This window comes from Typopeltis vanoorti, chromosome 1 (assembly GCF_054136105.1).
Source record: "Typopeltis vanoorti isolate ZY-2024b chromosome 1, IOZ_Tvanoo_1.0, whole genome shotgun sequence".
NCBI lineage: Eukaryota > Metazoa > Arthropoda > Arachnida > Uropygi > Thelyphonidae > Typopeltis > Typopeltis vanoorti.
The window spans coordinates 97,579,983-97,652,071 of NC_143549.1; the positions used below are offsets into that span (position 1 = coordinate 97,579,983).

At 35.8% G+C, this 72,089-nt stretch overlaps 1 pseudogene; it reads right to left on the reverse strand.

The window, feature by feature from the left end:
- Positions 1–11,266: 11,266 nt before the first annotated feature.
- LOC150110241 (zinc finger MYM-type protein 6-like) lies at positions 11,267–12,187 on the reverse strand (annotated as a pseudogene).
- Between the last annotated feature and the right edge of the window lie 59,902 nt (positions 12,188–72,089).

A 72,089-nucleotide genomic window follows, 5' to 3' on the forward strand; every position in this document is an offset into this window, starting at 1 on the left:
AATACGGAGATAGAAGACAATTTTTGGTTCTAACAGGAAAATATAATCGACGCATCACGGTAATTAAGCTTGCAAGTCGGCTCCATCGAAGCACAGTTACGGGTTAAAGAGTACATTAGCCCACTAGTATGGGCTAATGTACTCTTTACACATGAGATTCGTTTTAGTGTTTCCTTCGATTCTAGACGACACTTGATATAGCTTGAAATTGGTAACCGTTGCAAGCATATTCTGTAAGAAATAGATACAGTGGTGATGGGATTCATGGTTTGGGAAGGCACTATGCTTAGTGGGTGCACCAAGTTACAAATGCTGGGAAAAAAGGGAAGCGTTAGTCATTAAAGTTTGAACACAGTCCATTTAAAGTTTTATATATAACACTTTAAATACACTTATGTATTTAAACACACACACACACACACACACACACACACACACACACACACACACACACACACACACACACACACACACACACACACACACACACACACACACACACACACACACACACACACACACACACACACACACACACATATAGTGTTGCCAAGTTGCCAATTCTCCAAAAAAAAAAAAAAAAAAGCCAGATCTAGCTCTTTTGGAGCTAGATCTGGCACCAAACGAGCTATATTAGTTTAGCACCTAACTCCATATCTCGCTCCTTCAGAACTTGTTTCAGCTTTTTAATATGTATTTATAACCTACTCTTAAAGAAATTGTTTTAAAAGTTTTCCAGATGCTTGCATTTGATAAAGAATTGAATTGTACGTTTGGTGCAAGTATCATACACATTCCAAAAGCACGATAACATCAGTCAGTCAGTTACATGGCCAAACAGTCAACAATTTTGTCGCCTTGAATTTAGTAACACCGCTACAAGTTAGTCTGCTGCACAGTGTTCTGGTTGATAGTTGCGATAGCGAGTGGGTTTTCAGAAAAGTTTTCAAAGCCTGATCGCAATTCGTGGCAGTAAAGAGTTACTGCAATGTAATGCAAGTAAACAGTTACTTGTGTACCCTTCGTCAAAAATGAGCAAAGAGACAAATAAAGCTCACAGGGAAAAATTTAGAAAATAGTGTTTGAAAATGGGAATGTTTAGCAAATGACTGTGTGAAGTTCCTGGTGACGCTACAAATATTGTCAGCTTTGCAAAAATATAAACCCAAGACAGTCGAATTATACCAAAGGTAAAAATGAAACGACTCAAGTGCTCTGTAATTGTAAAGTATATTTTAAGTCAGCGTTTTGAAGAAGATCTAACTGCGGACATTGGAGATGAAAATTCGGAGTGCTGATAGATGAATCGAATGATTTCACAGTGAATAAGATTTTAGGAATTGTCATCATTTAATGCAGCAAGGAATTCAACAAAATTATGCGTGCATTTCTGAGCATGGTGGTTCTGGAAAAGTGTGATGCTTGTGGTATTGTGGTTACATTGAAAAAGGAGCCATTGTCCAAGAAACTACAATTGGTACAGACAATGCCAGTGTTATGGTTGGTGTCAATAATGGCGTTTATGAATAACTGAAGGGACATATTCCCTCCTTAATTTTCATTAGATGTGTATGCCATTCATTACAACTGGAAATGCACACTTGTGCAGAACCTCTCATAAGAAAATCTGTTGTACTTTTTTTTGACTCCTGTTCTAGTTCAAGTTCAGCAAGTTAACACAATTTTCGAAACTAACAGTGCGGATAAGACTAGTTTATTTGAAGTCCGATCTCGTTTGATTCACTCCTTTTGTCTTTTATCGTGTGGTGTGCTACTGTGTAAGCCCTTTGTGCGAGATTCGAAATACTGAATGCGTATCAACTTTCTACTTGAAATCTTCAGTTACACAAATTTCCTGAATTCGCAGCTGCAATCTTCGAGAAATTGTATTCTTCCTCAGGCATTGAAAATCGGCCATAATTCAAAACGTCATGAAATCATAATTTTTATGTTACTATGGGTTTTTATTATCTTTATCTGCTTTGTATAGTTATTTTGGTAGGTTAAATTGAGTATAGAATTTCTACTCTGTAGTATATCATGATCATAACATAAAAAACTGTTGCTCGCAAAAGTGATTGCAGAGGAGATTGACGAATGAGAAACATCGATCTCGAAACAGATTTACTCAGTTTATATTAGTCTTTCATTAATGCTCAGTATTTGAGAGAAATTCCCACAAACGGGAAAAATAAACGACTCACCCCTATAAACTATACTGCTTTATAAAAAGTGCTTCATATCAAAGAATGAAACATCGTCTTTATTTACATCTGGTAGCCGTTTTCTAATGAAGAATGGGAATCAATATTTTCACTTCTTCTGCAGAATGCACAACCTGAATAGTTATTAATTAATCTTGTTGGTTTCACGTACTCAAGACTTATAAAAGAGAAATATTCAGTGTCAGATACAGTGACTTAATGAAATGGAAGCTCCTCCCTGTTCCAAACTTCACAATTCTATGACGTCACAATGGTGCAATCTATTGCTGAAAGAGAAACTTTAAAACAATCGTATATCTAAGATCGACGTCAGTTCTTTTTGTTGCATTATCTATTGTTGATATTGATATAAATAGGTGGCAGAACTCATTAACTTTGAGCATAAAAAGGATTAGAGAATGAACATAGGATTGAATGATGGTGATCTGACAAGTGGATCGTTCAGCTATCTTTTTCTAGTTAGCATTCCGAATTCAGTTGTTGCTGCAAGTGATAGTCCTGAATGGATTTATTTAGCCAAATCGAAGTGATTCAATCCAAATAGGTTCATTCTTTAATGTTTTTATACTCGACGTTCGTAGTGATTATTTGCATCAAATGTAAGGGGCTCAAATGTGAGCGCCATTAATCAATCGATTAATGGAAAGGCGAGAGGAAGGGGTATATATCCCAGTCAGCGGTAGTTTCGCGGTAGAGGATTTCTTAGAAATAAGATTGTAAGGAAGGGTGGGTTATGGCGGGCGGAAGTCGAAATGTACAAAATTCCTAGAGGTGTGGATAACTTACTGCGGCATATTGTGGATCAAAGTGCGCATTAATGAAGCAGTACGTTTGGGTGGGTGTTGTGCACGGTGGTTAGAGTGGGTAGTTAAGGTGGAGGGGGGGAAATTAGGTCTAGAAAGAGCCTATTATTATGAAAGATTATTCATTCCAAGGAAGGAATAATCTTTCATAATAATAGAGTTATAATATAGTAGTTCCTGTCTGGGATCCGAACCATTGTGTTTGTATGTGGTGGGTGGGTAGAGGATCAAACGAACGTTTGATAGCGGTGGGAGGGTTTGGGCATAGTCACTAAGCAAAGTGGCTTTTTTTTGCAGACAAATCCGGAGACTTAGCAAAGAAATATCAAATGTTGCGAATGGTTCGGATCCCAGTGTATCCAAAGATATATTCTTGGATACACTTTTAAGAACAAAGTAGTAGTGATTACTTTATCTCTTCTATTTTATATCTTCTTCTGTTTCATATATTCTTTCTCGTGGTTATATAAATTTCTTTAATATCATTTTTGTCTCAATATTTTATTTCCTTTAAACTTACATCGCTTTTTGTAATGGCTTAGAAATAATCACTGCGATAATCATTCATAATATATGACTTTTTTTTCAAAGCAGTTTATTTTTTTCCCAGCTGGATTTCATTTATCAAAGGTAGGCAAAATGTACTTAATTGATATCTGATTAGGAATCAATTAAATACATTTTCCCTACATTTTTCAGATTGGGAAAGCCATAGAGTATGGCTTTCCAAGTCTGAAAAGGGTTATCTGTCATTTTAGTTAAAAGTAATAAAAATTGAAGGAAAAAGCCTTAACACACTTATGGATAACGTAATCTAAGTTTATATCTTTTTCGTAACAGTAACAGAGAAAACAATTCCAGTTATATCTTTCATTAGAAAAAGGAATTAATAAAAAGGAAGAAAAATATAGCAAAAAAAAAAAAACTAATTGTCTATTTTCCCAATACTTTTCTTTCTTTTCAAAGCTAGCGAAATACAATCTGGATAAAATTTTAAAAAAACTGGTGTACATTCGGAATCATTTAAACTAGCATTTTATTAAGAGTTTAGAAAAACTCTATCTTAATTATTGTATTGTGTTTTATAATTGTATATACCAGTGATATTTTTTTAAATTATGTAATTTTTTTTTTACATAGACATACACACCATACAGGCGTAGGGAAGAGAAGAACTGTAGAATTAAATAGATATTTGGTAAAAAGTAAAACGAATCCGATTTATATTCATTTTAATGTGTGCAATACATATTTGAAATTATATCATTCGATGTTGTACATCTGAAGCCTAAAAGGTTAAGCTGCCATTTCAGTTATTGAATGCAATCAATATTAACGACAACTAGTTTTTTTATATCGGTACAGAACTTCCTCAAATTAACACTTTTACATCTATTTCGAATAAAATAGTTTAAATAATTTTCCTCTATTTCAATATATAAACTGAGTAAAACATTTGTAGTTCTGTTAATACAGAAGTGATCGAAAATCTTCAGGACGTGTGTGTGTGTGTGTGTGTGTGAGAGAGAGAGAGAGACAGAGAGAGACTTTATATCTTATTCTGATGATAAAACGTAAAGAAAAGTGGAAGAGAATATCAATTTATGCTAAACGTTTCTCTTTATAGTTTGAGAGATTTCTTGAAATCGTCGTACGAACTACGAAAACAAGTGGTTGGTAGAAAGGCTCTCACCACATCCTATTAATGAGTAGATAAGGGTCATGATTTGTGCTGAATGGATTCGGAGAATATCTAGAGATCCTCTTGAGTACGTCTCAGACAGACAATGTTGGAGTTGTATGAAGTTCTTTTAACTTTCAAACGGCGGACGCACGCATGATAACGTGCTTTCACTGCAATGTATTATAAGCACGTGTTATCACTGCCGCATCATACAAGATTTTTTCTTTCTGCGAAATATTCTCTCTTTCGAGAAGATGACGCAACTATGATGTGTGTGTGTGTGTGTGTGTGTGTGTGTGTGTGTGTGTGTGTGTGTGTGTGTGTGTGTGTGTGTGTGTGTGTGTGTGTGTGTAAAGTGATAATGATTAATAAGAGTATTAACTGAATATTTAAAGATTAAATATTAAATAATTTTATAGCTTAATTTGATTATTAATTAAAACAACGAAATGGATATTATCTACGCCACTTTTGGGATTGCATATGGCGTATGTTTTGCCATATGCAATTCTAATTCTTGCCCCAACTGGTGGATGTGATACGCTGGATTTCGTTGTACGCCTTCGAAGGAATTCTCTCATCATAGAATACGCTACTAATCTTATTTAGCATGAGTTTTGATCTCCATTGGCATCATATTTGCGTAAAATTAAACGTCATTATTACCAGTGGATATAATTTTCATAAAAAAATCGCAGCACAAAAATATATGCAAGATTATGAACCTCGCTCATCAGGAAATCGAATTGTTTCATATAACGAAAGTAAATTTATGAATTAAACTACCTTTTTGTGGTTTTGCGCGAACAGATGTTTAACGGTTTTCTTAAGCATTGTCTTCAAATGTTTGTGAAGTCGATGTCGTGTTGAGTAGTTATTACTCAAAGAACCAGTCGTATTTTAACTTCCAATGATATATTCAGAGTGTATGCATCGTTAAATTTATGGATACCATTTACAATGCACTAAGAATGTTCTATTTTTCTAATCAATTTTGTATAATTTTTGTAGTTTTTATTTATTTTTACCTAGTCCAAAAACTCTGCTCTAAAGACCAAACATGGAACTCTTTCAAGCCACTTCTGGCCTCCAATAAGCGAGTAGGTGATCTGATGCCGGTCGACGAATTTCCTTCAAGACCGCAGTAACGCGGTAATTGTTTCCTTAAAATTAGATAAGACACGTAGTAAGTATCTGCTTCTTATTTTTCAACTTATCCATCTCTTAGGACGGATAAGTTGAAGAATAAGAAACATCCGCCGTTTGGCGGATGAAATATCCCCGTGTCCAGGAGAAAACCCTCTACCACCACATCACACCAGCTATGTCACCGCTTGATTGAATAAACCTGATAAAATTCCTCAAGTCACGACGGGATTCGAACCGCATCTATCCTACCAAAGAGCTCGTCTATACCAATTAGGCTACGGTGACATTGAAAGAGGTATAGGAAAATAAAAATCACACCTCAGTTATATATTGACTTTCCCTCTTTTTCTCTGTAGAGTAACGTTCCCGTATACGCTATCATAGCTAAAATATGGTTATTAGTCTCTTATCATCCATCATCACACTGCAAATCTCTTCGTCAACATGCATCCTAACCCTCACTAAAACATTTCTTTTTCCTTTCTTCGTTTCCAATCCGTCTAGATTTATTGTCTGTCTGTCTGGTGTGGCTGTGCAGATATTTGTAGCCTCGTACACCTCGTACAAAGCATGTCATAAATACCCCTGGGGGAAACATTGTTGTTGTGTGCTAAGAATTCGGAGCAAAGAGGAAAGAAATCTCATCTCTAGAGGGAACTGATCTGCGAATCATGTGATGATATAATTTACCAGGCACCTCCTATTCGTGTCTCTCTTTTTCATCTTAATAATGCCATTTGATTCGTTTCTCAGTCGTACTTAACTTATTTTGTCATTGAATATAATGATTTTGAGATTTATGAGATAAGTAGGAATACATTCACTAACTTATATTCTAATAACAGGGAATTTAGTGATTATATCTGAGCGTGATTATAACCTATTATTATTATTACCCAACACCCCATGGCGTCAAAGACTCATCTGGGACTTATCAAACCTATAATAAATATCAGTAACTCAATAACTATCAGACCTATAATAAATAACTTATCAAATGAACTGTTCTTTATATTTTTGAAACAATTATTTTCTTGGAGTCGGAACAGTGAGGTTTACCAGACTTCCCTTGTAACTCCTTTAACCTCTTTCATTTTTCTTAAACTTAGAAAAATTATCAATAATGATCAATAAATAATAAGATTAGTTCAATGCAATAGATTTATTATGCAATCACCTACATGTGTCATCTTAAATATTAAATGATAGGATAATGTTAAATAACACGGGACAGACCTAAATGTGTGCATAATTAAACACACACACACACACGCACACCAAAACCAGCACTCTGGAAAGATAAACCGAACGACTAAAATCATGATTAATGACAGTCGGAAACATTAGGGAAAGATAATTCTACATGGAGGAAGACGAAATATGTTACGAGCTTGGATGGTGTGTAGGACGATATTAACCACAAGGGATTTTCAGACTGGACAACCGGATGAAAAATCCCATGAATGAGAAGATTTATATCCTCTCTCTCTGTGTGTGTGTGTGTGTGCGTGCGCGCGCGCGTGTGTGTGTATGTGTTGTGTGTGTGTAGTATTTCTCAACATAAAGCTTGTATACCTATGGTGAATAGGGTCAATTATTGGCGCTGCATTTATCTGAAAAATATTATTTTTAATTTGTGAAAAATATTTCATCGATTTGAATAATTAGATGGCACTGCTAGAATTTATATATTGATTTAAAGAAGGTCGTCATCGATATTTCCCTTCAACTCATTTCTAAGTGCTAGTACACTCACCCACCTATCCACACACAGACACATGCACGTACACTTACCGAAGGTGTTGCAATCAGGTTATCAGATTCCTACTGTAAGCCTAAGGTAATCTGTAATCCGTAATCTAATCTATTGTAATCCAACATGTAATCCAATTAAAATACGTTTACAGGTGTTTAATCGGATGAAATAAGTAAGTCTGATAATATAAAACTGAGACCAACTAAAAGAACCAAAGCAAGCAAATTTCTTCCGATTACTGAAACAGTTATCAAAAATAGTTTATATATTTTATGAACGAAAGTAATATTTGCGTCGACCTTTTCGCCGATGGCGTGGGCGTAGTAATATAATACCTGCTTAACAGATACGTAATATAGTAGTGTATAATAAAGAAACATTGGGAGCTATTTTATTTGCCTTAGACCTTTACTAACAAGGGAGAAAATAATAAGGAGACTGAAATTATAGATAATGTCAATTTGATTATCCAGTATGGTTTGTGGAGTTATTAATGTATCCACTCTCCAACCAACAGGTTGTCAGTTCGAATCCTGCCGTAGGCATCGATGTGATGGCTTTTAGGCGGTAGATGAATTTCAGTACCCGGTGTAAGACCACCTTCCTACTTATTGGAGGGCTGAAAGCTTGAAAAAGTTACATGTTTTGTCTCTAGGGTAGGGTTTTGGGACTAAGTAAAAAATGAATTTAAAAATTACATGGTACTAACGTACTATAACTTTACAACCTTCACAACTTTCATTAAATTTCGACGATAGTCGGGCTTGTCCCTTGTTTGTGAGATTCAGTACCCACGGAATTAAGTTTTTTTTTCCTCTGATTCGGTGCAACATTAACACTAACTTCAAAATAAGATAATAATATGCACGCACGAAAAAGAAAGAAAAAACTATAAACGGAAAAAAAAAAAAGAGGCGGAAAGGAAAAAAAACATAGTTAAAAGCTTCTATTGCATGCAGGAAGCTTAAACACATGACAAAAATATCTAAAGAGTACTTACTTTCTTACACGATACTGGCAAGAAAAATACAGACTGAATGACGTAGCTTGGCACTTACTGTTGCATATTATCCCCACTGCAGATGCGCAAAACATAGATTCTTCATAAACAGTACAAATAATAAGTGTTTTGTATTGATATAAAAATTAAACAATATTGGGCTACAGATAGCGGGATCATGCTGTGTCATTACGTATCGTTTGATTTATCGGAAGTTGGTATTAGTAATTATATGCAAGTGTTCCTAGTATTTATAAATAATTATTGAATAGTAATTATTTAGAAATACTTTAATTTTAATTTAATGATTTAGCTTTTATTATTTCGTATATTTAATATGATGTTGTAAAATAATTAAAAGAAACACACGTATTAACCACAGTGAAAATTATTTAATCGTAAATATTTCATCCTAAGTATCTTAGGAGATCATCAGTACAATAGTTTAAAACAATAATAGGAATAGCATACAGTTAGGGTGCATGATTACAATAGAATCTCATTAAACGTACATAACGTGCTACAGTAGTAAAAAAAAAATTAATTACTTAACACAATTTTTTATGACAATTTCCCATACTATAGGAATAGTAAGAACGTCGTTGCGGTTTAAGTTTGGTCTGTATAGTAGGGCCTCAGAACTTTCTTTGTATAAACGTTCATGTTTATATAAAGACCTATGTAAAAGTTTCGACTTTTCCCAATGGATCCTATGGTTTAGATTTTCAATTCCGTGTTGAGAGAGGCCAGATTTCTGCGGTTTAAAAAGACGAATGTGGTCTTGATGTTCCGAGATGCATTTCTGAACAGACCTACCTGTCTGTCCAAAGTAAGACAATTTGCATGAGCATGGAATTTCATAAACGCCAGGCAACATCAAAGGTGAGAGTTTGTCCTTAGGAGAAGGTAACAAGTTGCAAATTTGGTTGATAGGTTTGTAAGTAGTAGTGGCAAAATTAAATAATTTTCACTGTGGTTAATACGCGTGTCCCTTTTAATTATGACACCACAGGTTCGTTATTTAAAACAAAAATTGTAAAATAAATCTGAAGCTATTCATGATCATTAAAATCCTTCATTTTAATCATAATTTTAGATATATGATTTAAATATTTTATTGAAATGTTAAAATAAATGAAAAACTTACATTACTTTTCATCAGTTGCACTGTAGGCAGTTTCCTATATTAAATAAATACGATACCTAAATGTATTACATAAATAAAACAATGAGCATCGTTAATGGGAAAACTTAAAACTTAATTTCCCACCCAGGATTCCATTTAAAATACATACAAAAAATCGGTATAGTTCGGTGCTGCGCCATCTTGGAATGACAACAGCACTCTTGATGGAAAGAGTACTATGGTATGCTAAATAGTCTCGCCTGAAATAACATCATAGGACACGTAACGACTTGCAAATATACGCATGCGCGCTGTTATATTATTAATGTTGTAACATCTTATGTTCTTTACCGTTTACGTTTGCTTCCAGTGGTTCCCAAACTTTTTCGGGCCACAGCCCCCTCGACTCCATAAACCCATCGTCAGTGCCCCGCCTCCCCTCACCCTACATTCAAAAAAGCGATTCACACAACCCACAAGGAACGGTAATAGCATTTTTAAAACAAATTATTAATTTACAATTTACATTTATTTTAAATCCAAAAAAAACATTTAACTTTAATAGCAACTTTGCATTAAAATATAATACAACATTGTTGTATAATGCTATTCAATAGCAGCTATTGACTTGAATGTTCAGAAAATCCTTAATGTGATGGATGAGCTTCATGGAGTTGATACCAGTTTTCCTATGTCTGGTTTAATATCACTTAGCAGGAGTCTTAAGTCTCCACGATGAGTTATCTGGAGTCTATATCTTTGTTTCGAAAGAAGATGCATGACCACACTAAAACCACATTCCACCAAATATGATGTTGGAAATGCAACAAGGAGCTTTTTAACCATTCCCATAGCGAAGGATAGCGAGCAGAGTTCTCTTTCTGCAACCAAAACTCTTGATAAGATCTCTTAAATTTTGGCTTCAGCTCAAAGTAGTTTTGTAGCTCAATTAGTTCTTCCTCCATGGCTCTCACTACCTCAGTATCGGAAAATGGATTTATTACCCAATCTGGAACTTCCAATGAAAGTAGATCCTTAAATCGCTCAGTCATATCTTCATGCAGCATATTCAAATAGTCACAGTAAACTTGCAGATCATCAGATTGCATCCTACGCTTTCCATCTAACTTGCACAGGCTGGGAAATTAGTAGATTTCCCAGAGCTCATGACGGCCTAGGTTTCACTTCAACAGATTTGACTTTGAAATAAATGTTGAGATAGAATATTTGGCCTTGATTAGATTGACATCACTACCCTGCAGCTACAAATTACTTTCATTAAATTTTGCAAATATATCTGATAAATAAGCAACCTCATGCCTGATAGCTGAGTTCATCACTGAGTAAAGCCTTTTTGTCTTCAAAAACTATACAACAGTATCAAAAAGATCATAAAACCGTCTCAAACAGTTGCCTCTTGACAGCCAACGAACTTCAGTATGGAGCAGCAAACGTTCAAATGTTCATCATTTTCATCACAGAGCTCTCGAAGAAGTCTATCATTGACAGCATGAGCTTTAATGTTATTCACTGCAGTAATGATAGTGTGTAGTGAGTTGTGTGCAAGCGATCGCTGAGGTTTTTTGTAACCAGATGTTGGCGGTGAATGACACAGTGAATGGTAAATATATTTGGTACTGCTTTTTTTTCAAGTAGGCGACAAACCCATTGTAGCGACCTGTCATTGATGGTGCGCCATCCCTTGCACGAGAAAGTATGTTAGAGTGGAATTTCTTTATCTTTAAAGAACTACTAAACAACACGAAATATTGACTCCTCTTTAGCCTACGTATCTAGTAGCTTTGCAAATAACAACTCTTGAACCAAACTTTCTTCCTTTACAAAGCGCATGTAAGCTAAAAGCAAAGATTCATTGCCTGGTAAAGTTGATTCGTCCAGTTGTAAGACAAAGTCTGTTGTCCTTAATGTGCAGCATAATGTTTCTTCAACATTAGCACCCACTTCATCTATTCGCCTTTGCACAGAATTGTTGCTTAGAGGAATCGTCTTAATTACGTCGTATGGTGACTTATGTAAAACTGTACTCAGAACCTCACTAACAGCTGGCAGGACGAGTTCCTCACCAATCGTACGTGGCTTTCCAGACTTTGCGATCAACAATGAAATGTTGTACGATGCACGTAGACCATCGGTATTTCGTTGTGAAGCATTGCAAAACATGCTTGAAACTGTTGGTTGCTTTTGAAATTTGTCTCGGAGAGATTGAAAGTTAAATAAGTTAAATTCTTATTTACCTTGTCAGGATGTACCTTCTTCAAATGTTCAATTATTCTATAAGGCTTCATGGCCTCATTAAAGAAGACCCTTTCACATAATAGGCACATTGGCAGCTGCTGGTTTGTTGGCGCTGGTATGCATCCATATTTTAGGTATTCAATGCTGTACTGCCTACATTTCTTCTTTGTCGTATCTGCATCTGACATCTCTATTCTGGAACATGCAGAAATAAGCGTATACATACATATTTGAAAACAATTTTTGTAAATAATAGTCTTTATCTTTATATCCTCACATTATAACATAACCTATAATTTGCGAAGCTGTGACACAACACTTACATAGCTGAACGCTTCACATTTTTGTTCAGTAAACGAGAATATTGGAAAATACATTATAACATCCTCAATACTATTAATGTGAAAAAGGACAACTTCGGAAATTACCAACAAAAAACTCGAAAATTGTCTTGGAAAACAACAACATGGAAAACAAAAAAATGTCTTGGAAACAATAATAATAATAATAATAATAATAATAATAAAAACAGGAACAATTAATTATTGTACATTTCGGCATTTTGCAGCACACCTTCAGCGCCCCCTTCTTCCCCTTTTCTCTTAGCGCACCCCTAGGTAATCCCATCGTCCACCAGGGGGGCGGTACCGCCCACTTTGGGAACCCCTAGTATAGACTATCTACCTTGAGGTTGTCAGTTTTGTGTTTTTTGTGCATTTTGGCTAAAATCGAAAAACACTGTCTAACGTTACATTGAAAGCTAATAAAATATTATTAGAAATTTAAACTACGAAGTATTACCGAAAACCTGGTTTTTCTTTTCTTACATTTAAAAAGATTTCCCCATCGGAAACAAATGTTGGCGGTTCCTCACTAGAGATATGATTGAGAAAAAATAGCCTAAACAAAAAAATCTTATCAAACAGTAATTGGGCTGAGAGCAAACTAACCGGCCAATTACAGAAAGACAAAAGAAGTACTAATAGATGAGATCTTTGAAAGCCTTTATGCCGAATTCATTCAAAATGCATATATTTCAATGCATCTGACAGTCTAGATTTCGGATAACGTTTTTCCCGTTATCCAAAATGGAGGATTCGACAATATCGGAATCTGAGCAAATTAATTTCGAGAAAATCTTCACAGAAAATTAGTTATAATATTAAACTAATCATGTTGTAATATTGTAGTATCTGCACACTTTCAACTAGTTTCGCAGGACTTGTGATCTGCTTCTTCAGAATTAGAATTACACAAGATACATTTAAAAGAGAAATATGTAGCGCATAATGTTCGTAATTCAAAAATGATTGAAGCATTTTAGGGTATATTACTTATTATTATAATATACTAATTTTGAAATAAAGAAAATCTTCAAACTTACTAAAATAATAAATGCCATTTTAAGTTTAGGAGTGGCCAGGCTTCGAAAGTGCACTTCGAAATTTCAGACAGCGAGTTCTATAAAAATATAATATGAAATAGACTTTCACATAACCCAATAAATGAGCAAGCTGTCGTGTGTTTTCTACACAAGTCTGAAGTTTTATGAAGACATAGCATAACAACGGATTCATAGTGGGGAAGTAGGAACAAACCCCTATTTGATAAACAGTAACGAAATAACATCATCACCCGATATTACTGTTATATTAAAGAAATTGCATTTCTTTTTGTATTCAATTTTTACAGAAAACAAAAATCCATCTCTAGGTAGTGGATAATAAACACATCATGAAAACTTGAATTATTAATTCATCCTTCACTGGAAAAGAAATCTCGCACTGATCTCAAGATAAAAGTAAACATTGCATAGAAACTTAACCCATCCAATTTAGCTAATTAAATATAGTAATATGCATCGTGTTGCAATACCTATAAAAGCAATCCGTCCATTTTCTTGTAAATTGAAACAAAGAGTTTCAACTATACATTTCCATACTTCTAGATCAGTGAACAACGCCGATTTAAATAAACTCGTGATTACAGTTTCATTGGAAATATAAAATTCTGGCTTGCATGAGACATTATCCACTCAGTTCCGTAGCAACCTTTTAAAATTTATTGCAAAGAATCGCTTGCAAATGAACGAAAGAACTTTCTTTTGCTTTTCGTCGGCTCCTTCCTAATAAAGAAACAGTTTAGACTGGCTGTGGCGTCTAGTCTACGACGATATCGCAAGCGACGGCACTCCACCAGGTCTCATTTTGCATTGTAAATGGTCTGTCGTGTCCGATTTGATGACTGTGCATGCTTGCAGATTTGCATTGCAAATGAACTTCACTCTCTCTCACACACACACACACACACACACACACACACACACACACACACACACACACACACACACACACACACACACACACACACACACACACACACACACACACACACACACACACACACACACTGTTTTGCGCTAAGAATTCCCCCAGCCGACAGGAAGTCATATTTTCAGAAAGAGCTATGGTCATACATCACGGCGGCCAACATATCTCATCTATCCACCCAATATTTATAGTTCTAATCTCAGAACATTCGACTGACTTAACAGTCAAATTACCTCATTATTTTGTAATTTGTATTCAGCTAATCTCCTTTGGTAATAAAACGCTTTCTTAAGTTTGTAGGATAAGGTCACGAATATAGACCGCTTTTAGCTACTTGAATTATGTAGCACTTGGAATTTTCCGAATACGCGAAAGCCGAAAAATAAAGTGCTGGTAATATTATCGAAGCTGGATTAAACATGCCTATAGAAAGAGAGAGAGAGAGAGAGAGAGAGAGAGAGAGAGAGAGACTATGAGCATGGTAGTGATAACTGTTTTTGGAAGGTGCATCAGTTGTTGGATCGAGATCAGTTATAATGCTGTCTAGTAATAGACACTGCAGGAACTCCAAATGCTGGCTAGATTCGTTTTTGTTTCGTTCCTGTTCACATTAATAAAACCGTGAAGCTAAGATTTTGTGCTCTTAATTGTATGCGTTCTTTACTAGATTTTAAGAATAAACATTCAAATTTCTCAAAAGTAGAAACCTGCCAACACCGTACGAAATCGGCTAATACACTTAAGAAGTTCTTGTCATTTTTTTTCATAATATGTATAATTTGAATCTTTATAATTGAAGGAGAAACATCGCGTCCTTGTGAAAGTGTTGCTTTGGTTCGAAATGAGAAAACATCCTGAAAACAGCTAATCGTACATATCATTTCAATCCCTGATGAAATACCGACGCCTGCCTATATGACCAAGTCTAGTTCCACATATCTGTTGCTGACTCACCTTGCTAGACGTTCCCTCTCATCCTGACCTTTTTTTCCCATCTATGAGCATTGCTCTTCTTCCACAAAAACAGTTTAAAGCGGTCCATTCAAAATTCGATCCCATTACTATTCGATCCCTGAAATCTGACTTTGTGTTATATTCTTCGGCCTGGAGGGAGATACTTAAATCACTTACTGACAGAGTTACCTAAACCACTTATGGATACAGTTACCATCCCCATTATTACAAGTGTGCTCCGGTTGGTGTCGTTTAACCCAACTACGTTACCGTTGCTAGTACTTTCTGACTCTCATATTAAAGAAAAACTAACATTGGTCGTAGCTAGTTTCTTTATGAGTTTCTTTAAATGTATCATAATTTTAGCATGAAATTGCAAAATTATAACACACTTCCAGTAAAATAATACAAAACAACCGTTACGATATATGGAAATATATCAAAAATTTGATCTTTACAGTTAAGGTGAAAAAAGCAGAAACCTACTTATTTTATTTTATTATTATTATGTGACAAATGAAGTTTGTAGTCTCTGGAGTAAACATCATGAGAAAGACTATTCTAGCGGCTACAGATAGATAGATAGAATGGTAGACAAGAAGTTGATCCGCTAATTAACCAAAGGCATAATCTCAGTTCTTCAATCAACTGGTTATGAATTAGTCATGAGTGGTGTACAACTTCCGTCACCCTGTATGAAACCATTTTCCATCTTAGTGTAATTATTTAACCATACTGCTAAAGTTCAAGTCTCTAAAATAGGATTTCCATAACCCTTAGGACACTGACAGCACTAATGCATTACAGTTTTCAACCTTTAGTGGGATTGACTGTCATAAAAGTGGAAGTTTATTAGCAACAGATCGGGTTTTATAGGTTAAGAAGGAAACTGAGAAATAATTGATGACAGTCGAGTAAAACACCAACTGTAGAACTTCCTATGGAAAAGTCATAAGGTTAAACAATATCTCTGTGAGAGTGATCTGAGTGAGTTTATGAGAAGAGTTATTCGTTAAATGATTATTCTTTTCTGGATACTATCAATCATATTAAGTAATAAGCAAATAGTGTGAAAAGACTATTTTAAGCCAAACGGCTTCAAAATATTTTGAGAAGGGTGAGAAGCGGGAATTCTGAATGGAAAAACATCACTGAATGTTTTGGAGGCTGGTGATGATATAGATGCAATACGTCTGTAGGATAGACTACGCGCGAGTGAGTGTGTGTGTGTGTGTCACCAAAATAGATCTAATGTTGTCTAGAGATCTGTTGTTTTTAAATTATCTGGTTATGGAGAAGATAAAATGAAAATCCCTTTTTGAGTGAGAGAGAGAGAGAGAGAGAGAGAAAGAGAAGAAGAAGAAGAAGAAAAGACAGGACTATATTTAGAAGGCATTGAAGTTGACAAGATTGTTCTATCTACAGAAGAATGAAAGACGATCAATTTAAGGCATTATGTGGTGCGAACGAGTATGGGCTGGCAATTTGAGATTTAGCCGAACAAATTGTATTCTTATTGACTTAAACCAAAATGCAAAATGATGGTACAACATGTCAAAATTTCATGCCGGCTGGCACTTCGCCCGATTAAACAAGACCCCCGTTGTTTTCGCCAGGGAACCAGGGCGAACAGCGAAAAGTCAGCTACTGGAATCAATCTGAAAACAAACCCCAACTCAACATCATCAGAGTTAAAGATCGGTACTATAAACATAAGAAGCCTGAATGGCAAAGAAATGGAGCTAGCTGAGGAATTAGATAAGTACCAGATCGACATAATAGGAGTGACTGAAACAAAAAAGACAAAAACTGGTGAGATCTTTCCGAGCAATAAATACAAAATGTTCAGGCAATGACAATCAAGGAAAAGAAGGAGTAGCCATAGTATTCAACACAAAATATGAGGCTAATCTTCTTAAATGGCAGGCAGTCTCAAGTAGAGTGATGTGGGCAAATATCAAAATGGGAAATTGGACAATGAGACTTATTTGTGCCTATGGTCCCACAGAAGGTTCTACTAAGGTAGAAATGGAGGAATTTTTTGACGCTTTAGAAAAAGCAACTGACACAATGAAAAAGGAAAAGTTGGTCCTTGTTGGGGATCTAAATAGCAGATAGGAAATGATTGTGAGACATACAAAAATATTTTGGGAAAATTTGGAGAAAAGAGCAAAGCTAATAATAATGGCAAATAATGTTGGATTTCTGCTCAGGACATGGACTGGTTATTACTATCACCATGTTCCAACATAAAAATGTGCACAAATTCACATGGAGAGAAGATGCAAGGAATAAGAAAAGTCTCATTGACTATGTTATTGTTGATAGTGATGTTTTCTCCCTGGTGCAGGACACTAGCGTGTACAGAGGATTTGAAATTGGAAGTTATCACTATTTAGTCTTGAGCAGGATAAAATTGAATTTCATATTGAAAAGAATGACATGTAAGAAAGTTTTAAAGCGAATAAAAGTTGAGCAGCTCTCAGATGTGAATTGTAGACAGAAAGATTATTGAAGAAAAAATGAAAGAGTTTGAGAACAGGAATCAAACCTTGGAGATTCAGTTGCAAACTCTGAAGGAAACATTGATTGATTCTGCTAGAGAGGCATGTGGTGAGGTTGTCTGCAAGGATAAAAAAATCAGAACTCCCTGGTGGATCAGGAAGTTAAAGAGGCAGTGAAGGAAAAGAAGAAAGCATATCAAAAGTTCCTGTCAAATAAGTCAGCTTGTTCTCTTAGAGAATACAGAGACAAATGCAAAAATGCTAAACACTGTGTAAAACTAGCTAAACAAAACTCATGGGAGGACTTTGGCAAGAATATAGAAAATAAATATCAAGAAGGTGGCAAAATATTCTGGAGGTTGTTGAAGAAGCTTTGGAATGGAGGAAAGAGTGCTGTAAAAGGAGTTAGAGATGATAAAGGTGATATGAAAACCGGAGAAAAAGATATCCTTGAAGTATGGAGAAATTACTTTGAAAAACTGCTAAATGAAACAAGCAGTGATGACAGCGCAGTGGTAAAAAACACTGACCAGGCATGCAGTCAGGATTACATATCCATACTTGAAGTAGAAAAAGCCATCAAAGGCTTGAAATGTGGAAAGGCAGCAGGAGTAGATGATATTCGATCAGAAATGCTGACGTTTGGTGGTATAAGAGTCTTACAGTGGCAGCACTGCATAGTTCAGAAAGCCTGGACAGAGGGACGAATTCCCGATGATTGGAGTAGAGCTCTCATAGTACCCATATATAAAAAGGGTAATAAAACTGAATGTGAGAATTGCAGAAGTATTTCCCTACTGTGTGTTCCTGGCAATATCTATGCAAGTATACTTGAGAAACGGTTGAGAAGAATTGTGGAAGAATAGCTTGGTGAAGAACAAGTTGGATTCAGGCCAAATAGAGGCTGTCAGGATCAGATTTTCACTTTACGACAAATAGTCGAAAAAGCATGGGAGTATAACAGAGATCTGTATTTAAGTTTTGTCGATTTGGAAAATGCATATGACAAGGTGCCAAGAGAGAAGCTATTCAATACGCTACAGTTATATGGTGTCAATGGGGCATTATATCAAGCAATACGTAGTCTTTATTTGAGTTGTAAGTCAGCAGTTAGAATTGAAGGAAGTACAGGAAGATGGTTTAATTTTAAATCTTGTGTGAGACAAGGATGTACATTATCCCCTCTGTTATTCATTATCTATATGGATCACATTATGAAGGAAAGTGGTATTAAACCTGATATCAAAAATATCAAAATTGGAGATGTTAATGTCAGCTCTTTGCTTTATGCGGATGATGTTATACTTCTAAATAAATCCGCTACAAATCTTCAAGATTCTCTGACTAAATTGAATAGCTGTTGTAATAGATATGGCATAAAGGTCAGCAATAAAAAGACAAAGACAATGAAAATAGGCAGAATCATTGAAAATGTCAACTGTGTTGTGAATGGAGAACCTGTGGAACAAGTGAAATATTTCAGCTACTTAGGCACGATTTTTACTGAAGATGGTAAATTAAATATAGAAAATAGACAGCAGAATCAGAAAAGCTGGTATGGTGTAAAGTCAATTGAATAAGTTATATGTAATAAGAGAGAAATTAGTCGGAACACTAAATTAGCTGTATACAAGACAGTGTTCAAACTAGTTTTAACTTATGAATCTGAGAGCTGGGTCAGAAGTAAATCACTTGACCAAAGACTAGAGACCGCAGATATGAGAGTCCTGAGAAAGATTATAGGCGTGAACAGATGGCATTAATGGCAATATGATATTAAAAACGAGGATATTAGGAAAGAACTTGACATTGTCAACATCCAAGAATGCGTTAGCAGAGCTAATCTCAGGTGATATGGTCACTTAAACAGAATGGGCGAAGAAAGATTAGCAAAACAAGTGTTCTCTGCCAGGTTGGCAGGAAAACGACTCAGAGGAAGACCAAGATATAGGTGGATTGATACGGTACAAAGTGCCTTAGATGATAGAAATATAAGATTTGATAATGTTGAAGCCTTGACAAGTAACAGACTGATTTGGAGGAAAATTGTAGATAGGAAGTTAGTAATGATGTAATTTTTTTCATGTAGTACTATCATATCCTGTACACCCATTGAGGGTACATGGCAGGAATTTGATGATGATGAGGATGATGATGATGATGGAAATTTGGAAAATCTTAAAGATCAGCATGTTTGAGTACTGCATGGTTTATCAAATGAAGAGTGGTACAATAGGAAAATCCGAAAACAGGATGTCATCTTCTTTTCGGTAACACCCAACGAAGAAATTAATCATTTATAAAGAGTGGAAGGTAACCATAATACTCTAGTGATCTCAATTGAAATGCCAAGATCAATAACAAGAGATTGTCCAAAACTTTGCATTATGTCCAACGATGCGTAATGTAAGTTAGGATAAGCTGCAGATTAAGTTTCATATTAACGAAATCCATACTGGTGGTACTGCTTACTTTGATCAATTCGTGAATCTTCCAGTGGTCAATTGTTTGAATGTTGATGCATGATGGTGACATTGTTTTCCAGAAAACTGATAGATTAATATGATGATTACATGGATAATATTAAGATTGCACGCTGCAGCATAGGTGGACTATGAAACTTGAGTTTTTGTCTGAAGATACTCATAATTCCTGAAATTTTTTTTCGCTGCCTTGGAGCACTTGTTCGAAAACCAAAGTTTGGTCAGAGTCGGGAGTTGGAGTTTTAGCGAACTGGTAGACTAAGAAAATGATCATCGTTATAGCAATAATCATTTTATCCATATAGTCAGAGCTGATGTTTGGTTTTTGAAGGAATAACAGTAATATGACAATGGGTAAAGGAAGAAAGATTAAAACAGGAATTCAATCTGGGCTGACGCTATTGCAATGCTAAATGCCACAAGAAGGATAGGAAATAGTTTAGCGAAAGATGCTCTGAAGAATCTGAAAAACATAAAGAAAGCTAGCTGTGATCTGATTACTAAGAGAGTATATATATTGCTAAGCAGAGTATAAATGGAAGTGTATAAATAAATATATATTGCTAAGCAGAGTATAAATGGAAGTAGATCTATTTAAGAAATAGTTAAGGATGTTAGCAGCTTAGTATGAATTGGACGTCACCTCAGAAAGACGAACTTCATTTTAGCAGCATTTGTTCATTTATTTTGCCTTTATTGATAAACAAATGATATGGTATTTTCAGCGCATTATCTCACAAGACTCCTTCACATAGCAATTCGAATGCAGGCAATTCAAAACATAACAGAACGAATCAGATACCATAAATTGGACACACTGTTTCTTCCTCAAATTGTAAGTTATGTGTCAGAAACAATTTGAATTTGTTGAGATAGTCTATTGCTTTATATGTTTGTTTGTGCTAATTTCAATTAACACCTTTTCAGTTTCTTGTACACATACCACCCACTGAATTAGAAACCTTTCTACAGATGTATGCAAACGTCACTTACGCAACGTATATGCAAAATACTTGGACACGCGCGTTGTCACATGTTCTAGGCAATTACTTAAGAATGATGAGGCTGGGTGGTAATCATCAACAGTGTTGATCTTAATTGGAAAAACAAAGGATCTTTCCTTCTGCTTCTTCCCCAAGTGGCCTGTTCCGGTCTCATGCCATCTCTTTCTTTCTTGGTCTTCCGATTCTTCTTTTTCCATTTATTTTGAATATGTATAATATTTTGGTAGTCTTCTGTTGTCAGTTCGATTTAAATGTTTAAATGTATGTAGTAATTAATTGGTTTCATTTTCAGAGATTGTAAGATTTCTTCATTTGTTTTGTAGTCCCACTTGGTATATCCAGCTGTTTTTCTGAGGAACTTCATTTCTGCTGATTGAATTCCTTTTTCATCTTTCCTTTTCATGGTCTTCCATATAGTAGAGTTGGTTTTGACAAGACATTATATACTCTGATTCTAGTGTGATTTTTGTAATAGGGATGGCTTAAATATATATTATTATGCCATTTACTTTGGCAAAGTTTGATATTTTAGTGTCTATGTCTTTTTCTTCTTCTTCGTATGATAAATCACATCCCAAGTATCTGAAAGTATTTACTTGTTCTAATATTTTATTATCTATCACTAGTTTACTTCTTATTGGGTTTTCTCCTTTGAATGCCATTATATTTGTTGTTGTTTTTTTGTTAGATATTGTCATATTATATTGTTTTGAAATATCATTTAATGATTTTAATGATCACTGTAAATCATCTTCTGATGTAGCTAATACTATTTAATCATCTGCAAGTAGTAGTATATCTATCTTCATTTGTGGGGTTATTTGTATACCAAATAGATTATACTCTTTCCAGATTCCATAAATTTCCAAGTTTTCCAAACTTTCCAAGTTCCATAAATGTACCTGTCTGGCTGGAACCGTAATTTTAAACAGCGAAGCTGACTAGTTCCTCAAAATGTTAGATATCTCTGATGTTTAATCAATGAAAAATGACTCATTCTTGGATAAGATGTATAACTATGGTCCTAAGGCAGTTTTTAGGAACATGATTGCCGTCGTCTTAGAAGGCTTGAAATAATAGGTCCATGGATGCACTATGTTTTCTCCTCACCTTCCATATAACAAAATATTTCATCAGTTGATATCCTACAATACCCATTTAGAAGGTAACTCATATCATCCCTCTTTCTCCTGTTAACCAGAGTCTGCAATCCACATACTCGCAATCTGTCCTCTCATAATGTAAATCCCATAATCCGGATATAATCTCTCTAACTCTTCTTTTCACCCTTTCCACAGCTTCTCTATCCGCTTAGAACCCGGCAGACCAAATCTGCGAAAAAATAATCCTGATTTTGGTTTATCAAAGCCTTATAAAGAGGGAAAATGACTTCCTTATCCTTATATGAGAAGGTTCGCTTCAACATCGCAATTATCCTCTATGTTGTATTTGCAACTTTTGCTATGTGACCTCTGAACTTTAAATTCTTATCCACCCATTTGCAGAGATCCCTTGCCTCTTCAGTTTCTTGTAGCCTAACCCCGCTGATATGATATTCTGCTGGAATTCTAATCACGCCAAAGTGCATAACTTCACTTACTAACTAATAGCCATTTTTGTTTGTCTAAATTTCCAACCTGTTCAAATAATTTTGTAATTGCTGAATATCGGTAGCATCCCTGATTGCCTTTCTTTGCCTCATCAGAAAACAATTGTACATCTGATGTTACATCCTGCCTGATGTCATTAATTTCTAGATTGAACAATATTGATCCAAGGACTGAACCCTTGGGTACACCACTGTCCACCTTAAATCTGGCAGATTCATAACCACTGTATTTCAATTTTTGTTTTCTCTCTGTCAACCATCCCCTGATCGAAGTCAAGAGAATGTATTCCAATCCCATATTCTCCAGGTTATACAACAGCCTTTCGTGTTGCATCCTATCAAATGCTTTTGAAAAATCCAACATTATCATAGTGTATCCATTCCCTTTATCCAACTCGACCGTAACATTGTTAGAAAATATGAGCAAATTGCTAAAACATGACCTTCCTTTAATAAACCCATGCTGTTCCCTGCAGAGTATAGCATGTTTGTCTTATCATTTCTGTGTGCGAGTTCTTACCAACTTCTCTAAAATCTTCACCACCACTCCAAAATACTGATAAGACTGTCGACTGTCGTTAGACACATCAGTTTCTGCACCACCATTGTACAATGGACCTATCATATATTCCTTCCATTCCTGTGGTATCTTAGCAAAGTGACCACTCATTAACTGAACAATCTGATTAGCTTTCGACACTCGAGTACCATCTGCATTAAATAAAGTTATTCTTCCACATTCATTTTTTCTTTTGCTTGTGGCATAACGATAAAATTCTATTGATTGCATTTAGCTTGCATGGCCAATTTCTTTTTATACTCCGATTTCGCTTTCCTCACAATACTCGTTATTTTTCTGGTCTGAGCTTTATATATTTTAGAACTCCTCTCACTCATTTTCACGATATTCTTTCCACATCACCTTCTTCTTGTCAAGCTCTTGCTTAATAATGTTGCATATCCATTTCACTACCAACCTATTTATTCTTCTAACACTAGGGATACATTCAGATACCGTCTCATTCAAGTACTTTTTCAAAGATTCCCATGCAGTGCCATTGTTACCATTCCATAACTGATACATGTGACCAAAAATAGTATTCTCCTAAGTTGATCGTAATTTCCAACTTTGTAGTTCAACATGTAACTTGTTTTAATCGGAGCTTCAACACAATTAGATACTTCCCAAGAAATTACAGCATGATCAATGTCACCAATTGGTGGAAAAATAGCCATATTTATTCTTGACCGAGACCCCCCCTTCTGACATTATAAGCAAATCCAACACTCTTTGACCTCGAGTTTCTTTCGCATGCTGCCAGAGAAAGTTGTCTCGAAACAATTCAATAAATTGCTCTTCTTTCTTATCATGAGGTTTCTATTCTTCCCAATCAATGTTTGGACAATTAAAGTCGCTCATAATGATCATTCGATTAGTCCCCATAAAGTTAAATTGGCGATTCATTTCTTCGTCCCCTACAACTGAGCCGCCAGGTATGTAGCAAAGCCCCACCATATATTTCATTCTGTTAACCTCCACTTCACACCAGAGTGACTCAAACTCACCACTACATGGGGCATTGTTACCAACACTGTTTTCTACTGTTTCTACCGTAACCGGATTTAAGTCATCTGATATCATTAGTAGCACTTCTCCTCCTCCTCTCCTCTACTATTTCTTCTGTCATTCCTAAAAATAGTATATTCATTACACTCGATTCCTCTTACCATATCTGATTCTGATAGCGAGATTTCGCTAATGGCAATAATATTAGGCCACATCGTATTAAATAAAGCAACGAACTCTATCACTTTGTTTCTAATGCTCTTGGCCTTTGTGTATAGACATAATAAATTACCATGAAGCCTATTCTTATAATTAGACGTGCAATCTATTTGGTCTTGTCCTAGAATTTTTTCTTTTCTCTCTCCAGACATACTTAAAAGGTCCGAACCCAAAGCATATTTTTCTACTTTTTCGCCCCATACATAACGATGTTCGAAGACATTGATATATTTATCACCTTTGCCTACCATAGCTGAAACGTTCACACACATTTTTTTCATTTTTCCTATTTGATAAGTATAAGTTTTTAGAGATAAATGCATATTTCGTAATTGAATTTCATTCCAAATTTTTTGCTAAATGCCTATTCAAATGCTATCATAAAAGAACTACGGAATTAATTAAAATGTATATTTATGTTTGCTTCTAATCGCTTCCACAACATTTTCCAAGCAGCCTATTTCAATCTAAGTGATGTGCGATTTCTAAAGCCTGGCTGTTCTCTGCAAACCCACAATTTTTTTTCCTTTAAATATAATGTTAAAAACGAATCCTTACTTTCTTATGAACGAAATTCTACCAACGTTATGTTTCAAAATAGTTATGCTTAAACAATGATTTTATTTAATCATGCGGAGATTTCTGTGGTTAAGAAGTTTAATCGAATTATTTCGGTTTTGTGACCACATTTTTATTAAAACAGACTGTTTTTTAAAATTAAACAAGTACTAAAAAACAAACTCGACAAGTTTCATTAGTCGTCAGACTTACATCTTCAGGGGATAAAGATAACTAACAGTTTAAAGCACAAACTATACGAAATTAGGAAAAAAATAAGTTCATTTGTTGGTATTATGAACATCAAAAAAAAGTTCGTTAAAAAACCGAATAACAGATCTACACAACCGTTAATACGTGTTAGCTGGTCACGTTCTGTGGTTCACTTTCACTCTGTCCGAGGTCTGAACTGGGTAAATTTTTGATAAACGCTGACCAAACTTGATTTAAAATCAAATCTTGATTTTTGTTTTATTGCGTAGGAATTTTGATCATATTTGCTGCCTCTTTGAAGTTTCTTGTGAAACAGTTTTTATGAATGTAGGACATGTTTGTTCTATCGCAGAGTACATCATGACCATGAGAAGTTGTGTAAAATGCCAAACCAGACTTATGTTCTCTCTTTTTTTTTTGTACATCATTCTGATGTTCGCTCATGCGGATTTCTCCCGATCTCCCCGTCTGGCCTACGTAGCAGATGCCATAGGAACGGTGAATATTGTAAACTCCTGATTTTTTCATTGGGTGATGTGGAAGTTTCGGAGGATGAAGAGATTTTGATATTTTTGCAAGTGGTAGGAAAGTCACTTTTATGTTGTACTTGTAGAGAATGGACTCTCCTACCTCGAATCTGGCAAAGCATCTTACAAACTTGATTTTACCACATGTAGGAAAAACACCGTCGTTCATTAAGAACAGCACAGACTTCATAGAGAAAGTAAAAGATATACACATCGATCTTTCAGACATATTAGCGAGTTTAGAGGTGGTCAGCCTTTTCACAAAGATTCCAAGAAATGAAACAGTAAATATTCTAGAAAATCTCTTCCCACCAGACATTGTACAGCTCTACGAACATTGCATTAAAACACGTTCTTCCTTTACCAAGACAAACTCTCGCAACAAAAAGAAGGACTAACAATGGTTCAACCCTTTCACCAGTTCCAGCAAACCTCTACATGGAAAATTTTGAAAATAATGCTCTACAAAACTGGCACATCAAACCAAACATTTGGCTCCGCTATGTGGACGACATCTTCATCATTTGGCCAGGAACAGCACTAGAACTGATTGCATTTAAAGAATATCTTAATAACTTACATCCTAACATAAAATTCACTCTGGAAATAGAAGAAAATAAAAACCTTCCTTTTCTAGACATTTTTATAGAAGTAAATGAAATAAAAAACATATTATCTTTTCCATTTATAGAAAGCCGACAAACAAAGGACGATTCCTTCATGCTACCTCACACCATCATCCCAAGCAAAATATAGGCCTCATAAAAATCTTAAGGGATAACGCGTACAGCATCCCCATTACAGAAGAAAAGCGGAAAGAAGAAATACAATACTTAACACAGATCCTAAAACTGAATGGTTTCAAAACTAAATTAATTAAGAAAATTCTCAATACAGCACCTACAAGAAACTTAAAATAAACAAAACTTCAAGAACACAGTCACCCTTCCTTATATCAAGAATGCCACAGATAAATCAGCCAAACTTCTCTACAAGTACAACATAAAAGTGACTTTCCTGTCACTTGAAAAGATATCAAAATCTCTTCATCCTCCGAAACTTCCACATCACCCAATGAAAAAAACAGGAGTTTTCAATATTCACTGTTCCTGTGGCATCTGCTACGTAGGTCAGAAAGAAAAATCCGCATGAGCGAACATCAAAATGACATACAAAAAAAAAAAAAAGAACATAAGTCTGGTTTGGCATTTCACACAACTTCTAATGGTCATGATGTACTCTGCGACAGAACAAGCATGTCCTACATTGATAAAAACTGTTTCACAAGAAAACTCAAAGAGGCAGCAAATATGATCAAAATTCCTACGCAATGCAACAAAAATCAAGGTTTGATTTTAAATCAAGTTTGGTCAGCGTTTATCAAACATTTACCCAGTTCAGACCTCGGACAGAGTGAAAGTGAACCACAAAACGTGACATCAAATAGCATTGTTTCCATCTAACATGTATTAACGGTTGTATAGATCTGTTATTCGATTTTTTAACGAATTTTTTTGATCTTCATAATACCAACAAACGAACTTATTTTTTTCCCTAATTTCTTATAGTTTGTGCTTTAAACTGTTAGTTATCTTTACCCCCTGAAGATGTAAGTCTGACGACTTACGAAACTTGTGGGCTTTTCTTCGAGTTGCAAAAACCATTCGATGGATTTTAAATCATCACAAAGTTTTTTTTCAATGTGCTTTGCCATTTCATCAATTCTTGTTGATACTGAACTATTGCCGAGAGGAATTGAAGACGTTATATTACTTTTACCTGGGTCAATCATCGTATCTAAAACTTCATTTATAGCTTGTAAGATGAGAATCTCGCCAACAGTATGTGGCTTTCCACATTTGGCAATTAATTTTGAAAGTATGTAAGACACAATAGGTCCCTTCTCTTGTTGGTTACTTTGTTTTGCAACCAAATCTTTAATCTTGGACGATTTTTAAATTTAGTCTTTAATTCGCGAAAGTACTCCACATTCCTTTTTGCTTTATTTAGATGCTTTGTCGTTAAATGCCCAATCATTCTTGAAGGCATCATTCCTTTTTTCTGAGAAAGCTTATTTTCACATATTAGGCACATTGGTAACTATTCATTCTTTGTAGACGGAATAATTCCATATTTTAAATATTCATTTGAATATTGACGATCACGACACTTTCTTTTTTTTTTTTTCACAACGAAATGCGCCGCACGATACCACGGGCTAGACGTAAACTGCAAACCAGAATTTTCAGATTGTCGTTAAGAAACGTAGAAGATAAAGCTTATAAAAGTAGTCGTTTCTGTTAAAAATAGCCCAAATTAATTATTTTCGTGGAAAATTCAGACCAAAAAGTAGCCAAATAACTTCATCTTCAATATAAAAATTCTAAAAACAAGTACCGAATAAATTTGAACAGTGTTGTCAAACATATAATATAACTAGGGATGCTAGATTAAATACGGGATTTTTTGCTTTTATTTTATTCGTAGTATTATAACGCTTTCGGCCCCGCTCAGTATTCACAGAGCCCTCAGGGGGAGCTACCGCCCAGATTAAGAAACACTGCACAAGATGATATCCGACACTAACATCATTATTCCACAGTCGGCATAAATATGTTGTCGTAATTAAAGCGATATAATTCACTAAGTGAATGAATATCTTTTGAAATACTGTGCGCATTAGCTAATATTTGAATATTTTCATTTCAAAGTTCAATATCGCATGTGTTACTCTTAAAAGTAAATTAATAATAGTCAGAAATGTGTATATAATAGAGTTGCAAGCATTGTACTTATGCACTCTTAAAAAAAGGAAAAAAAAAAAACAGACTTCTTAAGATATCCTAAACACAACAATATTTTATTGAACATGCTCTTGTACTTTAATTTTGTTATAAATCAAATGCCGTAAATCAAAGAAACTAAAAGACAATATCAAGTAACTTAAGAAAATAATTTTAATTTTTGTTTATTATAATGAAGGATAATTATGCTGGCAGAAGTTTGCTTGCCAAGTAATATATTGTACAATTCCATCAGGATGAATTTCTATAATATGCCAATTAGAAAACATTTATAGTTCCCAGTTCGTAAATAACAATTTCATTCTTGTAGCGAACTTTCCTGTAAAAAAGGATCTTTTTATCTTTTCAACATCAAAAACGACAACAATAATATTTGGTAGAATTTCGTGTTACTAAACAGAGCGAGAGAATGTTGACTTATATAAAAATTGAAGACGTAGCTGCACTCTTAAAGGATTGGTGTGGAGCTCGGTTTCGCTAAGTGATACATAGGGCGAACATCATTTGGAGCGATTACAAAAATGTCTACCGAGTGGATCAGCTAACAAAAAGAATCGAGTGCGAGATAAGAAAAATCAGAACATGATCGGGAGTGAAAGAAAAATTAAGGAGCGAATTATATACTGCGATTCAGCAGTAAAAATTGTAATAGATGAGAGTTAACAAAATCGTGCTTTCCTGGTGCCAAAATTAATAATGTAAGTGAAGCTATTAGAGCATAGAAGCATAGGATGAAAGAAATTATTGTAGTGGCCGGAAGGAATGATTTAAAAGGTGAAAAGTATGCTAAGAGAAGGACTCGAAAGAATTTCTTTTGCTACTTCTACTACTAGAAGTAGCAAAAGAAAAGAGTGAGAGAGTTAAGATAGTGAGTCTGTTACCGCGGTATGACAGAGTAGAGTTAAGAAGGAGGGCCATAATTGCGAATGACTCTATGCGTAGGTTATGAAGAAGGATTGGTGTGAAGTGAGTTTAAGGGGCGAAAAGACTTATACAAGAAGAATGGTTTGCATCTGAATGGATTTGTTGTTCAGAGAGTGGAAAATTTGTTGCTAAATGAAGTGAAAGTGAATGTGCAGAATCAGGGGAATTGGAGCTTTTAGGGGAGGAGAGTGGAAACTGTTAAGTAGTATGCACAAATCAATGAGGCAGTTGATTCTAAGAATGTGTATAATATGAACTGAGTTAGTAGGAAGGATAACAAACCAGAATAGAATATTTAGTATAAGGCGTTGAAATAGGAATGGAACTGCGGGGCTTTTTCACTTTATGTACACTAATGTCAGTAGTTTAGTTTTACGAACAACCAGGAGGAAATTTTCGCCTTGTTTGGGTCTTCTCTACCACAGACTATTGGGATTATAGTGAATATAGCACCTTTGAATCTATCTAAAAGTGTGAGATTGAGGCCAGCAGAAGAAAATATACAGTTGGGTGCTGCTATAGACCAGGCGATGGAATAAATGATGGAGATAGTATGCATCGGAAAATAGATTCAATGAGTGGAGGACAGCTAATTATTATGTAGGATATTCAAGGAGAGGACAGATGGGAGGAAGGAAATGGACTTTATACAGTTAAAGGGATAACTACCTGAGACAGCATTTAATGGAATATATTAGGGGTTCGAGAGTGCTCGATCTCGAAATTGCATCCGAGAATTTGACCATAACGAATATGACCGCGTTGCCACCAATTGGTGAGCGTGATCATAAGGTCTTGACCTCGAAGGCTGCGAAATGTGAAATTTTCAGTTAATACAGGGTATATGTGGAATTACCGGGCTGGTAGGTGTGACAAACTGACTGCATACCTAGAGTCCAGAGAGAGAAAATCGAGTGGGAGTTAAATGGATGAATAACACTATTAAATTTGAGCTGCAAAAAAAGAAACAATTGTGGAGGGAATTTAAGGAGAAAGGTGTTCTCTGGCACACGAACAGTATAAAGCACAGGCCAGAAGGGTAACTAGTGTGGTAAGAAAAGCAAAAGCAGATTATGAAAGGAAGTTAACAACGCAAGCTGAAGAGAATCCCAAACAGTTCGTTCGATATGCTGCAAGTAAAAGAAATGTCTACTGCAGAATGATTTTAAGGAAGGCCGATGGTAGGGAGCTAATGGATATGGAATGGATATAAGGTTGGTGAGATGGATAGGAGGGTGGTTGATGGAGAGATATCAGAGCGTAGTTTGTTCAGGAGTAGAGTCTGTGACTAGTTGTGTGCCGCAGGGTTTTGCTCTTGGACCACTGCTTGGAACCATCTTGAGTAGTGTGCGCAGATCGGGACGCCAGAGTTTCTTGGCGATGGTAACGAAGATGGTAGCTGTCTATGGAATGAGCCTTATGAGAGCAGGTTGAAGATCTCTTGGTTACAGACATTGATTGATGCACGGAAAATGGGTGATATTATTAAGACATTCAAATTATTGAAGGGTTTTTACAAGATTAGTTCAGAGGAAATTTTTCAGAAGAGGTCTGGTGTTGGGAGAACTAGGGGGGGGGGGTTCCATGGAAACTGAGCAAAAGTGTAGTTAGCAAGGGTGTTAAAACTAGATTTTGTACTTGGAGAGTGATGAACGAGTGGAATAATTTGCAGAGTCTGTTGTGGGTGCCATGATTGTGATGAGTTCAAAGCAAAGTATGAGCGATACTGCGACATGAACGGGCAACTCCAAGGAGTCCTTAGACTCCTTGGAGTTGCCCATCAAGTTTCCCGTCCAGATATAATAATAATAATAAATACCTCTTTGATATCTATGATTTCAAAGAGAATAGTCTTTCATTTTGCTCAGAGTTTTCTTAATAAATATCTTCAAATAACTTTACAGTGTCCTAGATGACTGCTAGAATACTTCTGTTCGAATCATTCTCTTCTCACATTTTTCATTTTTTCCTTTTAATTATATAATTTCTATTCCCAAAAGGAAGCTGAGCTACAGAACATTAGTAAGGTAAATGGGGGAAAATATCTATTATTTTTTACTTCATTATATATGTATTTCTTGAATTTGTGTTTAATCCGTGTGCATTGCCACAGAGACCAAACAGACAGTTCTTTCAACCAATTCCAGCTTCAAAGAAGCAGAGTGGCGGTTTCAAACTCGGGCAATGAAATTCTCTATCCTCTCAAAATATGTAATAAAATATTCTAGCAGTTCATGGCCAGTACGTCCTGTGATGGATGCTCGAGTTTACAATATATCCAACAATGAGATTTTCCCTTCAGTCTTCTTAGCAACTCTTTATTCAGCTTATAATATCGACAAATTTTTGCATCTCTCTGACCACGCATATAATCTGAGTGAACTGCAATCCGACGAGTTCACAAATCTTTGTAAGGGTTCTTATCATCTTAGGATTTCAAATTTACTATTCTTCAAAACACATTTGATACATCGATAATAGTTTTTAAATTTGATACACCTAAAATTTTCTCATTTCAGATGATGCACGACGCCAACGTCATTTTCCCACAAAGCACATGCTAAAAGTAACTAATTCGAGTGTATTAAGTTGGAATGGTCTAGAGCAGGGATTCTCAACCTATGATACGCGTACCACTGGTGGTACGTGAGCCACTGCCTTACTGGTACATCTAATATCTTGAATTAAATACAGTGGTACTCCACTGAAAAAAGTTGAGAACCCCTTGGTCTAGAGTAATATTAGACTGCAGACAGTGGAGAAATTACTAAATAAAAATGAGTGAAAAGTGGAATTAATCATTTAATTTGTTTTTATGGTATATTCAAAAATTATTGACAGTAAATTAGAGTTTTATTTAAAACGTTTGTGTGCGTAGTTACTAACCATTTCCGCTTCCTTTTTTGACTAGAGTGCAGGCACACAGAGCTCATAGGGAAGATTGCTCCTCATCTTATTCTGACGTTCACTGCATGTCATGCTGATTGGTTGTTATCATCTGATTTATCCATTAACACTAGACCAACCCAGTGTTATGTGTTTACAACTGTCCCGTTTCCCTTATACACCCAGTGGTTAGTAATGTGCAGTCTTTTTTCGAGCTTTTGCTGACGACGGTACATTCCATCATTCGTCATTATCATCATTCTCTTCAGCTGGCTTTCCAATCTAGCCTGTTCGGATATAAGCACATCTCTTATTCATAAAAAAGGTACGTGTGGTTTTTCTTCTAACACTACTTCTCCTCTACTCAACTCATAACACTTTATAAATCCCAAATCCGCTCGATAAAAAAGCAGAAAATAAAGAAAAGATGTGTAATTTCCGAAATTTAATTAAAACCAACCAACTTTTTGGTGCTGTCTAGCCTTGAAATCCTCTGGAAGGAGCGAGCCAAAGTTGAAATTTGCTGTTCACGTTCATGGAGAATACGGTCCATAATATTATTTCGTAATGTGATAAATATGAGCTTTCAGAGATAAATGCATGCTTCCTAATTGCATTTTGTGTTCCTAATTGTCATTGTGCGATTTATAAAGCCACCCTGGTCATTGCAAATCCACAATTTATTTCCCGTAAACATAATGTTTAAACAAGGCGTTACTTTCTTGAAAAGGAAATTTGACCAAAGTTATGTTAGAAATAGCTTTGCTTAAAGAACAATTTATTTATCAAAAGAAATTAAATCATACTCTTTTTCAAAAGCAAGCAATTGTATAATTCAGTTGTTTCCGAGACACTTTCAGTTTCAATTTCCAGTTCAGATAGTCATAAGCATTGTTTAAAAAGAAATCTGTTCTCGATATTTTTTCTAATTTGTTATTCCTTTTCGCTGTTTCTTTTACAATATCATAGTCCGAGTACTACTTCGTGTTGGCATAAATATTTTGGAATTTGAAATATGAATTCGAAATATGACATTCAACGTGAGTCATGAATACTATAATAATTACAATTGGTATTTGCTTCATCATATTTTTTATGCATGCCCTTAAAAGACCGCTCTGAATTATTAAAACAGAACGCGACATATACGGGGGAAGCATTTAGCAAAATAGAAATATTTTCTAACTAATAATTCAAGTAATATCAACATTATTAGAATATCCAAAGATAATAATTTACTTGGATATTCCGAGAGGGCGCGTCGTGATAATCAACAAGATTCGATGCATAAATATTCCTGTCAAAGTTATCAAGCTTCTTTTCATTTGTTTGAAAAGAACTTAGAAAAATACAATAAACATTTCAAAACATTTTTATTAAACCTTGATATCTCTGGACAGTGGATAATAAATTATTGCACAATTGTGCCAGTACGAAACATTTCGCTTGGCTACCGAAGACAGGCTATACTTCAAGACAACTATAGTGTTAGAAAGAGGAATGAGGTCTCATACAACAAATACTCTTTTTTGTTTCCACACGCTAGTCACACGTTTCGCTCTTTAAATTCAAATTAATGCTTGTTTGCCCACCCGCGTTCCTACTATCGTCTCTCGTCGGTGGAAGTCATGAACCAGCATCATCATCATAGGTATTTATGCCTGATCCATCCACGATAATGATGAACGTAAGGCTCAGCTGCAATATTGAAGAATGTACATAAACATCAGATGCATCGGATTGCTCTTGTGTTGATAAAGTTGCTATTGTCAAGTACGTCACTTGAATTGCTATTCTAAGTGATTAGGGGTAGGAAATATTCATTATCTTCCACCCCGCTTCCATTCCCACTATTGGATACGTATGAATCTACATTTACTTGTTTCTTCTTTTATATGTGATATGCCTTGACGATATCATCATATATAAGTGACATATAGGATGAGTCTCAATAGATCGCAGTATGGTGGCTGCTCTTCTAAACACGACACCTAGACCAGTACCTAGGTCGTCTGCGGACGATTTGGTGCCCTCACGTCACACCTGAATGGTGCGACGTAGGAAGCAGTTGCCGCATAGTCTCAACGGCTGCCTTGATGCTTCCATTCCAGTGGCCTCATCGCCAGAGCGATCGCACCGTGACGGTACGAAAGCAACTCCGGCTATCGCTGTCTTTTAACGCGCGAGGCACGAACGGTTTCGTTGCAGTGGCTAGACGGGATTCTGACTTAGAGGCGTTCAGTCATAATCCCACGGATGGTAGCTTCGCACCACTGGTCACTCAACCAAGCACATGTACCAAGTCTCTGAACCTGCGGTTCCTCTCATACTGAGCAGGATTACTATCTCAACGACTAGTCATCAATAGGGTAAAACTAACCTGTAATCTTCAGATCAGACTCTCTTGGTCTCCTATAAAATACACCTGCATCAACATTGAATTTCATCACTCACACTGGTACTCTCTTATAGTATACAATTGCATCAACCTTGAGCATCACCCCAACTTCACGTATTATGAAATCAGTTCAGACACTCTTGGCAATGTGTCCCTGTCTCGCATTAAGGACCTAATGGAGTTCAGTCCTTAATTACGTATGGCACACGAACCTAAAGTCGTTCAGTTCATGCAATTAGCACAGTATGACTAACAGCCATACTTGCCACAATTATTAATTCTACATACCTGTGTTATTCATGCTGTCACTAATGTCAGGACAAGCTCCAGCCTGGGCCATGCAACTAGAATTTTCTCTGAATAACTCTGAGTTAAATCCTTTTTTCCCTAATTGATTACAAGTTCCTTTCCTTAACCTAGCTTAAAAACTAACTTACTGACTTACTTACAACTAATCACTAAATTCCCCTTATCCCTATCTAGGAACTGATATATTTCCTTATTCAATCAAAATAACACCATCTTCATTCTATATATATTCATTCAGAGTCTTTCATAATTAAATGTGTCTACTCAGCGAGTTCCACAATCCACAATCCAATGAGAAACCCACTGCCACTGAGGTTGGGATAAAAGACAGATTCCCTACGTTATATGCTCATAGGGGAGCAGCGAGAGTCTTTAGGACACTCTCACCTCTTCCCAACTCAAGATAATGGAAGTCAGATAGCCGAATTTCCTACGAAAAAGCTCGTGTGCGTAGGTTCACGGATGGGATGACAATTCCCCACGTTAAGAGCAGCACTTAGGGCATACTCCTTCAGGGCCTCTCTGTGAGGCAAGCCGAACCCGATATGGCGTGAGCGTCATCAGGAATTATCAAGTGTGCTATTTGCACTCACCAGGCTTCCCCTGGTGATTTTCAGCAGCTATCAATGAACTTACCCCAATGACCTGTGCTACTGAAAAAAAGAAAAAAGAAAAATCAAGATGATGCCTTTTCAGGACATCTGGAGGCCACTTCTCCACATCATGTGCTGCTCAAAAAGCAAACACCGTACTACTTCGTGTTGGCATACTATACAACATTAGCATAAATGCACTAGGGATGAATTTGAAATATGACATGAGAAACTGAAATGCGATATTATATTAACATCAGGAAAACATGAAATTAAAGAATACTATAATAATTACCATTGGTATTTGCTTCATCATATTTTTTATGCATGCCCTTAAAACCCTGCTCTGAATTATTAAAACAGAACACGACATGTACTGGGGAAGCAATTTTGATTTTCTTACATTAATTCAAAGCTCTGACATAACAATAGAAACGAGCACTGCCATTAATCCTCTTGTCAACAATACATTTCAGACGCAAATGTCAACAGTACATTTCAGACATGCTCTTTGCAACAAGTTACAAGATGTAATAATGAATGATCTTCAATCGACAGAAAAAATACATTCGCGTCGTTTTGCCCGCATACTTAGGATGCAGTGTTGAGAAGTAATGAAAGTACTTGGCAAGTAGTGTTCTATCCATGCCTACCTTGTTGAATTATAAATTTCTACAGTGAGCGATAGTCAAACTCATGACGACCGAACATCCGCCTTTGTTATTTAACTGTATCGGATGCTACAGTGTTTTCATTTGGTTATCTATAGATGTCCTGTCCTGAAGTAGCTTCACGAAGGGAAGTTTAATATCTGCTGCTGTTTTTTAGCAGACTAATCAGAAAGTAGGAAAATTAAGAATTCTGTAATATGATATATCTTCAGCGTAGCGATTGTCAAACATTTGTTTCTCAGAATCCGTTTATCTCCTTAAAAATTACTGAAACCTCGATGAGTTTTCGCTTAAGTGGGTTGTATCATCAATGTTTTTCCAATTTGGAAACCAAAACTGAGACATTTCCAAAAAATTCGTTATTTAATAATAACTGTAATGAAGTTTTTTTCATATTAACATAACATATTCTATATTAGTATGTAAAAAAAAAAAAAACGTTTTTCAACACGTTCGTGAGATGCATCGCATTGTTATACATTTTTACGCATCAAGTCTGGTTTTATAGGTGATAGGCTCGATTCGTATTTCCGTTTTGGCTCAGTCTGTTACGATGTGATATTTTGGTTGAAGCGTATGAAGAAAATACAGTCACACGATGGTGAATAGTTGCGAAACGGAGGACTATTCTTAGTGTTTTCAAACAATTCAGGATATTCTTCTTTGATGCTGCATCAAAATTTAAGAAGTGGTAATAACTGAAAGTCCTGTTGCAATGTGGAGTCAGAAACCATATCGATGAGCTCCTAATAATTTGTTGCATTAAAATCTATTACCCTACGCGTAGAGCATCCAAATTTGTACATTTCATTATAAAAAGAATCGTTGTCGTTCATATCACCACTCATCTTATCAGAATAACCTTGAAGTAGTGGGAAGCAGACCAGTTCGCGACTATGAAGACAAGTATTTGAAAATTCTGATTTTACAGAAGAGGATAGTGGTGACTTTACTTCCCATGATGTCACTAAGTAGAGAACATCCACAACCGTGGGAAAAAAACCATAGCCATGAGCCACAGTGCGAATTAAGGAAGCAGACAGAAACTTATAAGGAACAAGCCCAATAGTATTTTCTCCTTATTTACTGCAATTCGTTCTTTCAGGCCTTGTGTGTGTGTGTGTGTGTGTGTGTGTGTGTGTGTGTGTGTGTGTGTGTGTGTGTGTGTGTGTGTGTGTGTGTGTGTGTGTGTGTGTGTGTGTGTGTGTGTGTGTGTGTGTGTGTGTGTGTGTGTGTGTGTGTGTGTGTGTGTGTGTGTGTGTGTGTGTGTGTTGTGCTGATTTGTGTATCCCGTAAAGTAAAAAAAAAAAAAAAAATGAGCGAACCCGAAACCTTTTGGAATTTTTTTTTTTCAGGAAAATAGCAAGAGAGACAAATCTTATGAATTTCTAGGTAATTACATGTTTCAATTCTTCATTGTGAATATACTTGTAAATAATATTTCAGTCAAATAAATGTGTATTTGTAAACTTAAATGAACAAATTTAGGTGTAGTTGATGCGTTCTCCATTTTTAAGAATATTTATTCTGCTTAGAATTTCTAATAAAAGTAACATTTAATTAGAAAAGTAATGAAGTTTTTAAGATCTTAAACATGACATAGAAGCAGTAAAAATTGAGATTCCAGTAGTTAATTATTTCAGAAAAAATGAACATGAAAGAAAACAAATATGTGCGTGCATGTGTGTGTGTGTGTGTGTGTGTGTGTGTGTGTGTGTGTGTGTGTGTGTGTGTGTGTGTGTGTGTGTGTGTGTGTGTGTGAGGGAGGACACCAGTGATAGCCAGTAATTAATTATTTTTAAAAATGTGAACATGAAATAAAAAAAGTGTGTGTTTCAGGGGGGGACATAAATGAAATCCTGTAATTAATTATTTAGAAAATGTCTAAAAGCTGACGCCATCTCTTGACTCTGAACTAAAACTTTCCATAGTCAATAACAGAAACGAAATCTCACACACGTTTATTGAAAAAATTCGTAGTGTCACCTATAGACAAATATTTTCCAACACTTCCACAATCGAACCAAAGACCCCAACACTTGAATAAATATCCCCCAGAATTCCATACTCTAACTATCACTTGAACCAAAGACAAAACGTGACGTCAACAACGGATGTGTCACCCTGGGAAATTCCAAGGATTCCATACTCTATCTTATCTCTAACCATCACCCACAATTCCATACACAAACCATTACCCAGAATACCATACGCGAACCAAAACACACAATGTGACGTCAATGACAGATGTGACCTCAGCGAAATTCCAAACATTCCACAATCAAGACGTCACACACACACAGAATCACACACAGTGACGTCATTGATCTTATCAACCGATGACGTCACGATTCCTTATCTTGATCTCATTACTAGTGGCACCCATACTACTTACCTGCCTATATACTAATGGAGAATTTCTGCTGATGTCCTTGACTAACTGAATACTTGCATGTAGATTTAGATTGGCCAACTTGCGATTGTTTTGATAATTATGAAAAGCACACAAGACATAAATCGTTGCTTCTCCGTAAACTGTAGTAGAAACAATTGACAATATAAATATGTCGGGATAAAATAAATATGCTGGATAGACCTCAAAAAGGATATTGCATGGATAATGAGAAGGGAATAAACTAATATGATCTATATCCATAATTAGCGTTATGATGATGATGAAAATAAATATTGACTGTCTGGGAATTTGCTTTAAGAGCTGGAAATAGTATTGGCAAAGCGAACTTTATGCAATATCTTCCATACACTTGTTTTGAAAACATCATGTTACGATGTATTATTCCATGTGCTAATACTTGGAAGGCTTTTGCGAAGATCTGACGAAAGATCTTAATCTGACGAATTTATTGAATTCGGTTCCAGACCCACAGTCTCGCCAGAACTATTGGTAGACAATTGAAGAGGAAGGACCGTGATTATGCACTAGAAGAATGAAAAAAGTCAGTGATCCGACAAGAAATCGGTACATCTTGTTCTGTATTAAGAAGAGAGTTTAGTGGGGGCTGGATGAAGCAATAAACCCAGCTTACCTTGTAAACACTACTCAAGGTTCTGGAAGTGGTGGTGTCATGATGGGGTAGGTTTTGTTGGTACGGTACGGATCCCCTAATATTGATGAAAGGCTAGGTGTTCTCCAAGGAATATCTGAACATTGTTGAACGATTATGTTGACTTCTTATCTAGCAGGTGGCGATTGTTTCATGGACGCAATTCCATTGCGCAAGAATTATGCAGCAGTGGTGACAGCGACTTACACTATCTTTTCTGTCTACCACAAAGCCTGGATCTGAAGACCAATAAGAATGTCATATCATATCCATTGCAAATCATATCCATTGCAAAGTTCTTTTCGCTCAAATCTGAGCCAATTAAAGGACTGCCTGGTATGTTGTAGACGTAGATGCGCACCTTGTGGAATCTATGCCAATTTGTATATGTACTGTTGTTCGGGTTATAGGAGGTCCAGAATTTCTAAATTAAAAATTCATTTATGAAATAAATTTCTAATTTAGTGACCACCATGTGTGGCTTTCCTGACGAAAGTAATCAAATTTAACTATAAAATGAAGAAAATAAATAAATAAAAGGTTTCTTTTAAATTTAACGCAGTCTTTTTTTACTTTAATACAGATCAAATATCAACAAAATATTTCTGATATAATTAAAAGCACTGAATAATAATAAATCAATATGTGGGAATTATATATTAATATATAAATGTAATGTACGTGTCTCTAATGACATAGAAGTTGCCGTATTTTAAGAGAGATATGCAGCATACGTTTATGCGGTTTCAGTTTATACATCTTTATTTCCAGATCTTTTGTAAAACTCTCACAAATCAGCATATCTGATTCAGTTCCCTTTCAATTCTTTCATGTGGTGTTTGAATATAAGAGGGTTTTTTAATCTTCCCAGAATATGCTGAACAATACAACATTCAGAACATTAGGCATAGTTTGTGAAGAAGCCACACATCACCTCCTACAATACCAAACTACGTTTGCACTGGAGTCTTTCACACTTTTCCTGATGGTCTCGTTTGGATCTGGAGAGATATTAACCGGGGGGGGGAATTCTGGCAGGACTGTATCGTTCCAACTGTTATGTTTAGTGGAGGCTCGGTAATGGTATTAGGGGAGGGAGTGAGTTAATAAGGTGTAGGACCTCCATTTGATGCGATCATTGCAGCAGTTTTACAGGCCATGTTTTCCACATGCATACATTAGTGATCAATGGGAATTTTGGACCATTGTTTCCTGAAATGTAATGAGATCCTGGACTTTTTGTGGAGCTGACGTCTCTTGGCCTCACCCCAAAGATGTTTAGTCGGGTGTGATCAGTATTATAGAGCCAGTCAATAACTTCAAAGCACCGTCACTTCCTGATCTCACATTTATTATCATCAGTGATGCTTACGGGCTCTTAAGAGAACTCGACCTGCCAAATACCTTTGGCTTTCGTAACCATACTTTAATAGGGTAAGGTTATTAATCTGATGCCACTGAGTATATTTTATGTGCACACTGCGCAGACTCTCCTGCCTCGTTTGTATGATTACAGGATGAAAAACGTGAGTTTCCAGGAGAGAAAAAATCTTCCGATCCGTACGACACCGGTTAACACACCTTAAGTTAAAAGGCCCTCATAAAGATTATAAAGATTCTTCACAGAATAGACAGAATTAACTCAGGTCTTTTTATCCAAAAGGCACCGTCGAACACTAATGAGCTCGTCGTTAAGAATATTAATAAATGGACCTATTTTGAAATTAAATTGTTGCAGATTTAAACATTTTTCATTAGGTGGTGAGCAAATCACTTATAATAACAACAAAATACAAAACGACACCTAAAGAATGATCAAACACTGGCATCTCACCAGACTACATTTTTGAGCATGTGTGTTTGTGTGCCCGCCACTGTATGAGAAACTTATTTAATACCTTATTGGACCACCTATTACCCGAATTTACAACACATGTGAGGTTTAACATAGATTCCGTAAGGTATTGGATTGCATTTATGTCTACGATATACCAGGTGTTTACCAAATAATCCTTTATCTGCTTCAGATTTGACCAAGAGGAATTTGCTCCCGGATCTGTTTTTCTAATATTTCCCATTCATTCTGAATGGGATTTAGATCCTGGCTTTGTGGTAGTCGGGAAGATAGTGGAAGTCGTTGTCATGCTCGCTGAACTACTGGTGAGCAATTCTTGCGTGATAGACAATAGCATTCTCGTCTATGAAATAACCATCGCCTGCTGGATAAACGGTTGACATTGCAAGAAGGACTTCATCGGCAACAATGTTCAGATATATTCAATGGAGGACACTCAACCTTCCAGCAATATCAGAGGACCGTTCCGTACCAACAGAACATGTTTCACACCTTGACACCACCTCCAGAACCTTGAGTTCTGTTTACAAGGCAAGCTGAGTTTCTTTGCTTCATGGAGTTCTCACTCTGCCTACCGTCAGTACAGAACAAGCTGTATGATAGCCGGCCTAGTTGGCCGAGTGGTTAGCTTATCCGCTCTCCAGCCAAAAGGCTGCGGATTCGAATTCCGTTGTGGGCATGGATATTTGGGATTGTCTGTAAAAATATACTAGTGGAGGTGGTGGTCGGCGGCAGATGATGTTAGTGTAGATGATTAAGGTAGTTGCTATTGGTGGAGTGGTGGAGACGGAGAGTTGTAGAGCAGGTGTCCTCGCTCGATGAGTCTTTGGACTCCCCGGAGGTGTTAATAATAATAATAATAATAATAAATCTTCGGATCAAATGACTTCTTTCCATTTTTCTAATGTCCAGTCATGGTGTTACCGACACCACTGTAGACGAAAGTTTCCCGTTCTCTTCAGAAATCAGTGTTTTTTTTTATAAGCATGCAACTGCCAATACCGATCCTCTTCAATTCTCTGTGCATAGTTCTTCTATATATGGGTCAAGAAGTGCCATCCTTAAATGCTTCGATCACTTGCTCCTCACAGGTGTTCTATTTATCCATACAAGCCTTCCGAGACGACGATCCCATTCTAGACAGACTGTCTTAGGATCATAGTTATGCCTCTTAGACAAACAATGTGGGTTTTTTCCACCGATTAAATCTAACCTTTAGAGAAATCAATCAACTGTAATGTTTTCAAAATCGTAGCTCCATCCAGACGGATACCCAATAAGTCCTTTGTCGAACTCGGAAAATTCTTTGTTTTTCACATTGTTATCAATTCTATTGACAATTAGTGACCAGACGTAATCTTAAATAGCTGCCTAGAACATGTGGTGCATGTAAGTATTTTGCATATATGCTGCATGTGAGACGTTTACGTACATTTGCATAAATGTTTATAATTCAGTAGCGTGTGTGTGTGTGTGTGTGTGTGTGTGTGTGTGACTTTTACGGCTACAAACTGGTGTCACCTTTTGTTAGTCTCTACTTTTTGTCTTCTAGTTTGCATGTTTACACTTGAATAAATTCTATGTAATTAGGAGGGAACGTCGTATTTTTAATTACAATATATATATATATATATATATATATATATATATATATATATATATATATATATATATATATATATATATATATATATATATATATATATATATGAGCTTATAAGGCAGAATACCGGATGGTAACAATTATTATAATTATTATTATTATCTCGGGGTTGGGTTATGTTCATTTTTAATATAAACTGACTATAAACCCGAAAATTGTAACAAATTGAGATTTATTTGCAGACGCAACATGTTTTCGTCGAGATTGACTTCATCAGGCGTTAAGAACATAGAAAGATATTAAAATCCACTGAAACAAACATTAAGACACTGTAAAGCTATACAATTATAAAGTTATGATATTCGACTGTAAATTGGAGTTATTACGAACATGTGCTATAGTCCGTGTTAAAGTTCTATTGTTGAACACTTGTGCGTGTGTGGAACCACGCGATCTCCAGTATCTGATAGTAAAGCTGAAAGAGTCAGGCAAATTATAGCTGAGATTATTGTTCATATGAAGAGGGTCCAAGGTGATTTCTTTTGAGTACAATGCGGCGTTCTACCTCATCATGGCAAATGTGTAGGTTTGAAGTTGTTGTCCAATTTATTTCATGTTGGCGGCTTTCGTTGTTCGCATTTATTGAAAACAGGACATGGCCTGATAGGGCAGTAGCTCTGGTTCTCTTGTAAGCAATGTCTCTCTGGTGTTCCTCGAGACGTTGGAGGATAGGTTTCGCCGTTTGGCCATAGTAAGGTTTTCCGCACTCTCATGTGACTTTGTATACACCTGGAACTTGTAGAAGGTTGTGAGATTGTTTATAGTTTCTGAAACTTGATCTTATTTTTGGAAGAGTCGAGAAGTACGTTTGCATGTTGAATTTCTTTAAGATTCTACTCAGTTTTTTGGATAGCGTGCTGATATATGGCAAAGAGATATAACCTTTGGAGTCGTTCTGTGTCTCTACGTTGCTACGTTGACGGTGGGATAATTGTTTGTTAATACTTTTTATAGAGTAGCCGTTGCTTTTAAAGGTCCATTTAAGATGATGTAGTTCTTTTTTTAGTTCTTCTTTATCTGACAGTACAGATCTTGCATGATTCGCAAGAGTTGATATAATACCCAACTTTTTGCAATGAATGGTGATGTGAGGACACATGCAAATATCTGTCCATGTGTGTTGGCTTTCTAAATATAGAGACTTTTATTGATTCAGGCGTCTTGGTGAGTTTAACATCAAGGAAACAGAGGGAACTATTTTCTTCAATCTCCATGGTCAATTTTATATCCTGATGGAGGTTGTTTAAATGGTTGGGAAACTTGTGAAGATTCTCAATACCATGCTCCAATATGAGGAATATATCGTCCACATATCTAAGCCAAATTCCTGGTTTTAAACTAAAAGAGGAGATTGCCTTTTTGTTCAAAATCCTCGAAAAAAATGTTGGCTAATATAGGAGAGAGGGGGGGGGGGCTTCCCATAGCTAATCCTTTGACCTGTTTATATAGTTTACCTTCGAATTCAAAATAGCCAGAGTTTACACAGTAAGATAGTAGACAGAACATTTTATTTGAAATTTTGTTCTTTAAAATATGGAGAACTTCTTGTGTCGGAATGTTGGTAAAGAGTGCTACCACCTCATAGCTCACCAAGATGTCAAAAGATCTGAGTTTAAAGTCCTTGATTTTAGAGACAAAATCTGTTGAGTTTTTAATACAATAATCTCAGCTATAATTTGCCAGACTCTTTCAGCTCTACTATCAGATACTGGAGATCGCGTGGTTCCGCACACGCACAAGTGTACAACAATAGAACTTTAACACGGACTATATCTCAAGTTCATAATAACTGTAATTTACAGTCGAATATCATAACTTTATAATTGTATAGCTTTACAGTATCTCAATGTTTGTTTCAGTGGCTTTTAATATCTTTCTATGTTCTTAACGCCTGATGAAGTCAATCTCGACGAAAACATGTTGCGTTTGCAAATAAATCTCAATTTCTTATAATTCTCGGGTTTATAGTCAGTTTATATTAAAAATGAACATAACCCAACCCCGAGATAATAACAGTAGTCATCATTTCCCTTCTGACGAGGGTAATTGTGCACTTACGAAAGAATATCAGAAGACACTCAGCAGCATCGGAATTAATATCAACAGACTTATCTTCTTGAAGAGATGTAAGTTTTCCTCAGTTATTCCAAAGTTCCTACAATTTAAAGAAATCATTACTACAGAAAGTGCGCACCGAATTTACACTAAAGCTAAACTAGATCTTTTAACGGAGAGGATTTGCGATACAAAACGCAATTTATCTTTATTTTTCACAGAAAAAACATCATTAGAAAACCAATTAGCAGCCTGCTTAGACCTTGATTCTTGGAATTACATTAAAGAATTAAGTACACACCGCGCATTAGGATATCAAAACTTAAATAAACACAAGCTAATCAGAACGTTCAACTTACTGAAGTCAAGACAAGAAAGGTCTACTCTAAATAATTGTTATAATACACTTAAAAATTTGGTGATTAACAAACCGTCTTACGTGCTAACTCCCGATGAAGAGAAAATTCTCGAAAAAGGTCTAAATTTTGTGTTGGCACCAAAATACATTCCTAAAGAACTACTTTTAACTAAGATGGAGAAAGCAGCTTCGCAACTTCCTACCGCAGACGCGAGTTTTCTTCCCATAGAAGCAATTCTTGCAATCAACAACGCAAAACTTCCTTCCTTGCAATTAAAAATCTACGGATTAACAAGGATATCGTCATCTTAAAAGCGGATAAGGGGAATGCAACTGTAGTTCTAGATAAAACAGACTACCGAGAAAAACTCTTAACATTGTTAGAGTCAGATAGTTATTCGGAATTTGAGAGAGATCCAACAAGAGAAATACACAATAGAACCAATAATCTCCTACAAAAGACCACAGAAATTCCATGAAATACACGGCTTTCCATCCGTTCTTTACACCCACTGATTCCAAGGCTTTATGGTCTCCCTAAGTTTCATAAAGAAAACTATCCACTGAGACCTATAGTAGGCAGCATAGACTCACCCACCGACAGATTATCTAAATATCTCGCGTCATCGTTAAAAGCTTATGCGGGAAAATCTTCTTCTTATATTAAAAACTCAACAGATTTTGTCTCTAAAATCAAGGACTTTAAACTCAAATCTTCTGGCATCTTGGTGAGCTTTGACGTGGTAACACTCATTACCAACATTCTGAAACAAGAAGTTCTCCATATTTTAAAGAACAAAATTTCAAATAAAATGTTCTCTCTACTATCTCACCGTATAAACTCTGGCTATTTTGAATTCGAAGGTAAACTATATAAACAGGTCAAAGGATTAGCTATGGGAAGCCCCCCCCCCCTCTCTCCTATATTAGCCAACATTTTTTCCGAGGATTTTGAACAAAAGGCAATCTCCTCTTTTAATTTAAAACCAAGAATTTGGCTTAGATATGTGGACGATAATTCCTCATATGGGAGCATGGTATTGAGAATCTTCACAGGTTTCTCAACCATTTAAAAAACCTCCATCAGGATATAAAATTGACCATGGAGATTGAAGAAAATAGTTTCCTCTGTTTCCTTGATGTTCAACTCACCAAGACGCCTGAATCAATAAAAGTCTCTATATTTAGAAAGCCAACACACACGGACAAATATTTGCATGCGTTCTCACATCACCATCCATCGCAAAAGTTGGGTATTATATCAACTCTTGCGAATCGTGCAAGATCTGTACTGTCAGATGAAGAAGAACTAAAAAAAGAACTACAACATCTTAAATGGACCTTTAAAAACAATGGCTACTCTTTAAAAAGTATTAACAACCATTATCCCACCGTCAACGTAGCAACGTAGAGACACAGAACGACTCTAAAGGTTATATCTCTTTGCCATAATCAGCACGCTATCTAAAAAACTGAGCAGAATCTTAAAGAAATTCAACATACAAACGTGCTTCTCGACTCTTCCAAAAATAAGATCAAGTTTCAGAAACTATCAACAATCTCACAACCTTCTACAACTTCCAGGTGTATACAAAGTCACATGAGAGTGCGGAAAACCTTACTATGGCCAAACGGAGAAACCTATCCTTCTACGTCTCGAGGAACACCAGAGAGACATTGCTTACAAGAGAACCAGAGCTACTGCCCTATCAGGCCATGTCTTGTTTTCAATAAATACTAACAACGAAAGCCGCCAACATGAAATAAATTGGACAACAACTTCAAACCTACACATTTGCCATGATGAGGTAGAACGCCGCATTGTAGACTCAAAAGAAATCACCTTGGACCCTCTTCATATGAACAATAATCTCAGCTATAATTTGCCTGACTCTTTCAGCTCTACTATCAGATACTGGAGATCGCGTGGTTCCACACACGCACAAGTGTACAACAATAGAACTTTAACATGGACTATAGCACAAGTTCATAATAACTGTATTTTACAGTCGAATATAATAACTTTTTAATTGTATTGCTTTGCAGTGTCTCAATATTTCTTTCAGTGGCTTTTAATATCTTTTTATGTTCTTAACGCCTGATGAAGTCTATTTCGTCGAAACATGTTGCGTTTGCAAATAAATCTCAATTTTTTATAATTCTCGGGTTTATAGTCGGTTTATATTAAAAATGAATATATATATATATATATATATATATATATATATATATATATATATATATCCCTCAAGATCACTCCCATTCTTAAAAGTCCTAAAACTCCATGTCATGGCAATGAAACTGATAGAAGAAGTTTGAATATATTTAGACACATCACAAAACTAGAATTACAAGTTTAGACAACGTTCTATCCATCTAACTGAATTTAAAAATCTTCTAGAAATCATTCATCCTTCTTAAGTGTAGAGAACATTACTTGTCAATTTCAAAACCCGATATTTTAGATACATTGAGAAGGACAGTTCTTGTTGGAAAGAACATAACATTGTATAGAAAATGTTGTAGACCTAAAAGTTGATTAAGCAAAGAACGTGATGCACTTTATTTGATGGGGAAAAAAAACAAAATCACTGCCTTGATCAATATGAAAAATCTCTAATGCTACTTTCCTGAAGATCATTCCCATCCTTAAAAGTCTTAAAAATCCATGTCACAGCAACAGTTTTTTGCTATGACATGGATTTTTAAAATTCATGTCATAGCAACAACTCTTCCAAAACTGATGGAAGAAGTTTGAATAAATTTTGGACACTCCTTTCACATATTGCCCCAAAATCCTTTACAATCCTTGTTCCAAATAATTTTCTCCATAAACTTTCGATATATATTTTGCTTAATAAATATGGAAATTAGAATATAAACATTAACCTAGTGATTATGCTTAGTAACTAATAAATTATCTTGGATTATTCCATAATGTTGCTCTACTAATTCCTTCATATTATCCATATGGTTAAAGACGAGTATAATTAGTTTAATTAACGCTGTAGCAACTAAAGCGGAGTCATTTGAGTATGTCTGCGCTCACTGTATATGTAGAGTAATCACACGCAAACATGAGATATTTGTAGAGAAACTCAGCAGGTTTTTGTTTTCTGTGGAGGAAACATCTTGTCAATATCTGATCACTTAATTCAGTCATGCTGAAGAACAGTTCCTCTTGTGCTTGAGGGGATATCGACTGCGGAATTAGGAATCAAATAATCTTCACACTAGCCATTAATTTTTTATTAATTTTTAATCCTTGTACAGTGCCACTTCAACTTGCATTTTTGACATGAATCACATAGCTGGATAAATAAAAAAAAAGTATACCATTATAAGTAACTTAAAAAAAAAGTATACCATTATAAGTAACTTAAAAAAAATGAAGCGAAACTCACTTGTTTCTGTTGGCGATAAGTTGGTAAAATAAATGGTATTTGGGATCCAAGTCATTTGGCATTTGCGAAGAATTAAATAAATAAAAAACATAACCAGAAGCTTTAAAACTCTCTGTCATATATAGCCATACTTTAATCTGTGCTTTATTGTAGAAAGAATGTTATTACATTTGTTGTCTCCATAGGATAGGATTTTGCAATACCTAACCAAAAATAGTGAGCAAGATAATTCACTTAGAACACTGACAAAGCTTAGATTTCGTTGTTTGATATTGAAATTCTCTTTCGATTTTTTTTATAGTATTCATATAACAAAAGTATCGAGGTACAAAGGAAAGATCAGCAACACAACCCGTCTAGCTCTAGGAAACAAGCCTGGGGGAGGGACAAAAGAAAATCGATAACAACCCGGGAGAAATGAATAAATTACATTTTTGTTGGACTACGTTATGAATTCAGCAAAACTCTCGCTCTCTCTCTCTCTCTCTCTCTCTCTCTCTCTAAACTATATCCTCTCCTATATATCCTATGCAGGATAACAAGTGCACATACGATATTATTGCCTTCAAGTGATGGACCTGTTTCCAAGTAACAGGCAGAATCACCGCTAGAGATGCACCGTCGTGAAACACACACACATACACAGCAATTACTATAAATTACAATACATCAGATTAGCATATTGCAGTGATTCTTAAATCACATTTAAACTATAGCTGTGATACAAAATAAAGTAGGGTGTACGATATCTTCTTCTTCTTCCCTTCAGGTTTTATGCCATTAGGCCTAGTGGCCTGTTACGAAGCTATCTTTAACCCTTCTGAGCTGTACTCGTCCCAAGGATAAGGTGGTTAATCCTATGCCTCCCGATGTGTCCTATGTCTGTAACTGCGTGTGTTGACGGGGTCGATTTACCAGCTTGCGGGAGGACAAACCCCAGATAAAATGAGGAGAAAAACCCTGCTCTCCATCCCAAGACTCGCTAACTTGGCTATGTCTGAGAAAGATCATTAAGCTGCTCACGTCGGCGATGGGAATCGAACCCAGGATACTCCTTTCCCAGGCATATGGTTAAGGAGCGCATAGCCACTCGGCTAACCGTGCGGACGGATGTACAATATAATATTTTCAAATACATGTTGCATTATGAAAAAAAAAAACTCCATTGAAATTTAATTAGCATCATTACACCATTGTGTGAGCGTTGCTTGTTCTACCTAATGCCTGGAAACTACACAGATGTTAAGTTCTGAAAAGTAAAATATTTTAGTCTACCCATTAACCTTCCTCATTCGAAAACTTTGTTGAATCTTAAGTTTTAGAAGTGCATTTCTTTGTCACTCCCTAATCATTGTTACCGAATAGTTAAAACAAAATAATACAGAAGACAACAGAAAGAAGTTAATAGAATTAATTCAAAACATAGAAGATGAAATTTCGAACTGCAAACAAAAAAAAGTGGGAAGAAATTCTTCAATAGACTAGATCCAACAAAAGACTCACAACACTGGAATATCTTCAGATTATTAAATAACACAACACTTCCGGATACTGCTATTTTTTCGAACACAATCTCCTCAGGAATTAATACAGCAGCAACAAATAAACAGATGGCAAATACCCAAACATTACTCTAAAATAAGTAAACTGCAATATAACAAAGATGAAAAATAGTGCAGAAAAACTGCAAAACATCTGCTAATACAATCCAGAACCTATCCCTCTGAAGACATCTTTACTCAGGACTTCACAATGATAGAATTAGAAGCAGCAATCAGTCAAATTGAAGCTGACAAATCACCTGGAATTGATCTTATCTTTGGACATATGATTAAAAAATGAGAAAAATAGCCAAAAACTCCCTTCTGAAGATATTCAACACTTCCTGGAATACAGATAAACTACAAAAAATCTGGAAAACATTCATTATACCCTTACTAAAACCTAACAAAAACCGTAGCGACTGTGACAACTATAGAACAATAGCTTTAACCAGCACTCCCTATGAACTAAACGGAAGAATAATACATACCAATCCTATGAACTGGCTCTTAGAAAATAACAAGATCAACTTCTACCAAACTGCATAGAGGTCTCAACACAGTACAGAAGATCGATTATTTTATCTTTGCCAATCAGTCATAGATGGCTTTCAAGAAAAACCACCAAAGAAGACAGCAGCAATATTCTTAGATCTCACAGCTGCTTACGATCTCATTTGGAGACAAAAGTTAATAAAAATTGCATACGATACTGAAATAAGAGGGAAATGCATTAATTTGGATTTCACATTTCATGAAAGGAAGAGAAATGAAAGTAAAAGTTAATAGAATTTATTCCAACATGCATCGAACTTGGACTGGAGTCTCACAAGGTTCTATTTGTTTTATTCCCACTCCTATCTCTCATCTATATGAACAATATCCATCCTCACATAAAAAATGACAGAAAAATAGCATGCTATGCAGATGATATAGCACTCTGGCAGACAGGCAGTAATCCTCAAGAATTTGAAAAAGTCTTAAATAATTCAATAAGAGGCTTAGAATGGGCAAAGCAACTTAAACTACAGATAAACCCAGAAACAACAAAACTGAGCATCTTCTCTATTGATACAAAAAATAGACACACTTACAACCCTCAAATCAAAATATATAATACCAAAATAGAAAAAACATAGTCTCCAAAATACTTAGGCCTAATCCTAGATATGAACTGAGATTTACAACTCATATTACAAATCTATCTAATAGAGCTCTTAAAAAGTTTAATATCATCAAAAGGCTTTGTGGAACAAAGTGGGGTGCAAAACCGAAGACACTCAAAACTACATATCCGGCACTCATACGACCCACTATGGAATATGCCTCATCAATCTGGGCTCCAGCCTCTACTAGCTCAAAAGAAAAACTTGACAGAGTACAATCAAGAGCAGCAAAAATTATCATATGTGCAGTCTCATCCACAAATAATTTAAAAGCTCAACAAGAGTGTGGGCTTCACATACTAGAAGACAAAAGAAAACTCCCCACAGTGAAATTCACTAACAGAATCAGGAGCCAGCAAAAGGATCACATCTACTCAGGACTTTCGATGCCGGGACAAGAAAATTTAGACTATAGAGATCATCCACTTTACAATACGATCATGAAATAAAAAATAGATCGGCTTAGAACACCTATCCGTTCAAATAAGCAAAGAGCCGTTCCTTTCAACTGTTCTACCAAAAAACACAATGATAAACTTTAATCTCCTAGAACCATGTTCAAAAAAGGATTCACAGGAAGAAAAGGACTTGATACTATTCATCACTTAAATAAACCTAACCATGTTATTGCCTACACTGATGGATCATCTGATGAAGCACTCAACCAAGGAGGTTCAGGGGTTTTTCTACCTCTACCTGGAGGCGAGGAAATGCAAATCAAAACCGCAGCTGGCAAAATAGCCTGAAACTTCACTTGTGAATTAACAGGCCATACAAACAACTCTCAAGTTCTATCTCTCTAATCCAGTAATAAACATTGCAGAAGGAATAACCAGCTACAGCGACTCAAAATCTGCACTTGAAGCATTAAAAAATGGAAAAACAAGTCACAAATGTCAAAAATGGAGAAGCAAGTCATTTACCCCAAAACTTACACCCACTATGACTGATTGATGCTAACTCTGTCGCCAAAATAAGTTTGGTAAAACAAATATTCAAGAAGAAGAAGAAGAAGAAGAAGAAGAAGAATGAAATCAGTGAAATTAATGAAAATAGAGAAACCACAATCATCACCAGACTAAGGACGGAGTTATGAAACATGCAAACTAAATGGGAGCTATGAAACATGCAAAAACTGTCCAGGAGTTGAGCTAACGCCTGTCCATCTTTATTCTTGTCCAGAAATTGCTGCTGCTCTACAGAAAATTCACAATAACCAGAGAGAAAAGCTCTACTGCATCAAAGTTCAACAGATTACCAAAGCCGTTCTACAGATCCATGGTCATACCTAGAAGCTCTTCAATGCACTTGACTACAAAAACAACAATCATTGTTACTGTTGGTTTTTGGATTATTAGAAGCACGTTATTCGTGAAAATTAAACATTCTTTCTAGTATAACAGAATCATGCTCAAATAATTAGTTGTTTGTTTTTTCTCTTCTTTACTCGTGCATATAAGCACCTGGTTGGTTTCTCTGAGATACTACTATTGCTTAAATTTCTCGCATGAACCGTAGAAATATGTTCATAACATGTTTTTTTTTTAAAAAAAGCTTTTAAAATACGTCATCATATTTTAATAATGTCATTCGACTCTAATGACCATTCCGATTCCTAATCAGATTTATTGTAGAAAATTTAAACAAAAGAATTATCATCATTTCTTAAATAATAAAAGTACCAAAATTAGGAAATAGTAACTTGTGTTCTCTCTCTCTCTCTCTCTCTCTCTCTCTCTCTCTCTCTCTCTCTTTGTAATACTCTCAAAATAACTCAATGTACATATTTCCTTCCAATGCTTTTAGAACTTTCTGAAACCCTTTCACCGAGTTAAACTGCGATTAAAAAGGAAAACGTGTGTTGGCTTACCGAAAGAAGAAAACAAATACCATCAGCTCACATAACAAATTTTTGCAGAAAATTCCTTCAAGTGATTTAACAGGACTTAGAGAAAGCGGTTTATTCGAATGCAGGCAGTATCTTATCCAAGCGAACTATTGTTTGAAGAAACAAACACTTGACTACAAACCAATAAATGAAAACTTTTATGAAGCATTGAATCATTGCGTATTGTGCTTCATAATAATTTATTTTCTTCTTTCCCAAATTCCATCAAGAACATCGGAAGTTTGTAAATGCTTTCCATCGGTTCCTCATCCGCCTCTTAATTCAGCAAAACTGTTCTCACATTCTGTTAAAGGCGATTGAATTCATGTATTTTAGGACCGCTGGACTTTTTCTTTCCTTACGGGTTCCATTCCAGGGCCGCATCACAGCTTGATGATCCTTTCCAAGAGTTTGATGATTCTTCCCAATAAAAACCTGATGCTCCTTTCCAATAAATTCCAATCCACTAGAATTTATTTTCTGATTTTAAGATTAACGTTTCGCTGATTTATTCTTTTCCAGAGGTATTCATTACTAATAATCTGAGGCCACCATATTCGAAGTATACCCTGCAAATTAATTAATATTTATAGTTTTCATTGCGTTTCCTTTAAAACTAACCACGCTTTACGTCCATATAATGATTTATTTAAACATAGTCAGATATTTTTATTTTTGGATCTGTGTGAATATTTTTTATTTTCCATAAACTAGTGTCATATATTAACCTCTTGCCTTTCCTATTATAAATTCTCTAGGTTGTTCTTCCATCTATGGGGGATAAAATAATAACAAAGAAAAAAACTTACCATGATTTTAAGCGGTTTCAATTTTTTTTTTCATTTTCAATTATACTTGCTTCATTGTTATTCGCACTGATTCTCATTTCTTTCGTTTTATTTATAATTCTTTTCAAACCAACGTTTAGTAATGTATTTAGTTTGTATTGTATATGTAACTAATAAAAATTGGTTGAATTATCCAGATCAACGAGGGTTTTATTTATTTTCTGGGATATTTCTGTCTATCCGAAAACACAATCTGTCACCAGTATAAATAATAAGAAAGATAATAGACATCCTTGTAGTATTCTAGATACAGTTTAGAAAGGTTGTGACATCTATCGTGCAGAATACAGAATCGGAATTTATTATCGCCCACCTTTGTGTGGTTTATTATTCCTGCTGTATGCCTTTATCTTGAAGTTTAATCTCATACATTGGCTAGATATGAAATTGAAGGCTTTATCCTAATCCAAAAAAACAGTAAATATAAAGGACAGTTGAATTCATCAGACTGTTCAATTATTAATCTTTAGTTATACATTTTTATATTTAGCCTAAGGCCACACTGCCTCCAATCATTGCAATTTCCGAAATCTCCTTTCTTTGGTATTGTTACTATTTTTCCTGTATTTATTCCAGCCAAAAAGGGACCTTCTAGTTTTCCTAAATATCTTGAAATAGTGAATACAAAATATATGAAATAGTGTGATGTCAACTTTCAATCTGCTACTGCAATGTCATCATGTGAGGTAACTTTCCCATTTTTCATCTCTTCAATAGACTTTCTTAATAGTCATTTTTATCTGTAGCTTTAGACACCTGGCATAGATTTAATTATATAGATTTAAGTTATCTATCATGTTTTATTTCCATTTATATTCTATCACTACTATTACTTAAGATTTAACTGAAGTGTTATATTGCCCCTCATCTTTCCGCTTGTTATTCTGTTAGTACTAAATAATAGTGCCAAAATATAAAGACAAAAACCTGAAAATCTAAGATATTGACGTTTTTTTCCCTACATCTCAGTCAGGAATAATGATTTAGAGCAGGGTTGTCCAAAACACTGCCGGCGGGCCGCATGCGATTTTGTTTTGATTTTCAAGAGCGAAAAAATAAAATAACAATTTGAATCGAATGCGCATTAGACATTTGAATTCTAATCGATAATCTCGATGTTGATAATTTTATTTGGTGTTTTCACATCACTATATATATATATATATATATATATATATATATATATATATATATATATATATATATATATATATATATATATATATATATATATATATATATATATATATATATATATATATACCCACGTGTTTTTCAAATATTAGATGTGTCAAAGAAGCGTTCTTGTACTGTTTTGTTCCAACGCGCATGTTCCGGGAGCTCATGTTCATCGTGAGAGCGCGATTAATGGCGTTCGTTTGTTCAGCTGTCGAGGTTGTGTCGCTGCTGGTCACCAAATTACTAGATACGCATTGTGATGTGGCCCTCGGATAATTTTTTTTTCTAATGCGGCCCTCGGATTACCTAAGGTTGGATAGCCCTAATTTAGAGGACAGCCTTCGGCTGGAGAGAATAATTTGTTGAAGTATCCCTGAGAGGAGATTAGATGTCGCAACCTTTAGTTCTTGGAAATGCGTGTGAATAACTGGTTATTGATATGTGCTTCTCCAAATTATTTTTAATGGTGGTAAGATATTTTTTACACGTACAGTAAAAAGGAATAAACGCTTTCTGCATCAGAATACACAGTGCTCTATTAGAATACATAACGTATGCAGTAAAGAGTGTCGTATACTGCTTCCACTTAGTGCAATTCTATTAGAGAAAACAGAATTCCACACTCTTTTGTCAATTGAAAAATATCAGATGTTGAATTAAAAGCTTCAAGTTCTATCTATTCAACCAGTTTTTGTCTAAGTGTAGTTTCGGAGTCTCACTAAGCTATAAATCATTTAGTTATTCGTATTTACACCGTGTTGAAACCACATGATCCGCAATTAGCCTAATTAATGAAAATAACTTATCGTAACAATTAATCATCTTAAGTAACAGCTCATTTTCATAGCTTTTACGCCCAAGAAAGGTTGAAACCTATTGTACACTAGTGTCGAGTGGCATGCTAAGGGTTACATAAAAAAGGAAGGTAAGCCTACCACTTTTTCAAGTGCTACACATAAATTTCCATACATTGTCATTTTAAAATGTGTTTAACATGTATCCATTCTTAGGATTTTACTAGTATTCCATTGTAGCCGAACTGTATTCCCCCCCCTTCATTCTCATGTTCAGAAGTGTGTGTGTGTGTGTGTGTGTGTGTGTGTGTGTGTGTGTGTGTGTGTGTGTGTGTGTGTGTGTGTGTGTGTGTGTGTGTGTGTGTGTGTGAGTGATATTTTTTCTTTGTTTGTATTAACACAAAAGCCTTTTTTTCTCGCTTAGTCATGCGAGAAAAAAAGGCTTAGTTGTAGACACAGAGCCTGGTTGCTTAAATTCGTTTTTGCGCATTCGTTCTTTTAGAAGTATTTACATAACTTAGAGAACAGAAATTTGAAAGAAGCCGAATGTCAAATGCAGATGTTGTTGTTGTGTTCGTAGCTAAGACTTGGAACGGGTTTTTCTAAAGGGACTTTAGTATGGTAATCTAATCGTCAGATCTCTTTGTACAGAAGTCAACACAACTGAAAGTGAACAGTAAATAATGTAACCTCCTCACGTCTCTTCGAATGGATGGAGACAGGGGACAAGTATTTAATTATTCACCTGGAGAAGCCTTCTCTAGAAATCTTGCTGTAACGGAAAGGATTTATAAAATGAGAATATTTACTTTGTAAAGATTCTATATTAGATGCAGGCCGCCGTTCCATCTATTCCAATAAGCTGAAATCACTATTTAGTCCAACAATGTAAAAATAAAATTTTTTATTTTTATTTTTTTGGTTTCAAAACTGATAATCGTACACAATTTAAAAGGGTAGAGCATTAGGGCTATGGGCAGTTTCTTGAATATCAAGCAACTACATACATGTATAAAAATTTTCCTAACAAAATATCGCTATAAAAGAACGCTGTATCATGACTCTGTTTAAATAAATTCATAAGTATGTTATATTTTTACTAAATTTTGTTACTTTAAAATAAAATTTTTAAAAGAAAATTAAATATAAGTTTAAGATGAAAAATATTAATGGCTGATTTTAAACATTTTCTTAAATAATTTAAAATTAGATGACACACCATTTAATATTTTATATAATAAAATTTAAATTAAAAGACGATTATAGAGTTTGTTGTACGAATTGATTGAAAAACCGACATGATGGTTGTTGTTGCGAAGAAAAGGATGTTTTTGATTTCAGTGGTGATTAGTGAGTTTTATATGTATATATATATTTTGTGAATCTTCTTTGATAGCGGAATACAAGGTAAGACTGACTTTTGATGCATTTTTCCGGCCCTAGCCCGTTCTTTTCGCCATTATAAATATTTCTTCCCTCATTGTACACAAGGATGCAGAATGTAAAAGATATCAAGGACGCCATTCAACAGTTAAACAAAGATATGTCACTTGACATTCTCAAATTCATCCTAAAGAAATTTGAAACAGATTATCTGAAGATGATGATTTGGACATCGAAGGGGACATTACACCTGTTCCGCCTACAAAGACTCCCCGACAGTTCGATTGTTCACAGGAGGAACTATCTGATAAAAGACAAAGAACATCGGAAGGTGGAATGGAAGATGATGTAACAACTCACCAAAATCAGATCACCCAAGATAGAAAAGAAAAGGTCCCACCAGTTATCCTTCGAGATAAAGATAATTGGACCTCAGTCTCAAGATCCCTAGGAGAACAAAATATCAATTTCTCCTGGGCAAGAAATACTGAAGAGGGTGTAAAGATTCACCCTACCGCTGTCACAGATTATCGCATGATGACGAAAATGCTAGACAAATCTAAATTGCCCTTCCATACCTTTGCGCTAGCAAGCGAGAAGAACTTAAAAGTAGTTCTAAGAGGAGTGGCTGAGGACATCACAACTGATTAGATCACAGCTGACCTCATCAATCAAAGTCAGTAGAATGGTGAGGTCAAATAAAACACCAATACCACTGGTGTTGGTCGAAATCGCCAACACACAAAAAAAGAATCTATGAAGTTACCGACATTTGTAAGCTTAAAATTACAACCGAACCTCTAAGGAAGAAGGCATCGGCAGGGCAGTGCCACAGATGCCAGAGATTCGGGCATGCCCAAAAACTGTGAAGAGCTGCCTACAGATGCCTAAAATGCGGTGAGGGTCACCAAACTAATTCCTGCACCAAACCCAGATCCACAGCTGCCTGCTGTGCCAATTGTAGAGGACCACATCCTTCTAATTACTAGGGATGCCTTTTCCATCCAAAAAACCGTGAATCAACAAGAACTAACCACGTTGCTCCAAGCAATGACACAAACAACGAAACAGGTCGACCTTCAGATCATAATACCTCACATTTGGTAACAAGGCACTCGACCTTCATCCATGTCAAAATCACATGCGGAAGCGGTACGAACCCAGACTCCTTCATCGCAAGAGCGAACAAGCTCTAATCTCACATCAGCTTTAACCTCGTCACTTGCAACAATGCTGTACGAATTCAGCAAAGTAAGCACCTCACCATCTTCCAGAAAGAGATTCTATCTAGAAATCCAATCCATATTAACAGCTCTCTGTAATGTTTAAAAATTTTAAACCAAATTCCCTTATTATAACAGCATGAAATGCCAATGGCTTAACAAATAAAATTCTCGATCTGCAAGAATTCGCAAAAAGATACAATCCAGACAATCTTGATAGTAAATCAAGATTATGTCTGGATAAAAATAGCTGTTCCGCCTCCACTAGTGTTAAGACTGTCTGTCCTATATAAAATATACCCTCAGACCATTCAACAACCCAAAACTAAGAGGTTATATTTTATATAAGACAGACAGTCTTAACTCTAGTGGAGGCGGAACAGCTATTTTTATTAAAAATTATTTAAGCCACAACTCGCTGACCAACCACCAAACTCTAAACCTTGAGGTGACGGGTGTGGAGGTGCACACTAATTACGCAGGCAAACTCAAAATCTACGCGGTGTACAATCCTCCCAGCATTCCACTATTGACAGCAGACTTAGACTCCATCCTCGGCTCCACGGATTCCATAATTATAGAAAGAGACCTGAACTTACATACGGTCTGGTTCAGTTCGTCCATCAACTCCATAGGCCATACCTTATTCAACTACATGTTACTCAACTCATCAATAGTAACTGGACCCACTGAGCCCACCCACTACAGCCCATCAGGAAGTTCTGATCTATTAGACATAGTTATCCTCAGAAACATCAAAGATCAATACCAGCTGGAGACAGTAGAAGAGCTTAACTCAATCATAATCCCATCTTGCTCAGGTTAGGACTTCAAAATCACCTCTCTCCCCATCATTCTTTCTTAACATGGGACAAGCTCTCTAAGATTTTCCCAGTCCACATCGGTCCACCCCTGTCATTTGTAAAAAAGAAGAAATAGACCAAGCTGTAAGCAATTCAACTAGGCAAATCAACACAACAATAGCATCAGTCACTCAAACTACTGTCTTCCACGCTCCCATCTGGATCCCAGAAGAGATAATGGACCTGATTAGGACCACAAATAAAGCTAGAAAGCGATATCACAACACCAGAGCCCCGCAGGACAAAACAACCTTAAACCACCTGAACAGACAGGTTCGAGAAGCCCACCAGATGCAGAGGAATTTCAAATGGGAATCGAAACTCAGGGAAATCAACCCAGAAGATAACTCCATGTGGAAGTTTGTAAAATCTCTTCGTACCAAAAGACAACCACTTCCCCTTTGAAGACCAATTTTGGAATTGCACACTCAGATGAAGAAAAAGTAGAAGCCCTAATTAACAACCTGTAAAATCAATGTAGCCCATCTTACGCAAATTTAAATGTCAATCTTATTCACAAAGTTCATCGTAAAGTTAGAAATGCACTAAGACAGTCTAAGGATGATTCAGAAACCATCCCCCCCCCCCCCACATCTCAAACAGAAATGATAAATATTATTTCCCATCTGAATAATAAAAAGGCCCCAGGCTCTGACGGCATTACCAATAGAATAATAAAGCTATCCCACGGAAAGCCATAATTCATCTAGTTAATATTAAAAATTCCATTTTAAGATTCCAGTACTTTCCCACAGATTGGAAAATCGCGGACATTATACCTCTGAAAAATCCTGGTAATAACCCACAACTTCCCCAAAGCTGCAGGCCCATCAGTTTTCTTTCCTGTCTTGGCAAAGTAATAGAAAAGGTCATCCTATCAAGATACAATCAGCAGTGGACAAACAGAAAATAATCCCAAATGAGCAATTTGGGTTTCGCAAAGCTCACAACAATCAGCAGTGGACAAACAGAAAATAATCCCAAATGAGCAATTTGGGTTTCGCAAAGCTCACAACACGGTGCAACAAATTCATTGTCTAACAGAACATATCACTCATGGATTTAACTGGCGCCTTCACACTGCTGCCGTATTTTTGGATGTTGCCAAGGCCTTTGATAAGGTCTGGCATCAAGGCCTTATTATCAAACTAATTGAAAACAATATCATAATCAAACTAGTGAAACTCATATATTCATATATTAATGAAAGATGCATGCGAGTAAAATTTTAATTAAAAGTAAAATTCAACGTGTCATCAAGGCGCAAAATTCTGGCAGGAATACCTCAGGGTTCTCTTTTGGCCCCAATACTTTTCACAGCTTACATGGCAGATATTCCTCTCGATTCAAGAACAACTAATACGGCCCTTTATGCCGACGACACCGCTATTCTAGCTAGATCGCTTAGCCCTCGCCTAGCAATCACTAGACTCCAAGGAAGTATCAATGAGCTAGAAAACTTGTTCACCAACTGGAGGATTCAAGTGAATCCCCTCAAAAGCGCAGCCATGTTGTTTTCAAGAAGAAAGGTCTGCATTAAAGAAGACATCCTTCTCTCTGGTCATAAGATCCCATGGCAATCAGAGACCAAATATCTCGGGGTATTAATGGATAAGAAACTCCTTTTTAAGAAGCACATCAATCTCATTGGCTCCAAATCTTCCAAAGTAATAGCACAGCTTTACCCATTGATCAACCGCAAGAGCAAATTGAACCTGCATAATAAATTGCTTTTTTACCGGATAGTAATACGTCCGGTCATTACCTTCGCCTCGCCAGCATGGAGTCACACTTCAAGATCAAACATTTCGAAATTGCAGAGAATCCAAAGCAATTGCCTTATGGTGATACTGGATGCACCGTGGTTCATCAGAAATTCACAGATTCACCGAGAAACCGGCATTCCATACATTTCCTCCTTTCTTCGTAATATTGCAGAAAAATTCTTCGTGAAGTCAAGTTCACATTCAAACCCACTAGTCGTACAAGCTGTCAATTACAATGAGACTGATTATTACAAACACAAAAGACGGAAGGCTATTCTTTTCTCAACTGATCATAGGTAACACAACTGCCATCAGCGGGCGAGCTTAACTGCTCACAAACCTCCAATTCCCAAACAACTCTCATTACAGATAAAGGGGAATATGAAAAGCACTAGTGCTTCACCCATCCCTGTCAGTAATGTTAATGGTTAATGGTTAAGTTTGTTGTACGAAATTGCATTTTTTTTTCTGGCAGTGGGTATGTACGGTTGAATGAGAGATAATAGATATGCTGTATTAATGAAGTGGTTTTACAATATTGTTTCCGTATAAGGTGCTAATAATATTTCATTCATTTCATCGGTAATAGATGAGCGCATCATTACACGGGACGAAAGGAAAACCAACATTCTGAAGAAAGGAAGCAAAATTAAATGCAAGAAACTACACAGTTGTTCTAATGGGTGATGTAGAAAAAGTAGTTATGACAGAAATAGTAAGGAAACGAACGGAAGAAAATCTAGAAGATGAGCAAGCACAATTAATATATAATAAAAACGTTTGTACCTTTTGATGACGTTCAGAAAGGAGTTGACAGTGTAGATCAGATAATGGCATGGGATGCACTTGAATCTTATGGGGTAGACAGGAACCTGATATGGCTGTTGCAAAATATCAATGATAATGCTACTGAGAAGTGTGGAACAATAAGAAGATGGTTCCGGACAACAAAAGGCTTGAGACAAGGAGACTGAATATCATCTCATTAACAACTTTAATTTTGGAAATAATAATGGATGTCATCAAAGCGAATAAAAGGAGAATTTCAAAGTATAAAAATTAATAACTTATGATTTGCAAATAACATAGTCATTATTGAATAAGAAGATTAAGAACTAGAAAGAACAGTGCTGAAGTTAAGTGAAAAAGGAAATAGATATGGGTTGATAATGAACATCGAAAAAATAAAAACTTAACGATATTCGGAGAGAAGAAGATGGAAAGTAAATAATACTGAATAACAAAAGTAAATAACATGAACTGGAAGTGGTTAGGAAGTTCACATACCTGGGGTGCAACATGACTCGCGCGATTTAGACTGTAACAAATATAAATAAAACCTGAGATGACAAAATAAAAAGTAAACCTACAGGCAATGGACATGATATGGAAAAGTGAATTGGTGAGCCTTGCCATAAAGCTGACTGGGTTACAGGCAAATTCATCGAAAAACAATTAATCGAAAGACAATTCATCGAATGCAATTCATCGAACAGCAATTCATCGAAAAAGCAATTTGCCGAATAAACAATTCGCCGAACGACAATTTAACGAATGGCAATTCGTCGAAAAGGCAATTCATCGAATGACCAATTCCTCGAAAGACAATTCATCGAACGACAATTCGTCGAAAATTCAATTCATCGAAAAAACAATTCACCTAAAATTATTCGATGGATTCTTTCATAATTCATCGAAAAGTCATTTTTCTTGCAAACTATTGTTTAGAAAATGTTCAGTAACAATGCGGTACGTTACTCATGATAGACAACATATGGAAGTGGGCATTAAAACGTAATAATTATTTTCTTGCATTTTATAACATTTAATGTAAGTGTACATCCTGCTTCATTGTACAGTTAGCGATTTATCTGTAGGGAAGACAGGAGTACCACATGCACTTATCTCTCGAATAACCTCGAAAACATGTAATTGCAGTTAATAAGGGGAAGAATAGGCTAAGAAATTCGTTCTACCAAATTTTGTCACAATAAGTCTAGTCGATTGAAATTAAAAATTTCATTAAATTTGATCCATCCAGAGCGAAATTGCTAATATCATTTAGGAACTTCTTTACGGAAATGTCATGATACAAGTGATCCATTACGAACTAAAACTGAACCGTGCCTTCAGCTTCTTGTTCTGAAAACTTCTGCGAATTCTGCTAAGTCTGCAAGTTATTGTAATACATAATTTCGACACATTTCTTTGTAGTCCCGAATATAGCTGAACTGAAAACTGGAACGGTTCAACTTTTTTTTGTAAAAGTTTCAAATACGGAATCCAAATAAAATTTTTTCATTAATAAATGTACTAAATAAATAAATTTACTGAACGTAAGTTAGTAGGCCTAATACTGAGATGACTAGGCTTTTCCTCCTGGAAATAGGCAAATCGGACAAGAAAGACAATACGAATCCATATTGTTCTGTAATTATTTCTTAGTAAAGCTGCATTGCTATACCAACAATCATTATATTGAGGAGGATGAGGGAAAATAGCATTAATCATTAATATCACTACTACTACTAATAATAATAATAATAAATTGATTCTTTCATGTAAATATTTTTCACAATATAATAATAAAATATACAGGAATTCAGAGTAAAAATATTGGAAAACTTGAAAAAAATTCATTCCTGAAGATTTTTCAATCATGTTTTTTATTTACTTATTTATTCCTGTTTCTGTTATTCCTCGACGACAGGAGTGACACGTGCACTTATCTCCCGAATAACCTCGAAGGCAAGTAATTGCAGTTAATAAGGGAAGGAATAGGCTAAGCATACTAATGAGTACATGCATGGGCATATTTCTGGGTTTTGAGGAGGTGATCGGTGCAGTTTGTTAAAAAAAAAATTAAAAGGTTAAAATATTCTCTAGGAAAGGAAAATAATAAAATAAGGAATGATGAATAAAAAGTCTTAAAAAACAAACCTGTAAACCTTTTAGAAGCATACTCATTTGGTGTTATATTTAGATGAGCAGCGGTTGGAAGTCTTATTCGACTTTTGAAGGATGCCAGTGGTCGGCAGATCACAGTTAGAAAACACAGTGCTAAAGGAAATTGGAATCGGGTTGAGTTGTTTTGAATTAAGGAAGAAGCAACTGGCCTTAAATCCCTGCGTGTTTTTCCAATTCAGTTCGCTTGTTTTTCGGCAAGAAAAAAACCAAGTTTCAGAGAGGAAAACCTTCCACCTTCGTATGAGACAAGCTAACTCACCTTCAGGTTAAACGCCCTGATAAAGGCGCTTGACATCCTTAATAAACGTAGGATGCTATAAATTCTAAATGCTGCTATTTAGAATTTATCATCAGAGATGTTGAAGCCTAGATTAATATCATGGCTTTTAAGACGTCATTAAAAGTTTTTTTTAAGGGGAAGGGGAGGAAAAATATGCTACTGCACGTGGCGACAAAATTTCTAAGGCCGGCCCTGGGGCCAGTCCTGGCGAATATGTGCTTGAGGTAGATATTGAAATCCCAAGTCGTATATTGTCTGTTGGATTTCATAAGCAGGTGCATTTTCCTGCAAAAGCAACACGCCTCTGCTTACTTTCTCGAACGATTTTCCTTCAGTACCTCCTTCAATTTCTTCAGAGCTGCTGTAACAGTTTCACCTTTCTTGAGGTAAGGTAAGGATTACACCATCCATATCCTAAAACACAATGGCAAGAACTTTCGCTGCTGACTGTTTGGTTCGAAACTTCTTTGGCCATGGAGAACCTTGGTGTCTCCACTCCATTGACTGTTGTTTGTTCTCTGGGTCATAGTGACGAAGCTATGTTTCATCAACGGTTAGAATATGAGCTAAAAATTTTCACGAGGATGAAATCCCTTTATGAAATGTTCTTTTGACATCTCACCTATACCCGCCTCAGTGGATATCATTCACTGCAACCAGTATGCCCCGCCAAAAAATCGCTTTCCGAACGAAGTAGGATAAATAGTAGTTATAAATAGTAGGATAATAAAAAGATATATACCTCTCAAAATAATCCGAAACAAACAAAAAAAAAATTGCACACACATCTTCTCCCCCACATGCCTTATAATTCATTTTTCGGTGAACTGTATTTTCGATGAATTGTGATTTTTCGATGAATTGTTGTTTTTCGATCAATTGCGTTTCGATGAACTGTCTTTTCGATTAACTGCTCATCGGTGAATTGCTTTTTCGGGGAATTGTCTTTCGATGAATTGCTTTTTCGACTAATTGTTGTTCGATAAACTGATTTTCGATGAATTGTTTATTCGGTGAATTGCTTTTTCGATGAATTGTTGTTCGATGAATTGCCTTCGATGAATTGTCTTTCGGTAAACTGTTTTTCGATGAACTCTCCGGATACCGCTGACTGCTGGAAACATGCATAACTCACAAACACTCTCTATGGTTGTTAGAAGTGGGTAATGGCAAAAGACTCTGTGAGACGAATATTGGATTTTGAAATAACATGTTATATAGAAATATTCTATGAATTAGACTGGTGCCAAAGGAAACAAATGAAGACCAATGTAAAAAAGTAAACTGCAAAGAGAATCTAATGCAGAAAATAATTCAAGGAAAATTGAAGCTTTTAGAGATATCTGCAGGATGTATAACAGTAAAAAAAATAAAACCTTAGTGTCTGGTACAATGGATGGTATAAACAAAAGAGAACAGCCAAGATGGAAAAGAGGTGTGGATAGAGTTTCGGAATCTGAGTCACCTGGCAATAGACAGAGAGAAATTACAAACAATAGTAAAACGCGCATCAACCACAACAGACATTGGACCCATGAGCACTGATGATGATGATCAGCAGCAGCAGTAGTTTTCTGCTAAGTACCTTTAAGGAATACTATACTGAATACTATAACAGTGCTGCATTATTTCTAATCTCCTATCAACAATTTCCGCTAAATTCCTCTATCACTTTTCAGCACTCCAGTATTGTCATATCTCATATTTTTGTCTTCAAGGGTACATCTGACTGAATAATGGCAGGGTTTTAAAAAAACCCGCCATCTTGAAATCGAACTCCTTTTGGCTAATATTTTCTCTCCTTTTCTGTTTAAGTGGCCATATCACATTTAGAGTATGTCCACTTACACATTCGTGAATGCTAACAATGCTACGTTCCTTCCTAATATATTTTTATGTCTCCCTAAGGAATTTCTTTTCTATTAATTTTATATAATTTATGTATTTTATTTAGTTTTTTAAGTAGCCCAGAAACCTGGAAACCCTTGTTCTAGAAACCAGACATGTAACTTTTTCAAGCCACTTCAGGCCTCCAATAAACTTGGCAATGATCTCCCAACGGGAAATGAAATTCATCTCGCACCAAAAGACAATCACAAGCATCCACATCAACAGCTGATTCGAACTCGCAGCGTATTGGTTGGACAGGGAATATGCTAATAACTCGGCCAACCTTCATTTTTAATATCATTTTTGTTTTAGGTGTTTATCAGAACTGTCCACCCCTCCCTCATATTTATTATATTTTTATTTATTTATTTATTTTGTTGAACCAAAGCCAATTATTAACCATTTATGTTGAAACGTTATACAAATATTAAGGTCACGAGTTCAGCTGTTTCTACTACTAAAAATCAAATGTTTAAAAAATATGAAATGCATGAAAGTCACCACTTTATTAGTAAACTTAGTTCATTCACTGATATTGAAAAATATAAAAATATTCTTTAAATAGTTATAATCCGTCTTCCTTCAGGTTTGGGAACGATTTTAATAACAAACATCTAGTAAATTTAATAACAAGCATCCAATAACAAACCTCCTATTGGATGTATTACTAATTTGCAAAGTATCAAAATCATACGTTTCTTGCTTGGTCCCTTACGTCGCGATGAGGACAACAAGCTGCGGTGTTGTTTTCCCCTAATTACACTGTTACCAGTCTCCACAGCTTCGTAAACTCCCACAGCATCTTCCTTCGTGCTCCACACCAATGAAGTTATGTGGACTTACATTAACATCAGGACAAACTTGGATGTGGAATGAACTTTACTGAATTAGATCTTCTCATTCAAAAGGATACAAAACAAGATCGAGCCCCAGTAGATGAATTCCTGCTTGAAGACATAGCGTGTACAGTCTCCAAACTGCAGTGAATTGTTAATGCGCATAGATAAAAGCACGTGGTTTTCCTGAGTATGGAAGATTTTCGGATATTTAGATTTTATTTTGACTCTGTATTTTAATATGCGTTAGTAAGACTTCGTTTTCCAGATGTTTCATAAAGTGTATCAAATTATTAGTTGCCTTTCAGAGCAAATAAATACTTTAGAACTAGAATTTAAGAATCGGCTTTGTCTTCCCCCTCGTGTGTTATCAGCTTGACATAAACAACTTTTTTCTGGGGGTCGCACTTCGGTAACTTGATTTCTATTGCTTAGTATACCTGTTAATTGTGTTCACTGGCTAGTTTGTTCGAAAAAATAGTTAATCGAAAATCTAGTTTTACTGTAGAAAGATAACTCACCAAAAAAAAAAAAAAAAAAAAAAAAAATCAGTCGAAAGACAATTAACCAAAAATCTACAAGAATCCGAAGAACCTTCATAAGGACTTTTCAAGTAAAAGGTAAGTTAGCGGGTCTCATATGAAGATAGCCTGGGTTTTACTCCTGGAATTTGGGCTTTTCTTCATGCAAAATAAACAAACCAATCAGAACACACACATTGTGTTGACAAAAGTATTTGAACACCTAGTTGTAGTAAAAAAAAAAAAATCCGTTTTAATTACATTTCTAATAGCGAGTGGGACCACGTTTGGCATGAATGACAGTAATTATCCCTGGGATATGCTTGCAACCAATTTCTGATACGTCGCATTAGGAATATTCCTGCAAAGCTACCCCCATTGCTGATGTAGATGACGGGCTTCTGTGGCCTGGAGTGAATTCGATATCGTAATTCGTCCCGTTGCGGACTGGACTCATGGTCGGCCAGTCCAACATGTCAACGTTGTTTTGCGGAAACGAGTCTCAGACAATCAGTTCGGTATGACATGGAGCAATCTCGTGCTAAACATGCAAGGATCGATTACTGCCGAAGTACTTCCACAGCGTCGGAAGCATAAAGTTGTTAAGAATGTCCAGGTGGTAATATCATGGATTTGGGCACGTCCACCAATAGACCAAGCACCATCTAACTGAAACACTCCCATATCGTTATCGAATCAGCACCAAACTAGACAGTTGTAATTATGCAGTCCTGCTGGAACCACTCACTGGGTAATCTCCAGAATCTAAACACAATCATCAGAGTGAAACATTTGGAAGCATAATTCGTCGCTCCACAGAACCCTTTTCCAAACATCTACGGTCCAGGAACGGTATGAAAGACATCAGTCCACACGAGGTTTGGCGTTAAAAGGGGGCGGGAGGTTACCATGGCATGCTTGCAGAGCCATGGTAATCTAAGGCAAGCAATCCTCTGCAGACAGTTCTAGTGCTGACGTAGGTTCCTGCAGCATTTTCCAGGTTAACTGAGATGTCCGCCGCTGATGACTTGCGGGATGGTCGGACATTCGGATACAGAGCTCATCGATCTCGGTCAGAGTGTCCCTGACTTCCCAGGGAGTTTTCCTGCTGTGGTAGCATCATCAACTTTCCATCTACGAATGACACAAGACACGGTGGATTTCGTTATACTGAGACGAGTAACAATGGCACGGACAGAAAGACCACCGGTGTGACAGACTTCCAACTACCATCCTGCGTTGGAAGTCTGTCATTTCAGCTGAATGTGGCATCTTGACATCGAGTCCAGTGCAAAACATGCAGCACATCCTACCTTATATTACCTGACTAACGCAGGGACTCCCTAAAATAGTTGCATGTAGTAGGATCCAAATTTGCATGGAACATAAGGTGTCCAAATACTTTTGTCAACATATTGTATACAATTAACAGACAATACACTGGCTTCGTAACTTTTGTTGCTTTGCCAATAACTCCAAATAGCTCAATAGCTCATCCCAACGTCTTTCAATTTAATTTCGAAGTGCAGTCACAATTTGCCATCGACTATATCACAATCATTCGTATACCTGATTGAAGTAGTTTTATTTAATAGCTCTGGTGTTAGAGGGAATCAATGATTTGATAATTCGTAGAGGTGTATTTGTCTTGTTGACCAAGTGTGTACCAGCTGCCCATCTAAAAGGTCACGGGTTCGAATCCCGTCCTGTTCATAGATATTTGTGATTATCTTTAGGTGGGAGATGAATTTCATCGCCCGCTGTGAGACCACCGCTTTGCTTATTGGAGGCCTGAAGTGGCTTGAAGAAGTTTCATGTTTGATCTCTAGAACAGGGTTTATGGATTAGTAAATATAAATAAAAAATTGCACAAATATTTAAAATAAAAAAAAAATAGAAAAACTCCTTAGCCTACCCACGGTACAAAGGCACCGTAGGTTTACTAATAACTTGTGGGTGAGAATCACATTAAAAATATTAAGACGTGGTATATTAATAATATCAACCTTATTCAAAAAGGCCAATTAACATGGCTGAAGAGTCTAGAAGGCTTCAACTTGACATCAGGAAGCTATTGAATGAAAGTATATTAAGCATCCACTACCTTTTCGGATGGATAGTCAAAGGTTATGAGAATATAATCTTCAGACCGTATCGATAGCTTTTTGTTGTTGCTTTTGCTTACGATTTCACTGGCCTAAACCCTTGATTCTCTGATACAATCAAGCAGAAACTTTACGAGGATAAACACCCTCTTCTCAATACTGTAGAAGTTCAACTGCGGAAAGTTGAATTTTACATAATCGGACTTTCGGTCGGTGTGGTTTATAACAATTAGAGCAAAGTTGTGTCCAACACAGCGTTCCATCATGGGAGTGCTGGAAATACGGCTGTATTCTCATATGCTCCCTGGAAATTTCAAATTTGTACACAATTTTTCTTATTCTAAAATAAGAGTAGACTTTAATATTATTTCGTTCAATAAGCAGGTTGATCATTGGTTATACGCAAATTGGTAGATAATTCGTTCACAGTTGAAAAAGGAAAGTGCCTGTGATCAATGTGATATTTTAGTTATTGTTAATAATTTGAGGATACCGATTGTGACTGAAATGCTACGCATTCGCAATTAATGTTGTATATAATAAAATTTTGCTAGTCATGATATTTCTGGTCTGCAACTTGCGAATTATGCGATATTATGCGCATGATCATATATGAATATATGATCGCGACTTCAGTTTGCTTATTTCGAATTCCTCACTTAAATAATTTAAATTCAAGTAACTGAAAAATAAATTATGTAACTCATTAATTTTTCGGGCTTTCTATGTATTTCTTTCTATTTAGTTTATTATTATTTTAAACTTGTTTAGTTAGTGATGTCTGGAGTAGGGCAAACAATGGCTCTTATTTGAATAAATGCAAAATGCAATGCAGACGACGTGAATTTAAAAAAATAATAATAATAATAATAAAATAAAAATAATGAATTTAGTACCAACAAATACAGAAGTAACCCAAAACATCATAAAAGGAGAGTTTTCCTATAATGTTCTTTTATATGTGACGAAATATAAGCTCAGCAATTGAATCTGCACAACTAGTTTGGTTTTAGCTTATGAATCGAAGATATTTCTTGCTATCTGTGGTATAGAATTGATTGAATGAATCAGTGAATGAATTAAATGAGTCAGCCTAATTTTGCTAGTAAATATGGCGTCATTTAAACTGAAACTGACTGAAAGTAAGTAGATTTTAATAAAAAATACTAAATTTCATTATGTATTGACATCCAAAGTAGAGTCTTTATTTTGTGTACTTTGGAAATAGTTTATCAACATTTTGGCCCAGTAAATCTGATTTAACCCAAAATATTTTTGAAATATTGCGAATATACTTTAATAGAAATTGAAAATCTCAAATTTTAATACAAATTTATTTATTAATTACTGACCATTTAAGAAAAACAAAACTACATTAGAGCCTACCAGTTCCGCCAGCAAACTGTCTGACTTTTTCAAGGCGTTTACGGAGGCATGAAAACTAGTAAATTCAGGAATCCTTGAGGCACTCCAGCCTTTCAGGAGTGCCTCAAGGATTCCTCCTGGCGTCGATACTTTTCTCGATTTACATGACGGACATCCCTCATAACCCGACGTCATTTAACATTGCTCTCTATGCCGACGATACAGCAATACTGGCCAGATCTCTTAAACCGTATCTTGTTTCAAAGAAACTACAAGATAACCTGCTGAAACTGGAACACTGGTTCTCCAATTGGAGACTGCAAGTAAACCCTCAAAAAAGCAGTGCTCTTCTGTTCACAAAAAATTCAACATCTCCCAAAGAAGACATCTTTCTATTTAACATCAGGATTCCCTGTAAAACAGAAGCCAAATATCTAGGCGTTCTGCTAGATAGAAAACAAACCTTCAGCCCGCATACAAAATCCTTATGTGCAAAGGCATCAAAAGTCATAGCACAGCTTT